This window comes from Entelurus aequoreus, linkage group LG15 (assembly GCF_033978785.1).
Source record: "Entelurus aequoreus isolate RoL-2023_Sb linkage group LG15, RoL_Eaeq_v1.1, whole genome shotgun sequence".
In the NCBI taxonomy this organism is placed as follows: Eukaryota; Metazoa; Chordata; class Actinopteri; order Syngnathiformes; family Syngnathidae; genus Entelurus; species Entelurus aequoreus.
The window spans coordinates 18,139,470-18,203,607 of record NC_084745.1 but is presented as its reverse complement, the minus strand read 5'-3'; the positions used below and the strand labels follow the sequence as shown (position 1 = coordinate 18,203,607).

Below are 64,138 nucleotides of genomic sequence, written 5' to 3'. Positions count from 1 at the left end.
CGCTTGTTCCTCATCGATTTTAAATGCATAGAAAGGAGCAGATGGCGCGAACATACGCCATCGAGTGGCATTTATGTCAAAAAGTGCTATGATCTTCAGTACATGTGGACGGTTTTGTACAAACGTGTGTTTAACCTTAAAAATAGGATGCAATAATGATGTTTAAATAATGTTAAAATGATGGAATAATGCAGAGTAAGAACCAGACACCGTACAAATACGCCCCCTTGTGGACACAACTAGTACAGTGTGGAATTCTGTATTAGTGGATGTTTTTTGCACCAACTGTGCACTGCTCAGGAATTGTGTTTGAATTTTGAAAGATGCTAGAAGAATGCATAGTAAATATAGCTACTTCGGGCACTTAATGATTTAAATCAGAATCAATTCTTAATTCAACACGATTCCCGAGGGGGTGGAAAAATGCATATCATGGACTAAATACTATGCAAATACGCCCTAAAGTGGGAGTATATTGGTATCCGAGCAATCTGATTGGCTGATTAGTCAGTGCTATGATGCATCCACATTTGAATTTAAAGACAAAAAGAAAAACAACTTTTTGATTCGGGGACACATTGTCTTTTATACATATGTATATGTGCATATATGTGTATGTATATGTGTATATACACACACACACACGTATATATATATATATATATATATATATATATATATATATATATATATATATATATATATATATATATATATATATATATATACATACGTATATGTATATATATATACACATATATACATACTGTATACTTACATACACACACATATATATATATGTATATATATATATACATGCACACACACACATAATATATACATATTAAAGATCTATATATAACATATCTATATATATCACCTATATATACACACACATATATACATACGCATATATATATATACACACATCTATGTATACACACAAATATACATCTACAAACCCTGTTTCCATATGAGTTGGGAAATTGTGTTAGATGTAAATATAAACGGAATACAACGATTTGCAAATCATTTTCAACCCATATTCAGTTGAATGCACTACAAAGACAAGATATTTGATGTTCAAACTGATAAACATTTTTTTTTTTTTTGCAAATAATTATTAACTTTAGAATTTGATGCCAGCAACACGTGACAAAGAAGTTGGGAAGGGTGGCAATAAATACTGATAAAGTTGAGGAATGCTCATCAAACACTTATTTGGACCATCCCACAGGTGTGCAGGCTAATTGGGAACAGGTGGGTGCCATGATTGGAATTTATACAGCTTCCCAAAAAATGCTCAGTCTTTCACAAGAAAGGATGGGGCGAGGTACACCTCTTTGTCCACAACTGCGTGAGCAAATAGTCAAAACAGTTTAAGAACAACGTTTCTCAAAGTGCAATTGCAAGAAATATAGGGATTTCAACATCTACGGTCCATAATATCATCAAAAGGTTCAGAGAATCTGGAGAAATCACTCCACGTAAGCGGCATGGCCGGAAACCAACATTGCTTGACCGTGACCTTCGATCCTTCAGACGGCACTGTATCAAAAACCAACATCAATCTCTAAAGGATATCACCACATGGGCTCAGGAACACTTCAGAAAACCACTGTCACTAAATACAGTTTGTCGCTACATCTGTAAGTGCAAGTTAAAGCTCTACTATGCAAAGCGAAAGCCATTTATCAACAACACCCAGAAACCCTGCCAGCTTCTCTGGGCCCGAGATCATCTAAGATGGACTCATGCAAAGTGGAAAAGTGTTCTGTGGTCTAACGAGTCCACATTTCAAATTGTTTTTGGAAATATTCGACATTGTGTCCTCCGAAACGAAGAGGAAAATAACCATTCTGACTGTTACAGGCGCAAAGTTGAAAAGCCAGCATCTGTGATGGTATGGGGGTGCATTAGTGCCCAAGGCATGGGTAACTTACACATCTGTGAAGGCGCCATTAATGCTGAAAGGTACATACAGGTTTTGGAACAACATATGCTGCCATCTAAGCGCTGTCTTTTTCATGGACGCCCCTGCTTATTTCAGTAAGACAATGCCAAGCCACATTCAGCACGTGTTACAACAGCGTGGCTTCGTAAAAAAAAGAGTGCAGGTACTTTCCAGGCCCGCCTGCAGTCCAGACCTGTCTCCCATCGAAAATGTGTGGTGCATCATGAAGCCTAAAATACGACAGCGGAGAACGACTGAAGCTCTACATAAAACAAGAATGGGAAAGAATTCCACTTTCAAAGCTTCAACAATTAGTTTCCTCAGTTACCAATCGTTTATTGAGTGTTGTTAAAAGAAAAGGTGCTGTAACACAGCGGTGAACATGCCCTTTCCCAACTGCTTTGCCACGTGTTGCAGTCATGAAATTCTAAGTTAATTATTATTTGCAACAAAAAAAAAAGAAGTTTATGAGTTTGAACATCAAATATCTCGTCTTTGTAGTGCATTCAATTGAATATGGGTTGAAAAGGATTTGCAAATCATTGTATTCCGTTTATATTTACATCTAACACAATTTCCCAACTCATATGGAAACGGGGTTTGTATATATACACACACACACACATATATATATATATATACACATCTACATATGTATACACACATATATATATATATATATACACATCTACATATGTATACATACATATATATATATATATATATATATATATATATATATACTAGGGCTGCAACAACTAATCGATTAAATCGATTAAAATCGATGATTAAAATAGTTGCCGATTAATTTAGTCATCGATTCGTTGGATCTATGCTATGCGCATGCGCAGAGTTTTTATTTTTTTTTATTTTTTTATTTTTGAATAAACCTTTATTTATAAACTGCAACATGTACAAACAGCTGAGAAACAATAATCAAAATAAGTATGGTGCCAGTATGCTGTTTTTTTTCCAATAAAATACTGGATAGGATAGAAATGTAGTTTGTCTCTGCGATACGATTATTAATCGATTACTCGAAGTAATAATCGACAGATTAATCGATTATCAAATTAATCGTTAGTTGCAGCCCTAATATATATATATATACACACACATACATACATATAAATAGACATATATACATATGTATGTATATATATATATACACACACTAGGGTTGTACGGTATACCGGTATTAGTATAGTACCGCGATACTAATGAATAATTTTCGGTACCATACCGTCTCTGAAAAGTACCGGTCCCGCAAAACATACGAGCAATCATAATGGCTAAAGAGTCAGTGCTATGATTTTCTGATGCCTGAACTTTGAGGAAAAAGTTCAATATTCCATAAAAAAGGGAGGAACGTAATCCCTGCAGCACGGCTATAGCGTGGAGAGGGACTTCCTCCAATTCCGTCCTCTGCAGGGATCTAGTCGCAACCGGTCCGGGCCGAGCGGACCTCCTGGTGCGAGATAATCGGCCCCTGATGTGACTTAATGAGGCGGACATGTCCGGGAACAAACTCAGACGCTCTCCTCTCCGAGGCGACAGGTGTGCGTCAGGTGAGCCCCGGGACGAGGCGGACGAGGCGGTGTCCCAGCAGCAGCAGCAGCAGCGCACTTATAACCGGGGAGCACACCGCCATGGAGCCCAGCCAGAGCGCGCAGGCGGCGGACATGGCAGGCGAGCACTCGGCCGGCATGTGCGTGCTGCTGGAGAGGGACCGGGACAGGGCCGAGCTGTGCAGCCCCAGTCCCCCGGCCAAGCAGCGCTCCTTGCGGGTCGTATACGTGCTGAACGACGGGCTGAAGGCGGTGATGGCCAGCAGCCCGGAGTCCGGGGCGCTGCAGTGCCTCCAGCGGGCTTGTGACGCGGAAAGTGCCCTGCTGACCACCGTCACATTCGGGAGGCTCGACTTCGGAGAGACCTCCGTGTTGGACAGCTTCTACGACGCAGGTTGAGCGCAACTTTTTACTTTAATGTCCAACATTTTTTTTTGCAACTCAGTAAAATGAAAAGCATTGCAACTTCGGAATGTAATGCAAAATAAGCATGCTAGCTGAATAATAATATTTAAAAAATGTTTTTGGAATAGTCTTTTCCTTAACTTAGACTGAGACTTAGACAAACTTTAATCATCCACAAGGGAAATTGTTCCACACAGTAGCTCAGTTACAAAGGATGGAAAGTGTAAGGATGGAAAGGATAATGCAGGTATAAAGTAGACTAAAAATGTACCGTAGTAGCAATATAAAATATAACATATGTAATATTTACATATTACATATACAGTACATATATATATATATATATATATATATATATATATATATATATATATATATATATATATATATATATATATATATATATATATATATATATATATATATATATACTGTATATACATATATATATATATATACATATATATATATATATACTGTATATACATATATATATATATATATATATATATATATATATATATATATATATATATATATACAGTGTATATATATATATACACATACAGTATATACATACAGTATATATATATATGTGTATATACAGTATATATATATATATATATTATATATATATATATGTATATATATATATTTAACTTGGCCAAAATTGTCGCTGCCTCACAAAAAAACAGTGACATATTTGTTCCAAGCGACCCAAAATGTCCTATTGAACGCCGTACTTCTTTACGGATTTCTTCAAATTTTAAGTGCAATCCTTTATGTTAAAATTTGGACAAATCTGTCCACCAGATGGCGCTATGTTTGACCATTCAAAGCATGCAGCAACATTTTCCACGTCGTACTATTTGGAAGGAATGTATGCGTTCGTACTTGAATTTATAGTTTAGTTCGGAGTAAAAAAAATTGCTTTTAAAAGGTTACAAGTAGGGCTGTCAAAAAGAACTAGTTAAACACTGTGATTAATCACAACAAATATTGTATTAATCATTAATATACCGTTAATGTTGTTGTTTTTTAATACTTTTTTTTTTACATTGATTTATGTTGAGCTCCTCAACCTTAACCGTAAATGGTTACCTGAAAGGTGGAGTTTGTATAAAAGTCAATGCATATGCATTCAAAACAAACCCCGACAGAACTTTAGACAATATTTTCACCAGGTTTTGAGCAAATAAATGAAGTACATTCAAGTAAAACATTAAAAAAATGATTGTGTATGACATTCTGACGATAAATTTGCATTATTTGTCAAAATATTGGGGTCTTTTAAGGTTGATTTAAATTATGTAAGCAAGTAATTTTAATTTTTACATTAATTTATGTTGAGCTCCTCTACCTTAACCGTGAATGGTTACCTGAAAGGTGGCGTTTTTATAAAAGTCAATGCATATGCATTCAAAATTTCTCTTCAAAACAAACTACAGACATAACTTTAGATCAAATTTTCACCAGGTTTTAAATTTGCATTGGGGGCGGCATGGCGTAGTGGGTATAGTGGCCGTGCCAGAATCCTGAGAGTTGTAGGTTCGCTACCCGCCTCTTACCATCCAAAATCGCTGCCGTTGTGTCCTTGGGCAGGACACTTCACCCTTGCCCCCGGTGCCGCTCACACCGGAGAATGAATGGTGGGTTCTCACTTTTCTGTGAAGCGCTTTGAGTGTCTAGAAAAGCGCTATATAAATCTGATCCATTATTATTTGTCAAAATATTGGGGTCTTTTTTAGGTTGATTTAAATTATGTAAGTAAGTAATTACTCTTCTTTATTCTTATTTGGAAAGAAAGAGAAAAAAAGATGGATTAGCCTCAGTTTTCTTGAGTTTAAAGGTAACATGACCTTACAAAGCTTCAAGTGAGGTCACATACATAGCTTAGAAGAAAAAAAGGTACTTTAAAAAAAAATGAATGTAATAAATATTCTTCTATAGAATTTAACAAAATAAATCATGTAGAAATTACACAAGAATGTAACATTTAGTAACATGTGATAATAACTTATTGCATGCAAAGTGAGATATGTCAATCCTTTATTGGTTATAATTTCAATGATTGTGGCTTACAGTTTATGAAAACCTTGAAATGAAAATCTCAGAAAATGTGGGGTAACTTTGCATGTAATGAGTTCATATCACATAATTGTTTCACATTTGAAGTTAATTGGTGACCTGAATGACTTGTACGCAATATTCTATTTATTTGAGTTTCACCTGTATAATATAATGACTGAGAGAATCTGGTGGGGTGAAAACATGCAACTTCTCTCTGACTACAATTGAACATTCAGCTACCGAACATTAGGAGAGTGTACTGCAGCAAGTAAATGCAAGCTTTTGACCACAAACTTAGTCGCTGCTTGGTGACATTCGTCTAAAGACAGACGTGAACTGCGGCGAGTATAAATGACAAGCAATTCCAAGGAATTGATACACTGGGAATTTTCGATTCCATCTGCTTACTACGCAGCCAATTTAACATTGACTGGTTGTTCTGCAAACTATGGGGTGCCTTTCTGATATAATGTTGGAAAAACTGATCTCCAAATTAACTCTGACTGAAACACAATTGAAATGTGGGTGGTAGATGAGCCTTTTGTGTGCTTGTTGGTTGCTATATCCCTCTAAGACCAATCAGGAGCGCAGCTGTCTGCGGTTTTATGTGTATATCTGTCTGTGTTTTTTTTTTAAACTTTATTTATCATTATTATTTTTATTAATTGAATCTATTTATTTATTACTTCAATTTACTTGTTCGGGGGCGAAAACAGCATTTGTTGTATTTTTGACAACTCTTGTTTTATTGTATGTGTTTGAAAATGAATGAACAAATATTTAAAAAACAAACAAACATTGGCGCCAAAGGGAGTTCCTCTATTCCTCTCATAAAACCCAATTAAAAAAACATCCAAAAAGCGCCAAAAACACTCCATTTACTTTTTGTGACTTGAATATTAACCAAGTATTAGTGATATTGTTATTATAAGCGCTAACACAGACAAACTATTTATAGCGGCGCTGTGATCACCAGTTTATGCTGCTGATGATGTCATCAGTGGCTAGTGAGCTGCTTCCTCGCCTTGGAGCTCGTGAAAGTTTATTGAAGATCAAAAAATCACGCCTCTCATCTGGAATTTAAAACAACGAGGATGTATTCCAACAAGTTGGTACACTTTGACAGCCAATTTAGACCCTTAAATGGCGAGAACGACACGAAAAGACGCTTGGTTCCAACCCCCTTTTCCTTGCGAGGAATATGAGTCATTCTTCATCTAAATGGAATACAAGAACATCCTAGCAGTTTGCATCCTAATGAGAGCAGACATTGTGCAGTAAGTGATGTTTTATTATGTTTTTTGGTTCTCGTGAAGTCTGCAGTGAGTAATAATCAGTGATGTTGTCGAAGAAAAACGCAAAAGTCGAGATGCGTTTTTGAAATGAATGTGCCGTGTATGCTTTAAATCAGGGGTCCCCAAACTTTTTGACTCCGGGGCCGCATTGGGGTAAAACAATTTGGCTGGGGCCGCGCTATATATATATATATATATATATATATATATATATATATATATATATATATATATATATATATATAATATGTAAATGTGTGTGTGTGTGTGTATATGTATATGTCTATGTATATGTCCATGTATATATATATGTATATGTGTATATATGTATGTATATATATGTATATATATATATATATATATATATATATATATATATATATATATATATATATATATATATATATATATATATATATATATATATATATATATATATATATATATATATATATATATATATGTACATGTGTCTATATGTGTGTGTATGTATATATATACACATACTGTATATATATGCATATATATATATATATATATATATATATATATATATATATATATATATATATATATATATATATATGTACATGTGTCTATATGTGTGTGTATGTATATATATACACATACTGTATATATATGCATATATATATATATATATATATATATATATTCATAGCACATATATATATATATATATATATATATATATATATATATATATATATATATATATATATATATATATATATATATATATATATATATATATTCCTCACACGCACTAATTGACTTAAAGAGCGCACTTGCTGCATGTCACGTTATCGATGGTAAAATGCATTTTTAGACAATATGATTTGCCTAAGTGGCTAGGAGACGGTAGAAAATGGACTAGTAAGGACAAATTTAAAAAAAAAAAATACTATATATATATATTTTTTTAACTTGGGACTTCCTGCGGGCCGGATTTTGGACGCTGGGGGGCCGTATCCGGCCCGCGGGCCGTAGTTTGGGGACCCCTGCTTTAAATGATCAAAATACGTAAATATGAAATGTTATTATAAATGTGCCTGTTACTACATTACTTATATATTTACATCATGTATTTAAAACCTTAATGGAGGTGTTTGGATGTTTTTTAAGGGCTTTATAGGCAGAATAGAGTGACTCCCAGAGGCTTCATTGTAAGCTGACTTTTGATCGCATTAATTTACGATTTAGAATGCATAAAAAATTTAAAAGATATGTATCCTTGTCTTACATGCGTGAATGATTGGTTCCCCTTTTACATCGGCAAAGGAGGAGCTGACGAGAAAGCAGCAGACAGACGGAGAGAAGGGAGGGGACAGGGGGAGGGGACGTGTGCGCGCACTTGAACGAATCTCAGCTGAACGAGAGGTAGCTCTTCTCCTCTGCCGTTTGCTTTGGCATATTTTTCCAGAAAAGCCCGGTCTCAACACAATTAAAACTTCCTCTGATACGAAGTCTGCTTCCTTGATTCTTCGATACTTGTGAGCGCCATTAGTATACTCCTCGCCAATAGTCTTTTTTTTTTTTTTTAAACTCCACAGCGATTCCTTCATTTTCTCCAAGTCCAGGGTGGTCTGTTGTCTTTTCGGGACTCATATTGAGTTTGCAAAATGGACAAAACTTGTCAAAAGACAGAAAAAAGGCTGACGCGCTGAATAGTGACTAGTGATGTAGTGCGCCGCAAGTGACATGGAGGGCTCCGTCTCCCCAAATATGCTGCGCCCTGCTTTTTGCCTGCAGGCGTGACACAAAATGAACGACGCGTTCGCACACAGACGCATATTTGGCTCTATCTAAAAATTTGTGAATCGAGGTTCCACTGTACTAAACACACGTCAATTATTTGCTCAAAACTGTTTTATCTGAAGTCCAGTCCTGGTTTATTTGCCAGCGAACACACCAGTTGGAGTCTCCTCACTCATCTTTGCACTGACGTATGCATTGACAGGCCTCAAATTTTAACTTTTTAAGGTCAAGGCAAGTGTTGCCTTAAATGAGGGCTCATATTTTAGGGCACCAAGGCAAGTTGGAAGGGCACAGAGGCAAACATTATTTTATTTTGAGGCAGGGTCTCCAAAGCATGCATGCATGGGTGTATGTGTTTAACTATATATATAATATTGAAATATGGTACCTGATGGCCATAAGACGGAACTGCACTTTTTGTCCATATAGATAAAAATAGTGTTCATGTATGAGATCTAGGGCTGACAATTATGGCCAAAGTAATAATTAATATTATTGTTATCAATATTGAAATCATGATTACTAATTGTTAGGTAAAGCAGTGTTAACTCTCAGACACAGCAGCTGAAGGACGCTGTATTTATAAAATGAAAGCAACATCAAATAGTTTTTCTCCTTCATTGTATACTTTTAGTATGGGGACAAGTGCGTCTGTCTCCAATATTGTCCACACCTGTCTCCATCTAACAACTCTTAAACACACCTCGGGAAGCGAGGGAAAAATTACGTTAAACCAAGCGCTTGGCTTCGTTTACTCCGAGGGGAAATCTCCGCAGCAAAGTCCGTGTAGCTTGTCCGCCACGATTATCAAGCCAAACGACGCTAGTGCGCATGCGTCTGACTTCATGTTGCCGAAAATGCATTAATAAATGACGGTTTTTCGGTGATCAAAAAATTAGACGGTATTACTAAACTTCTGGAATTTTATCGCAAATTATCATCATACCGTTTACCGTTACATCCCTCGTCCATTAACAAGTAAAAAGTCAAGGGCGGTCACGGCATGTTGGTCAATTTTTGGGGCATTACGGCGAAAGACGAGGGCGGTTGCGGCATTTGCCGTTAGGGGTGTGGGAAAAAAATCGATCCGAATTCGAATCGCGATTCTCACGTTGTGCGATTCAGAATCGATTCTCGTTTTTAAAAAAACTATTTTTTTTTTCCATTAAAAAAAAAAAAATTAATCAATCCAAAAAACAATCCACAGCAATACCATAACAATGCAATCCAATTCCAAAACCAAACCCGACCCAGCAACACTCAGAACAGCAATAAACAGAGCAATTGAGAGGAGACACAAACACGACACAGAACAAACCAAAAGTAGTGAAACAAAAATGAATATTATCAACAACAATATCAATATTAGTTACAATTTCAACATAGTAGTGATTAAAAATCCCTCATTGACATTATCATTAGACATTTATAAATTAAAAAAAAGAACACACACAGTGGCTTACACTTCATCGTATCTCATAAGCTTGACAACACACTGTGTCCAATATTTTCACAAAGATAAAATAAGTCATATTTTTGGTTCATTTAATAGTTAAAACAAATTTACATTATTGCAATCAGTTGATAAAACATTGTCCTTTACAATTATAAAAGCTTTTTTACAAAAATCTACTACTCTGCTTGCATGTCAGCAGACTGGGGTAGATCCTGCTGAAATCCTATGTATTGAATGAATAGAGAATCGTTTTGAATCGGGGAAATATCGTTTTTGAATCGAGAATCGCGTTGAATCTAAAAAAATCGATTTTGAATCGAATCGTGACCCCAAGAATCGATATTGAATCAAATCGTGGGACACCCAAAGATTCGCAGCCCTATTTGCCGTGGTTAAATTCGAGCCCTGCATTGACCTGCTCAATGACCGTATTGTAACCATCCGCGGTTAAGGTAAAGGAGCAAAGTAAATGCGTGATGAATCCATGTTTATACATGATTAATGCAATAGTTTTGTGTGATTACACGCATGCGTCAACTTGTGGGTTGACTCGAGGTTTCAATTGCGATGTTCTTCCTTGGATTTGTATTTTCTCAAGCGTCACACAAACTATGTTGATTCCCTGCAGACATCGCGGTGGTGGACATGAGCGACGTCTTCCGCCAGCCCTCCCTCTTCTACCACCTGGGCGTGCGGGAGAGCTTCGACATGGCCAACAACGTCATCTTGTACCACGACACCGACCCCGACACGGCGCAGTCCCTGAAGGTAAGCGCCGACGATCGGGTATGGCTGCCATCGTTCCTGTTATTTAAGGACCGTGCTGCCAGTCACTCATGTGCTCTGTCTCCTTCCAGGACATGGTCGCTCAGAAAAACACAGTAAGTGTCTCACCGTGTCTATTCTGGGAACACTATTTGTGAAAGGAACACTCCTGAAATAGAACCCTGTCAAAATATTAGCAGCTGTTCTTCCGAGCTAACGATTTGAATGTCGTGTTTGTGGAGTAGGCCGGCCGTCCGCCAGGTTTAGGGTTCCCCTGGGTCCAGTTGCCTCCGGAATACAGAGGTTCTAACAGTAACGTAGGTACCGTGTGCAGCAAAGCATGCTGGGAGGTTGCTTGTTTGCGTTCACTAACAACCACAAAGGAGGAAGTTAAAGTGCAATCAGTGCCTTGTGTAACGTACACAACACAAGATAAGCAAATAATTTGCTGTTACAAGTGTGGTCAAAACACTAATCTCTCATTTTTAAAGATTTGAAATTTTGAACATTTCATAAGTGTTTTTAGTAAGCCCTATTTAGTGTCTGTAGATTTATTGCTACAGACACTACATTTTTATTTACGATGGAGTGTGTCCCCAGGAAGTAGGTATGGGTTAGGGCTGTGAATCTTTGGGTGTCCCATGATTCGATTCAATATTGATTCTTGGGGTCACGATTCGATTCAAAATCGATTTTTTTTTCAATTTAACACGATTCTCGATTCAAAAACAATTTTTCCCGGATTCAAAACGATTCTCTATTCATTCAATACATAGGATTTCAGCAGGATCTACCCCAGTCTGCTGACATGCAAGCAGAGTAGTAGATTTTTGTAAAAAGCTTTTATAATTGTAAAGGACAATGTTTTATCAACTGATTGCAATAATGTAAATTTGTTTTAACTATTAAATGAACCAAAAATATGACTTATTTTATCTTTGTGAAAATATTGGACACAGTGTGTTGTCAAGCTTATGAGATGCATTTTTATAAATGTCTAATGATAATGTCAATGAGGGATTTTTAATCACTGCTATGTTGAAATTGTAACTAATATTGATACTGTTGTTGATAATATTCATTTTTGTTTCACTACTTTTGGTTTGTTCTGTGTCGTGTTTGTGTCTCCTCTCAATTGCTCTGTTTTTTGCAGTTCTGAGTGTTGCTGGGTCGGGTTTGGTTTTGGAATTGGATTGCATTGTTATGGTATTGCTGTGTATTGTTTTGTTGGATTGATTAATTTTAAAAAAAATAAAATAAATCGATTTTTTAAAAATAGAATCGATTCTGAATCGCACAACGTGAGAATCGCGATTCGAATTCGAATCGATTTTTTTCCCACACCCCTAGTATGTGTGTAACATTTTCAAAATTAATTTATTTAAATGAAACTGGTATTATCAGTTCTTGTTAACACAATTTTAGTGATACAAGTATCATTTTCATGGGATAAATATTAAGAAAGTGAAAATGCACTAATTGATGATCAGCCTCTTCAATACGAAGTCATTGGGGCTCCAGATTTTAGGTGTGACCTTTTTGTTGAAAATGTCATAACTCTCTTAATATTTACCCCATTTTAAAAAGGTTGGTATCGTTGGAAACAGAAAAATAGATTTCACAGTGTAGGTATATTTTTAAATGATCAAATTCATCAAATTAGCGTATATAGCGGAAAATCTGAGGAAACAAGATTGGTTCCACAGCGACCAGAAGTCAACCAGTCTAAAAAATCAGTGCGCTAATCCACCAATTTAAAATTAATTTTGCAGACTCACAGATACATGTATAACTTATACTTTAAAAGAAATTCCAATTAACTTTTTACTAAATTTTGTCGGAGCTTTGTGGCGTGAGTAATTGTCCAATCCAAAAAATTTAAATATTCTGGATAAACAAGGATATGTGTTCTACGTCATGATGGGTGTATAGACGAAAACAACGCAAACACAGTTGAACTCTGAAAACAGCGGTCCAGTCACTACTCACGATGGCGCATTCAAACGTGAAACACTCAGAGTGACCACTGCGGAAGGCCAGCCAGCGGCGAATACACACATACCTACAAGAACACTTTTGTGTACTTTTTACATATACACTCTAACTATTGTATAACATACTAAATGTCATACATCACATACAACAAATTAACGTTTAAGAGCGGGGCAGTAGAAAGAGACAAACGTTAGCAATGCTAGCTTAGCTATGTCAGCTAAATACTAACATTACACCTAACAACATCATACTAAGTTAGCTTATTCGCTGGAGAAAACCAAAGTAATCAAACGTACAGCACCTGCAGTCGTGGTCAAAAGTTTACATACACTTGTAAAGAACATAATGTCATGGCTGTCTTTGAGTTTCCAATAATTTCTACAACTCTTATTTTTTTTGTGATAGAGTGATTGGAGCACATACTTGTTGGTCACAAAAAACATTCATGAAGTTTGGTTCTTTTATGAATTTTTTATGGGTCTACTGAAAATGTGACCAAATCTGCTGGGTCAAAAGTATACATACAGCAATGTTAATATTTGGTTACATGTCCCTTGGCAAGTTTCACTGCAATAACGCGCTTTTGGTAGCCATCCACAAGCTTCTGGCAAGCTTCTGGTTGAAGTTTTGACCACTCCTCTTGACAAAATTGGTGCAGTTCAGCTAAATTTGTTGGTTTTCAGACATGGACTTGTTTCTTCAGCATTTTCCACACGTTTTGGAAGGATTTTGGGAAGGCCATTCTCAAACCTTCATTCTAGCCTGACTTAGCCATTCCTTTACCACTTTTGACATGTGTTTGGGGTCATTGTCCTGTTGGAACACCCAACTGCGCCCAAGACCCAACCTCCGGGCTGATGATTTTAGGTTGTCCTGAAGAATTTGGAGGTAATCCTCCTTTTTCATCGTCCCATTTACTTTCTGTAAAGCACCAGTTCCATTGGCAGCAAAACAGGCCCAGAGCATAATACTACCACCACCATGCTTGACGGTAGGAATGGTGTTTAAAGGCCTAACCTTTTCTCTTCCAAACATATTGCTGGATATTGTGGCCAAACAGCTAAATTTTTGTTTCATCTGACCACAAAACTTTCCTCCAGAAGGTCTTATCTTTGTCCATGTGATGTCAGTTGTTCTTTACAACTGTATGTAAACTTTTGACCACGAATGTACATGAATTAGTTGGCTGAGCTCCGAGCTTTATTAAGATGTGTAGCGACAGAACTTCAGAATTGAGTTTTTTTTAATTTTTGCTACAGGCTTCACAGTGCAAATAATTTGCCACTTGACAAAATGTATAAATCATTTTCTTGAAATGTCCCTAGTGTTAAGAGCTATTTACTTATTTTTAGTCATCGACTTTACATCATAATCTTAATTTTAGCATGAATATTTATATTTTGTTTATACTAGATTAAAAATGTTAAAGTTGAGAAAATAACCGTTCAATTAAGATAGTTTGGTTTTCCCCAAATAGAAAATCTTGTTTAAAGATTCTGCTTAGTTTTAGAATTTCAAGTTGAGCAATGATTGTTTTCCGAATAACATTTTTTTTTTTTAATTTATCTTAAAAGTCTGCTAATTTCTAGATATGCAAATCTTAATTTAGTGTGATTTATCAGGCAAAATGAACTAGCTGCATAGATAGATAATTTCACTAGTTTTTAGTATTTTTTTCCAAAACTCCTCCAGTCTTTTGATGTTATATTTGTCAGCTCTTTTTTGCAGTGCTTTGGGACTCATATTCCGGTGGAAAAAAAATCATATTGGTTGTTTTGTTTGTCTCCTGTTATGCAAAATTTAAAGTTGCTAATAATATCTTACCATTCACACTGTGACTCCATTGCAATTTTGCCTGGTCGCAGGTCTGGACTGTCTAACCGGACAATCCAGTTTTCTGAAAGGTAGCACAGCAGCTGTGTGATTGTGACATACTGGAGGAATAACAACAACAACACAAAGTCCCCAGTACTGCACCTCTAACCTCCATAACACTAAGGACCTGATCTACTAAGTGCGAACTATAAAACTGTGCGTACTATTAATGGGCATGTTTTGGGTGATCTGCTAAGACTGTGTGTACAATCAATAACAAGTGCAAAAGTGGTGAGGACCGCCTAATTTAAATGAGTATACTATACTGACTGTCACCATGGAGACACTCATTACCCTCCACATTTATGTTAGCATGCTCTCCAACTTGTGGTGTTTTGCAATGTTGTTGAACATGCAGCACACAAATATATTCAGCATAATAATAATACAATGTAAATAATAATTTACATTGTAGATTGTCACTGAAGGCATCAAAACTATGAATGAACACATGTGGAGTTATGTACTTAACAAAAAAAGGTGAAATAACTGAAAACATGTTTTATATTCTAGTTTCTTCAAAATAGCCACCCTTTGCTCTGATTATTGCTTTGCTCACTCTTGGCATTCTCTTGATGAGCCTTTAAGCACATCTGTGAAGTGAAAACCATTTCAGGTGACTACCTCTTGAAGCTCATCGAGAGAATACCAAGACCGTGCAAAAAAGTAATCAGAGCAAAGGGTGGCTATTTTGAAGAAACTAGAACACAAAACATGTTTTCAGTTATTTCACCTTTTTTTGTTAAAGTACATACCTCCACATGTGTTCATTCATAGTTTTGATACGGCGTAGTGGGTAGAGCAGCCGTGCCAGAAACCTGAGGGTTGCAGGTCTGCTCCCAGCCTTTTGACATCCAAATCGCTGCCGTTGTGTCCTTGGGCAGGACACTTCACCCTTGCCCCCGGTGCCGCTCACACATGAATGAATGATGAATGAATGATAGGTGGCGGTCGGAGGGGCCGTATGCGCAAACTGGCAGCCTCGCTTCCGTCAGTCTACCCCAGGGCAGCTGTGGCTACAAATGTAGCTTACCACCACCAGGTGTGAATGAATGACGGGTTCCCATTTCTCTGTGAGCGCTTTGAGTATCTAATAATAGAAAAGCGCGATATAAAATCTAATCCATTATTATTATTATTATTGATGCCTTCAGTGACAATCTACAATGTAAATAGTCAAGAAAATAAAGAAAATGCATTGAATGGGAAGGTGTGTCCAAACTTTTGGCCTGTACTGTATCTCCAATAGTTGTATGAAAAATAAACCCCATTAAAAATGATACCAGCAGACAATGATGTTTGTTTGTCTCCAAATCGGCCCTTCAATCATTTAATCACAGATGATTTGTGTAATTTCTAACAGAAATATTTTTCCCACGGAAGAGTGTCTTTCTCTATTGTCTGATCATATTGTAGCGATCTTCTCCTTCTGACTGTGATAAGGCCATTTGTGCTAGTTTGCGCACACATTCCAAACACGCTAAAAATAGATGCAAAAAAGCAACCGCAGAATATTTTCAGTCCTGATAAATCACATTGTGAGTGCTAAATGACTATATTTGCATATTGGGGGAGGTCTGATACTGAGCATGTATTCTGCATGTACCTAAAACAGTCACGCTAATTGGACACGAGTTTAGTAGATCAGCTTTGCGGGCTCTATCAGGTTTGCACATGTTTTACGACACTTCAGGGTCTACTCCAGGGGTCCCCGAACTACGGCCCGCGGGCCGGATACGGCGCGCAAGCGTCCAAAATCCGGCCCGCAGGAAGTCCCAAGTTAAACTTTTTAAAAAAAATTTAAATTATATTTTACAATTTGTCCTTTCTAACCCATTTTCTACTGCCTGTTACTCTCGGTGTCTCCTAGCCGCTCAGGCAAATTATATTGTCTAAAAATGCATTTTCCCATCGATAACGTGACATCATTGCGCTCGCGCCGCAGCAAGTGCGCGCTCTTTCAGTCAATTAGTGCGCAAGGAATATGTATATATATATATATACACTACCGTTCAAAAGTTTGGGGTCACCCAAACAATTCTGTGGAATAGCCTTCATTTCTAAGAACAAGAATAGACTGTCGAGTTTCAGATGAAAGTTCTCTTTTTCTAGCCATTTTGAGCGAATAATTGACCCCACAAATGTGATGCTCCAGAAACTCAATCTGCTCAGAGGAAGGTCAGTTTTGTAGCTTCTGTAACGAGTTAAACTGTTTTCAGATGTGTGAACATGATTGCACAAGGGTTTTCTAATCATCAATTAGCCTTCTGAGCCAATGAGCAAACACATTGTACCATTAGAACACTGGAGTGATAGTTGCTGGAAATGGGCCTCTATACACCTATGTAGATATTGCACCAAAAAGCAGACATTTGCAGCTAGAATAGTCATTTACCACATTAGCAATGTATAGAGTGTGTTTCTTTAAAGTTAAGACTAGTTTAAAGTTATCTTCATTGAAAAGTACAGTGCTTTTCCTTCAAAAATAAGGACATTTCAATGTGACCCCAAACTTTTGAACGGTAGTGTATATATTAGGGGTGTAACGGTACACAAAAATTTCGGTTCGGTACGTACCTCGGTTTAGAGGTCACGGTTCGGTTCATTTTCGGTACAGTAAGAAAACAACAAAATATAAATTTTTGGGTTATTTATTTACCAAATTTGTAAACAATGGCTTTATCCTTTTAACATTGGGAACACTATAATAATTATGCCCACGTTAATCAACATTAAACTGCCTTAAGTTGTTGCTCAGATTAAATAAAATGACAAAACTTTTCTTCTACATATAAAAAGTGCAACATTAAACAGTTTCAAGTCAACTTATCATGCTTAATTTATTACAGCATTTGGGAAGCCTGTAGTTGATTTTTATTATGTAAATGTTATATTTTTATCAACATGTGATAGCAGGGACCCTGCCATTCAAAACTAGGCTGCTGCATTACTCATGATTAATGTAACTATAGCTGAAAAAATAGTACAATAGCAATAGGCGAGACTATTCGTCCCTGAACACTATGGAGTTCATGTTGGCTTAATAATGAAGTTACATTATTATATCAACTATCAGCGACATAAACTCTTCATTTAACATAATGTCCTTTTTTGCTGCTTCAACACAGCTCAATCAACACAGAAAAAGGTAAAGTGAAATAACAGACATACAGGGCTTTGCTGTCCGTAACACAAACACACACACACACAGCAAAATGAGCTAACGTTACGCTAAAAGCTAATTAGCCTTCACCTCAAGCCAGGACTGCGAGCGAGCTGAGCTGCCTTTTATATTTCTAGAAGGTCACGGGCTCATAGTGATGTTACTAGTAGTTCACTGGGAGGTGTTTATTATAATTTGGGGAGAGTCCGCTGCCTGATGCTTACCTGCTAAACGCTAAGCACTGACTACATGCGCTCTGAATACGCACTGCTGATTGGCTGTTACCGCTCTGTGTGTAACCAATCAGATGGTTGTGTGGGTGGGACAATGCTGGGTGCTGTGTAGAGGACTGACAGAGACAGAGGCAGAAGGAAGCGGAGGCGGCTACTTAATATGTTCGTGTGGAAACTCGTTCGGTACACCTCCGAACCGAACCCCCGTACCGAAACGGTTCCATACAAATGCACGTACCGTTACACCCCTAATATACATATCTATAAATAAATATACATATACAGCCCGGCCCCCGGCCAAATTTTTTAACCCAATGCGGCCCCCCCGAGTCAAAAAGTTTGGGCACCCCTGGTCTACTCTATTGTAAAAAAAAATAAATAATAACTACCCGTCCGTCTCCAGGCCTCCAGCGGCAACTACTACTTCATCCCCTACATCGTCACCCCCAACCATGAGTACACGTGCTGCGAGAGCGACGCCCAGCGAAGGGCCAGCGAGTACATGCAGCCCAGCTGGGACAACCTCCTGGGTCCTCTGTGCGTGCCCCTGATGGACCGCTTCACCAGCCTGCTGAAGGACATCCATGTCACGTCCTGGTCAGACAAAAGCCCATTGAAAGAGAGACACCAGACACACCTCATACCTTCCCCTTGTCCCCCCCCACCCCCCAGTGCCTCCTTCAAGGACACCCTGCTGAACGACATCAGGAAGGCCAGGGAGAAGTATCAGGGCGAGGAGCTGGCGAAGGAGCTCTCCCGTATTAAGCTGCGCATCGACAACACAGAGGTCCTCACGCAGGACATCGTCATGAACCTGCTCTTCTCGTACAGAGACATCCAGGTGGGCTCCTGTCCGTATAGAAAGCGACCCATGCATGAGTTGACTTTAACGTCATTTGGCCCACCAGGACTACGATGCCATGGTGAAACTGGTGCAGACCTTGGAGATGCTGCCTACTTGTGACCTGGCAACCCAGCCCATGATCCAGTTCCACTACGCCTTTGCGCTAAACAGGTAACGGTCCACAGTAGGGTCGTCCTACTGTGGACCGTTAAATTAATTGGGCTGACGGTAGAGATTTTAATACTATCGCCATATCGTGATGATGCATTTTGATGACACTTTCTAGCTGTGTCCCGCTAATTTGACAGCAACAAGCCAACAAGGAGAGTCCTTGCTAGCTAATCCTCGCCAAAATAAACAAAGTTACTGACATTATCACTGGAGGACGAAGAATAGCTAAAAAAGTCATGCTAAACTAGAGCTCTTGGATGTAAAAGGAGTGGGCGGAGCGATACAAATATAGACAGTAATGATAGTGTAAGTCAATACTACAGTGATTACATCGATATCTTTTATGAACACAATAATTAATAATTTTTTTGTCATTTTTGTTGTTGTTTACAAACTCAGGAAATATGTTCCTGACTTAAAAAGGAACTGCGCTTTTTTGGAATTTTGCCCAGCATTCACAATTCCCTTTTTTATGCATTCTAATTCGTAAAATACGGCAAGTACTAGGTGGCTAACAATGTAGCATTACTCAATTGTGCCCATAAAGCCATATAAAAAAAACTCCAACAATACTTCATTTACATCTCGTGACCTGAATATTAACCAGGTATTAGTGATATTGTCGTTATAAGGGCTAATGCTGAGGAACTACTTTTAGAGAGCCAACTAGCTTATGCTGCTATATTGACATACTGAGCCACTACTGCTGCATCACCTCTGAGTTGATGAAAATAAATTTTAGACTATAAATCATACCTCTCACCTGGATAGTAGAAGGAAGTGGACATAAACCGAGAAATTGGTCAACTTGATCACCCTTGCCCGTATGTGGGCTCTGTACCGAGGATGTCGTTGTGGCTTGTACAGCCCTTTGAGACACTTGTGATTTAGGGCTATATAAATAAACATTGATTGATTGATTGAACTTTGACATCTAACTTAGACCCGGAGATGTCGAGAAAGACACGAAAAAACGCTCGTTTGAGGCACTTTTTTTTTTTTTTTTTTAACCTGCGTGAGATGATGATTAACGGGAAGATATAAACATCCCATCAGTCGGCATTCCAGTGAGGGCAGACATTGTACAGTAAGGGATTTTTTAATTATGTTTATAGTTTGTATTTCTTGTTTAGCACTTAGCAATACTGCTAATGATGCTTAGTGTTTCATTAAAGCTGGTTTGGTTTAGGACACAGCTTCTAAAACTTGTAGATCATCCTCCTTACATCCAGGCTAAAAAATTTAAGTTTCTGGATCATCATTTGTTTTAATGTAATCTTTGTTGGCTCTCACAATGTCTGCTATGATTAGTAGTGTTGTTGTAGTTTAAGGGAAAAGCGAAAGTTGTGATGCGTCTAAAATGTATACAACGTCATATGCTCAAAATGAGCAAAATACGTAATTGTTACTACATTACATACACTACCGTTCAAAAGTTTGGGGTCACATTGAAATGTCCTTATTTTTGAAGGAACAGCACTGTACTTTTCAATGAAGATAACTTTAAACTAGTCTTAACTTTAAAGAAATACACTCTATACATTGCTAATGTGGTAAATGACTATTCTAGCTGCAAATGTCTGGTTTTTGGTGCAATATCTACATAGGTGTATAGAGGCCCATTTCCAGCGACTATCACTCCAGTGTTCTAATGGTACAATGTGTTTGCTCATTGGCTCAGAAGGCTAATTTATGATTAGAAAACCCTTGTGCAATCATGTTCACACATCTGAAAACAGTTTAGCTCGTTACAGAAGTTACAAAACTGACCTTCCTTTGAGCAGATTGAGTTTCTGGAGCATCACATTTGTGGGGTCAATTAAACGCTCAAAATGGCCAGAAAAAGAGAACTTTCATCTGAAACTCGACAGTCTATTCTTGTTCTTAGAAATGAAGGCTATTCCACAAAATTGTTTGGGTGACCCCAAACTTTTGAACGGTAGTGTATACACTAACAGTGTGTCTATAAAACTGAGGTTTTTGTATGTTTTTTAAAGCGCTTTATAGGCGGATTAGAGCTAATCCAATTGGCTCCGTTGTTAGATGACTTTTGCTTGAGATAGAATGCATTAAAAAAAGAAAAACATACAAGTTCTTGTCTTACATACGTATTGTGAGTGACAGGCAAATTACAAAAAAATGCAGTTCCTCAATAAGAGAAAAAAACAAATTAGTTAAATTAGAGCCAATAGTATACAATTATTTCAATATCTAATTAATATTGTCACATCACCATCCTGTGTTTTTGTCTGATTATAATTTTGATCAAAAATGGAATCATTCACGCATCCATTTTTTAAGGAGGATCTTAAAAAGTTCAAGTATCAGTATCAGCAGTGGTATGACCAATACTGCCCTGTAACTACTTGGTATTGGATCCATACCTAAATTTGTAGTATCACCCAAAACTAATGTAAAGTATCCAAACAGAAAATATGTGCTTATTACATTTTAACAGAACTGTGGTGTATAGAACATTTTAAAACAGAAAGTAACCAGATGATAACAGTAAATTAGCGAGTAGACTAATAATAGTTTTGAGAAAATATTACAAGTAGAAATTACGCAATATGTCACTGCAAACTTCATCAGCTAAATTGGAAGCCTCTGCTTCTGTGATCATTCATATACCAAATAATACAATTGTGAAATATAGATTTTAGGCCATATCGTCCATCCCTAGTCCACAGAACACGTCAAAGTACCTGATCCTAAATTCTTGAATCGCAGGAGGAACAGTCCTGGCGACAGAGAGCAAGCTCTCCGGGTGATGCTGCAGGTCCTGCAGTCCTGCGAGCATCCGGCGCCCGATATGTTCTGTCTGTGCGGACGAATCTACAAGGACATCTTTCTCGACTCGGACTGCAAAGACACCAAGAACAGGGACAATGCCATACAGTGGTGAGGAGGACACGCCGAATCAGTACAGTGAGCTGAATGGACATGTGATGGAAGCCAAGAACCGTTGCAGGTACAGGAAGGGCTTTGAGCTGCAGCCTACACTCTACTCTGGCATCAACCTGGCGGTTCTCCTCATAGTTGCCGGTCAACAGTTTGAGAGCTCCATGGAACTCAGGAAAATTGGTAAGAGATTCCAGAATTAACAGCTTGGCTGTAGGCAACCTCCTTTTTAAGTGATTGTGCAAATCGATATTAGGAGCTGCATTTGAAGTATCATAAGCATGTAACACTATTAAATCTGGCTAAGAATGTACCGTATTTTTCGGACTATAAGTCGCAGTTTTTTTCATAGTTTGGCCGGGGGTGCGACTTATACTGTGTGAAATTATTAACACATTACCGTAAAATATCAAATAATATTATTTAGCTCATTCACGTAAGAGACTAGACGTATAAAATTTCATGGGATTTAGCGATTAGGAGTGACAGATTGTTTGGTAAACATATAGCATGTTCTATATGTTATAGTTATTTGAATGACTCTTACCATAATATGTTACGTTAACATACCAGGCACGTTCTCAGTTAGTTATTTATGCGTCATATAATGTACACTTATTCAGCCTGTTGTTCACTATTCTTTATTTATTTGAAATTGCCTTTCAAATGTCTATTCTTGGTGTTGGGTTTTATCAAATAAATTCCCCCAAAAAATGCGACTTATACTCCAGTGCGACTTATATATGTTTTTTTCCTTCTTTATTATGCATTTTCGGCCGGTGCGACTTATAGTCCAAAAAATACGGTAACATTATGAAAATAATCACGGTATTGTTGAATGTACTCAAAAAGTACTTATACACACACAATTATTTTAACCGAGTTATATTTAAAATTAATACATAAATAAATAAAAATGAATAAATCAGGAGCTCACACACACCACATACTGTTTGTTATGTTCTGGTAGTGGTCTGGACCCCAGGATGCACAGACGGCAGGCGAAGTGCAGGTTAAATTTATTTAATAACAAGAATGCCGAAATAGTGCAGCAGGGAAATGCACAGGAAGCATAGGGAAAGCTATGGGCGTTTAGGTACAAAGCAAAACAAAAAGCACAAAAGTCAATCATTGTCCAGAGGACAGAGCTGGCTTATAAAACATCCTGATTGCTAATGAGGGACAGGCGACGAAGCAAGCGCCCAAACAGGGAAAATTCCGGAAAAGGAGGCAAACGGGAAATGGAAACACAAATAACAGCGCTGGACAAGATGTAAAACAAAATACAAAGAACTGATAATTATGATCACTTTTCTTATTTGAGTTTTCAAATATGTTTATCTTCTTATGTAATTTGATGTTTTAAATTGTTGAACATCAAAAGCAAAACAGGTGTTGTTGGTCATGGGGAAAGATGTTAATGTGTTTTGTCTTCAGGTTAGCATTTGGTCTAGTTAGGGATTAGTGCGCTAGCCGTTGCACCATGAGTGATGTAATCAATCACGGTTTTCCCATAATTAAAATTTGAAGTGGTAATACTAACTGTCAGAAATGTTATCGTGGTTTATCATTAGAACGGTAAACGTTACATCCCTAATGCTGACCCAGCAATTTGCTTCTTACCGCTATTACAACATTGGTTCTCTTGCTGCTCTGTTAATCCCTTATAATTCATCATTCATAGAAATTCTCCCAATTATATTTTTCAGGTGTTCGCCTTAACAGTTTGTTGGGGCGCAAAGGTTCCCTGGAGAAAATGAACAACTACTGGGACGTGGGACAGTTCTTCACCGTTAGCATGCTGGCTAACGACATTCCGAAGGCCACTCAGGCTGCCGAGAAGCTCTTCAAGCTGAAGCCACCTCTCTGGTGAGATCCCCGATGGCCGGGAGTGGGAGCGGTAAACGTTTCGGTAACTGGAGCGTTGCATTCAGGTACCTGCGCTCGGTGGTGCAGAACCTGCAGCTGATCCAGAGGTTCAAGAAGCAGACGGTGGAACATTCCCCCCAGAGGGACCGACTCAACTTCTGGATGGACATCATCGTGGAGGCCACGCAGGGCACCACCAACCGACTGCGTTTTCCCGTACGGAACTCACGTCACGCCGGATCCCGTCGGTCAAGACTCTCACTATCCTGTCTGAGTCCAGGTGCTGATTCTGGAACCCACTAAAGTCTACCAACCGTCGTACGTGTCCATCAACAACGAGGCCGAAGAGAAGAACGTCTCAATTTGGCACGTTTCGCCCCCTGAAACGGTCCGTTGTGGGGGTTTTTTCTTCACGGAAACTTGAAAAGCTTCCTCGCTCTCGTCGGTGACCATCCGTTGTGTTGATGTGTTGCAGAAAGGCATCCACGAGTGGAACTTTACGGCTATGTCCATCAAAGGCATCAGGTAGAGTCTGTGTTTGATACTGACTCTACTAGGCTTCTCATTGGCTATTTGAACGTCTGCAGTATCAGCAAATTCGACGAGCGCTGCTGCTTCCTCTACGTCCACGACAACTCGGACGACTTCCAGATTTACTTCTCTACGGAGGAGCAGTGTGCACGGTAAGGACGGACTTTCTTTTAGCCTCGCAGTGGGAGCAAACGTGTGTCTCCTCAGGTTCTGCTCCATGGTGAAGGAGATGATATCGGACGGGACCGGGAACGCCGTGGAGCTGGAAGGCGAAGGCGACGGAGACACATTGGAGGTCAGTCGGCGCGAGATGATTCTGTTTTTTCTTATTAAAATAAAGTATGACCATCTGTTGCGTTGCAGTACGAGTACGACACTGATGAGACGAGCGAACGGGTGGTGCTGGGGCGAGGTACCTATGGAGTGGTGTACGCTGGGAGGGACCTCAGCAACCAGGTCCGAATTGCTATCAAGGAGATCCCAGAGAGGGACAGCAGGTACCCGATGACTCACATTTTTAGTTTGGAGCGCGTACATCATAGGTGTCCAAAGGGCGGCCCGGGGGCCATTTGCGGCCCGCAGCTAATTTTCCAACAGTCCACTGGACATTCTAAAAATACAATTTTAAAAAAAAAACATAAAAAATGGGCAAATAGGTGAAATGTAACCAAAACAATTTGCAATGTTCACTCTGATAACACAAATCTGCCATGAAGGCAGTTTTTTACTTTAAAGCTGTCATTGCTAAAAATTTTTATAATAAATAAAAATCAATGTTGTTATGAATTATTGACCTATTCAAGGTTCCAGTTATTTCACCTCAAATATTCCACTTTGAAATGTTTTTTTGTGGAAAATATTGTATATTATGTGTTTGGTTTAAAAAAAAAAGGGGCATAAAACAGGCCAAAAACAACAAAAAACATAAAAAAACGCATAATCGAAAGATATATCTGGAGATTATCTAGAGATTTAAGTGATGAAAGCAAAAAATACATAAAACTGTATGACTTATTCTTAACACTTTTATAAGTGGGGCCCTTTTGGCCCCCAAACATTTTAGTGGCATTAAAAAAAACTGCCATTGTTAAAAATATAATAATTAATTAAAATCAATGTAGTTATGAATTATTGACCTATTCAAGGCTCCAATTACTTCACATCAAATATTTCACTTTGAATTTTTTTTTTTCTGTAAATATGGGCAAAAAACAAAAACAAAATCAATGTTATGAATTATTGACCCATTGCAGGCTCCAATTACTTTAAATCACATATTGAACTTTGTAATTTTGGGGGGAAAAACTATGGCATTTTTGTGGGGGGTTTTTTGCCATAAAGAAACGGTTTTATTTACCAAAAACGGGGATTAAAAAAAAAAAAAAAAATTTTTATTGAAGGTGATTTGGACATTTAGGCGTTATAAATAAATAAATGATAAATGGGTTATACTTGTATAGCGCTTTTCTACCTTCAAGGTACTCAAAGCGCTTTGACAGTATTTCCACATTCACCCATTCACACACACATTCACACACTGATGGAGGGAGCTGCCATGCAAGGCGCTAACCAGCACCCATCAGGAGCAAGGGTGAAGTGTCTTGCCCAAGGACACAACGGACGTGACTAGGATGGTAGAAGGTGGGGATTGAACCCCAGTAACCAGCAACCCTCCGATTGCTGGCACGGCCACTCTACCAACTTCGCCACACCGCGTTGAATAATAACACAAAATAATACAAATATACATATATATAGGACTTATTTTAAAATTGTTATGACTGGGACCACAGTTGAGCCCTAAAAGTAAAACATCCATTTGCTGTATTGGTTTAAAATGAAAAATATCAAAATGGCCCCTGTCCCCCGCATGCTTTGATTTTTCAATGTGCGGCGCTCAGTGGAAAACGTTTGGACACCCCTGATATAGATGGTGATTAGTGACAGTGTTTCTTTCTCATTCTTCAATCAGGTATTCACAACCTCTTCACGAAGAGATCGCCCTCCACAAATACCTCAAGCACAGGAACATTGTCCAGTATTTGGGCTCGGTTTCGGAGAACGGATATATCAAGATCTTTATGGAGCAAGTTCCCGGAGGTGTGTGTTTCAGCAAGCATTCTGAAGGGACGATACTACAGATAAATGGATGTACAGTGGAACCTCCATTTATGAACGCAATTGGTTCTTGAACAGGTTTTGCAAATAGAAAAGTTTTTATATCGAAGCAAATTTCTCCATAAGAAACCATGTAAATATGAATAATGGGTTTCAGGCTTGACAAGTCCAAATTTTAGTGAATGTTTGTACACTTTGAACACGATATAAAGTGCCATAATGTACTGTATATATAAACAAACATAAAAAGGGGGTGATGGATCACCTTTCTATGTAATAAAGTCTAGACGACAACAACTAGCTAAGCTGCACGCACGCACGCGCACACACACACACACACACACACACACACACACACACACACACACACACACACACACACACACACACACACACACACACACACACACACACACACACACACACACACACACACACACACACACACACACACACACACACACACAGTCACTAGCCCTGTGGTGCACTAATAGTTTGAAATAACAAAACTCCCTAAGTTCAACAGCCAGGTCACCAAAATGATTAAGAATAAAAATATGCAGCGGAATGGAGGGTGAGGCAGTGTCGACAATGCTGTGGATACTTCTTGAATGTCCATTGCTTTCTTTGGACTCATAGTGAGCTAGCAAAACTAGATTTATGCTGTAAAAAGGCTAATGAACACTCAAAAAGCCCACAAAGTAGCTAACGACAGCACTGCTATGCTGACTGAATGAGCATCGGAGAGCGATAAGCCTTCACAATGGATGTGCTGCCAGGCACAAAATAGCTGCACTGCAGGCAACGGGTGAAGGAAACAGTCTTGCACAGTGAAAAAGCATGAGGTGTTCATAAATCGAGGTTGCACTTACAGATGGGTACAGAGTTTGGTACTCTTATAGTTAGCGACCCAATTCCATCAGTTCTACTGGGTAGTGATTCACGTAAAATCAAACGCTACCTTATTTGAATACTTCTGTTGCATGTAACGTTACCTGCGGTTGCAGACTCGACACCGGCTTAAACTTTTTTTTGGAATTTTGCCTATCGTTCACAATCATTATGAAAGACATGACAGCAGATGGATTGTTTTTAATGCATTCTAAATATTAAATAAACGTAACTAAATGTCTGCTTACAGCGTAGCCAATGGGAGCTCCACTGTTTTGCCAATAAAATCCGATCGATAAATAACCATTCAAAAAGCGCCAACAATACCCCATTTACATTTTGTGACTTGAATATGAACCAAGTATTAGTGATATTAATATTATAAGCGCTAACGCAGACAAACAATGTATAGCGGCGTCGATCCACAGCGATCGTTCTGCCACACGATACCTCGACACTAACGAGGGGGAATTACACTTCAACGACTGTCGTTGGCTTTGACAGTTAGGATTGCTCGTTTGCATAAAACAGTTGTTTTTCTCACCAGGATAAGGCAAAACCATCCTTGCACAGGCACATCCTCCTGGTTTTGGAGTATAAATATTTGGGGTTTTGGCACCAGCCGCTGGACTAGATCTGACCTATCTAAGTCTGTGAGCATGAACTTTTGAAGCGTACTCGGTAGAGCAGCTCCATGTTTTCATAGAGATGTTGTATTTAGTTTGTTGGCTTTCATGAAGTCTGCAGTGAGCAGAAATCAGTGATGAAGAAAAAAAAAAGCAAACGCTGTGATGTTTTTGAAATTAATGCACCATATATGCTTAAAATGATCAAATTACCTAAATATGAAATGTAATTATAAATGTGCCTGTTACTACATTACATATATACTTACATCATGTATATAAAACCTTAATGGACATATTTGGATGTTTTTTTAGGCAGAATATATATACATATATAGGTAGAATTTAACGGCTCCCATAGTCTCCATTGTAAGCTGACTTTTAATCGCATTTACTTAATATTTAGAATGCATTAAAAAAGTCCATCCGTCGTCATGCCTTTCATAATGATTGTGAACAATAGGCAAAATTAGCAAAAATAGTGCAGTTCCCCTTTAAGTGGGCCGACTTTTCATTCATATCATATTGCCTCTAATTTACGTTGTAATTGTCCATGCCAACAAAGCAAGCATGCGTAATAGAAAGCGCTCAAAAGTAACGGTCCGCTTTGCAACATGTGCTAGCTTGATGCTAATTTACATTGGGTTTGCCATATCAATGCTACCGAAATGCGTTTGCGACTTCAACAGTTCCAAATTTGGTCATCTAAACCAGTGGTCCCCAACCTTTTTGAAGCTGCGGACCGGTCAACACTTTAAAATTTGTCCCACGGACCGAGGGGGGGGGGGTGTATAATTTATTCATTTTTTTCCCCATAAAGAAATACAATCATGTGTGCTTATGGACTGTATCCCTGCAGACTGTATTGACCTATATAGATATATAATGTATATATTGTGTTTTTATGTTGATTTAATTAAAAAATCAACAGCGGCCCGGTGGTTGGGGACCACTGATCTAAACTACAACTAAGAAGCACCTTACAATCAAACAGCTAGTGTGTAATAAGTACATTACTTAAAGTATAAACACTTTGTAGGACTTAACAAAAGACAAGACTTGTACATTCAACTTCATGGCAAAGACCACTTCCTGACTAGGGCAACACACCGGGGACAAAACCGAAATGAATGCATACTTGGAAATGAGACACAGAAGTGTAGGAAAACAAGATGTAATAACTGGAAAGCACATTCTTATTATTATCAGCAAAATTATAAATGTTAAATTAAAAAAATGATTGTATTATTTTAAAAAAATTAACATTATTTATGTTGCCTACAATGGGGGAGCTGCAGTTTAATGAGCAAAAACAGAAAGTCCAACATACACTGACATTCTGAAGCAGAAACTGGGCCACCTGGCAGTTTTCCATTTAAAACGGGAATACTGAGACATACGAGCACCTTACGTAATCATCTCGGATGTTTGGCTAGGCTCGTCATCGTTTCGGAAAGCGGTCATTTCTGCTTACAGAATGCCACAGTACATGTTGGAATCCATTTCCCACTCAATGAACCGTAGCTCTCCAGCACTCATGCACCCTGAGGCAAAACAGTGATTTTGCTATTCAGACAATCGTGTCAGTAAGTCATTTCCAGTGGCGAGTAAATCTATACTGCTCTACGTGCTGTACACTGACTACTCTAAAGTATATGCACTTCTATAGTATTGTCCCTGTGGTAAAACTGCTGTAATAATGTACCTCTTGTCTTTAGGGAGCTTGTCGGCCTTGCTGCGCTCCAAATGGGGTCCCCTGAAGGAGGCCACCATCATCTTCTACACCCGACAGATCCTGGAGGGGCTGCGCTACCTGCACGAAAACCAGATTGTGCACCGGGACATAAAGGTCAGAAGACGTCCACCGACATTTAACTTCGAAATCGTCGTATTTACCCGCTGCGTCTCCATCAGGGCGACAACGTGCTGGTCAACACCTACAGCGGCGTCTTGAAGATTTCAGACTTTGGTACCTCCAAGCGGCTGGCTGGAGTCAACCCCTGCACAGAGACCTTCACTGGTAACTTGTGATTTTCGGTTTCTACGCCCTTCAAAATAGCAGCAGCGTACATCGAGGCGGACGTTCTTAACCTTTTTGACTTTGGGTCCCAACTTTTCCACTACCAAATACTAATACTGAAATAGTAATCCTACTCTTGATTTTGATCGTATTTAATAATTATATCTAAAATACTTAGTTCAACAGGATAAAACGATTGTTGTCAAGGTTTAGGTCAGGCTGATTGCAAAAGAAACACTAATCAAATATAATTCAAAAGAAGGGACTCACAAAAACTGATTGAAAAATAAATGTATATATAATTACACGGTGCTAAAATAAATACATTCGAAATAAATCAATATAAAAAATATGTATCTTAGAAAAGCTGTCAATAAAATTAAAGTGTAAATGAAATTACAGTTTCGCCACTTAAGTCATAATTTTTGCGCTGAATAAACTTCTCTATGATTAACTTCAGCTTAAGTTCAGTTTGTTTGATATTGTCATTACTGCCACAAGTGGTGGAAAAGTGTATTACAACTGAGTACTGAAACCCATACGGATCACAGCTGAGAAACAGATATTATTTAGCGGCCCTCAAGGGAGTGCTCGCGGGCCAACAATGGCCCTGTGTTAAGAAACACTGCTTTAAAGCATATTTATTGACAAAAAGGGCCACCTATTGTTGCTATCTATGGAAACACTTAGCAGGACTATGAATACGAACATAAACATTCATGGACCATCTGGCCTTCTCCAGTAGCCAGAGAACTGTGTGGAATTAGATTAGGTAATCAAGCGGAGGCAGAATGGTGTTTGTCTTACATTAGTAGGTGTGTGTGTGTGTGTTCTTATCTCCTCTTGTGACGCTGCCTTTTATTGTCCCATGTCCTTGCTGAACCGTTTAGGTCATTGTGTTGCGCAAATTCCACATCTGCCGAGCTGGGGGAAAAAAAAGGTTAACACTAGAATCAAGTGTTAATTTGTTTTTTTTCATATATTTCATGACTTTTCCAGTGGTATCTTTACTGATTATATGGGATAAATCACAGCGCTTTGTCTAAAGTGAGTCATATGGGTAAACAAATTAAGACCGATGTTTGGCATTTTGATGTATATCTGCCTTTTTTCTTTACACAACAGAACTGCATCAGCAAATGCAATATAATACCAATATTAAGTATTTATTATAAAAATAAAAAAACAGTGAGGTTGATGGTAATAACTACTGCTCAAGCACCAGCCTGTTTAACCTGCAAGAGAAAAGTTACCTTTTGGTTGTTATTTTCTTTCATTTAAGAACACAAAATACTCTCATTGTCAATAATTATCCCAAAATATGATCTGATATCTGACAGGGCATTTCAGTTCTTTTGAGAATTCTTCCCCGGTCTGCTCAACTGCCTTTACAGATGCGCTCACGTAGCAATGCCGCCCTCCCCCTCTCCTTCTAATGCAATGCTGGTCGTCTACAGTACGTCTCATCTGCTCACCTAATCTTTCAAAACTTATATTTTTTTTGCCAGGAATTCCAGTTTTTGTTTTTCTTTCCGGGCGTTTTCCGACCTTTGTGCACGACAAACCTCCGTCCGCAATGCTCGGAGCGTAGGCTCATAAAAGGAGCGCGGCGAGTTTCATGTTCCTTGAATGAATCAAATAACGCCGCAGAGCAGTAGAAGATGGATGGATAGACGTAATTAGGGATGTCCCGATCCGATATTTGGATCGGATCGGCCGCCGATATTTGCCAAAAAATGCGTATCGGCAAGGCATGGGAAAATGCCGATCCAGATCCAGTTTTAAAAACAATTCCGGTCGGTGTTTTCCAACGCACAGATTTAAATAATACATTCCACTTTTCTGCTGCTCCCTAATTTCCGTTCCGCATTTTCCAGCACACCTTCAACACATCCACAGGTCTGTGTCCTAACCGTTAAGACGGCCATGTGAATTAAAAGTTACCGGTAAAAATGTCAGCTGTCTCTGTGCGATATAGAAAATGACTATATCGTGATATTCGAGTATACGTTCTCACGCAGTTGCTTTTAGCTGCTGGCATTACACGACAGGCTCTTCCCACTCCTTCTTGTGTCTGCTTCTCACAGACAGCAAGCGCACCTTCTTACACACGTCACATACTGTCACGTCATACGTCACATACGTATACGCCCTCTCCCAGCAGAGAGGTAGCAGCATGGCTAACGTTAGCTGTGATGCGAACGTAGCCGTGTGAGCGGTAATAATGAAGGAAGAATTCATTAATTCCCAAGAAAAACAGCAGGGGGTCGTCTGGCGGTGGTTTGGCTTCAAGTGGGAATATGTCGAACAGACAACCGTAATTTGTCAAGTGTGGGGCAAAAGCGTTGCTATAAAAAGTAGCATTACCGCTAATATGTAGCATCATTTGAAAAGTCCCCTGCTAGAAAATGAAGAGTGTTTGAAACTCCGCACGTCAACACCTCCATTGTGTATTATTCAAACTCACCTAATTCAGCTGGCCAGTTGTTATCAAGAGTACTAAAACCCTTTTCAACATGAATCTGACAACTAAGTAGGCTAAATAACTTTAAACTTTAATACATACTCGGCCAGTATCGGTATCGGATCGGAAGTGCAAAAACAATATCGTATCGGATCGGAGGTGCAAAAACCTGGATCGGGACATCCCTAGTAAGGATAAAAGATATCTCTGCGAAAAATCCAAACTTTGTGTAAATTGACAAATGGGACAATTATCTAATTAAAGAAGAGTGGGCAGCAACTCACACATTCTCATACTTTCTGTTACATCCAGGAAGAAATGTCAGCCAGCTTGAAAAATGTCTCAACTATGAACAACATCAAGGAGCCCAGGCTTGTTTTTATTTAAAATTAAAATTTTGTGAGGAATCCTTACACTGTATTAAATCCATAAACTGCTATAAAATTGTATAAAATTAAGTAGATGGAGAGTTATTGTGATTACCAATTTCCCCCGGAGGTTTCCCATATTTTCAGCTGAAAATGTCGGTGCTCTCTTTAAGACACACATAATAAAGGTGTTTGCAAAATCCCCTGAAGTTTTTCGCTGCTATATTAACCACATTCGCGCCGCATAAAACATTATGTCACTACTGGTGCCACGTTTCCGAAAAAAAGTTTAGAAAACAACTTACGTATATTATTCATGTTTAGCTAACTTTTACTGTGAATTAATATCGGCTCCAAATATCAGTTATCGGCCCTCTTGACCACTAATTATCGGTAAGGGCCCTGAAAAAAAACATATCTCTAAACCAATTATGTGCTTCCTCACCCTGTTACTGTAATTACTTAATGAAACTATTCTGACCACAACCAATAGGGGGTGCCACAGATTTACATTGTCTCTCTTCATCTAACTTTCCTCCTCCCGCGACAGGCACTTTGCAGTACATGGCTCCGGAAATTATCGATAAAGGTCCCAGAGGCTACGGGGCCCCAGCAGACATCTGGTCCCTGGGGTGCACAATCATAGAAATGGCCACCGGAAAGCCTCCCTTCCATGAGCTGGGGGAGCCTCAAGCCGCCATGTTTAAGGTACATAAACACCTCCCTGTAAGAAGACAAAAAGTACTTTTTAAGACAAACGACACTGACTTTGTTGCAGGTGGGGATGTTTAAGATCCACCCTGAGATCCCCGAGTCTTTGTCGCTGGAGGCCAAGTCGTTCATCTTGCGCTGCTTTGAACCGGACCCTCACAAACGAGCCCTGGCCTCCGACCTGCTCAAAGACACGTTTGTCAAGCAGAACACCAAGGGCAAGAAGAGCAAGATCGCCTTCAAACCGTCAGGTGGCATGAGTGCTCCCTGCACTGGGGAGCTGTGGTTCCTTGACATTTCACCCAGTCATTAAATCTTTTCTTTTTGTTTTTGTGGGGCGCGCCCTGTCCAGACTACATCCACGTTTCCCTGCCGGTGCAGTTGCAGTGCGAGGCCACCGGGAGCAGCAGCAGCGAACAGGGCTCCATGAGCCCCGACTGCGACTCCAAACACGACGTCTTCTTCCAGAAAAAGAAAAGCTCTGGCTCAGAGAATCTGCTCAAACCGCCCAACTCCAACTACCTGAGGTGCAAACCCTTTCCATCTTCGTATTCAAACACTTTTCTAAGTTCGACAAATTGAATGTAGAATTTAGCAGAGTGTTCGGCACAAATTGACGCATGAAAAAAAATAAAACTCCATCTATCAATCCATTTTTTACCGCTTGTCCCTCTCGGGGTCGCGGGGGTGGCTGGAGCCTATCCCAGCTATCTACACTAAAACATATTTTTTATCTGATGCACCTCCTCTGCACTGTAAATAGGTGTAGTAGGTTTTCACATACTCATGCTAACTAAGTAGCAAAGAAAACATGAATGAAATAATTATTTTCGAGGGTGAAAAAACAAAAAAAACATGCAGTGCTTAGTTAATGCATTAGACAGTTTGTCATAAAACGTGAAAATAAATATTTAATTTCCCCACATTATAAATATTTTAATAATATTACTACTACAACAATAACATTCTAAAGTCATTAAGAAACTATTTAAAGTACATTTCTCTGTATAGAAAATCTTATTAAATAAATGTGCTTTAATTTTTTTTCTATGATTAATTCAAATCTTAAATTCATTCATAATTTTCCAGAATCAATCAAAAAAATATATACATATATTTTTTTTAAAAACTAATTTTTTTTAGGTCATCTCCACACTGAATTGCTGTCATAAAAACGAGAAAACAAAGCATTATTTTTTTCATATTGTAAATATTTCAATATTACAACTAGTACAAATACATTGTAAAGTAATAATACAATATTTTAAATACATTTCTCTATTCAGGAAATCTTATTCAATAAATATTAATTTGTTTTAAACTATTTTTTGCGAATAATTCCAATCCTAAATTGATTCATATTTTTTTCCAGAATCAATTCAAAAATATAATTTAAAAAAAAATTAAATTTTAGGCCATCTCAGCACTTAATCGCTGCAGGTATTAGTCATAAGAATGAGAACACAAATATTTATTTTTTCATATTGTAAAAATTTAAATTTTACAATTAGTACAACTACATTCTAAAGTCATTAAGAAACTATTTAAAGTACATTTCTCTGTATAGAAAATCTTATTAAATAAATGTGCTTTAATTTTTTTTCTATGATTAATTCAAATCTTAAATTCATTCATAATTTTCCAGAATCAATCAAAAAAATATATACATATATTTTTTTTAAAAACTAATTTTTTTTAGGTCATCTCCACACTGAATTGCTGTCATAAAAACGAGAAAACAAAGCATTATTTTTTTCATATTGTAAATATTTCAATATTACAACTAGTACAAATACATTGTAAAGTAATAATACAATATTTTAAATACATTTCTCTATTCAGGAAATCTTATTCAATAAATATTAATTTGTTTTAAACTATTTTTTGCGAATAATTCCAATCCTAAATTGATTCATATTTTTTTCCAGAATCAATTCAAAAATATAATTTAAAAAAAAATTAAATTTTAGGCCATCTCAGCACTTAATCGCTGCAGGTATTAGTCATAAGAATGAGAACACAAATATTAATTTTTTCATATTGTAAAAATTTAAATTTTACAATTAGTACAACTACATTCTAAAGTAATACAACTGTTTAGGAAATCTTATTCAATAAATAATGTGTTTTAAAACATTTTCCGCGATTAATTCCAATCCTAAATCGAATCATAATTTTCCAGAATCAATTTAAAAACTATATATACATATATAAATATTTACATTTATGCACCTGGGGATAGGGTTTGAACTCACAACCTACCGATCTCAGGATGTATTTATATATATATTTTTACATTTTAAAACAAGTTTTTTAGGCCACCTTTGCACTTTATCCCTGCGCCTATTTATCCGCAGCCAAGAGGAGCTTTTGTAACCCGTTTTGAAAAGGTTTTATTATAATTGTTATACCAAATAATATGTTGTATCGTACTGTATCAGTTTGAATCGAGAATTGTGTTAAATCTCAATCGAGTTGTGAGCTGTTGTAAGCTTACCATCCTTAAATATCATATTACATTTATTTTAAATTATGCACCTTCTTCCATGTTTTATTCACTATAACAGCAAATGCTGTTAATTTAGGACAGGGCCAATACATTTGTGATGGGTTTTTACTTTTTCCACACACAAATCAGACTGTAGCTCTTTTTGTCTCCACATCATAATTGATTTTCGTATCGTTCTGTTAACCGACAAACCAGCAGAGTGAACTATTCCTGCTGCTGCTAATGTTAGGGAGATGTGAACAAATGTTTGGCTGGCAGGTGCTCCCAGCATGCTTCACTGCCTTTTACAACACTCGTATAACAATAACTTTACAAGCTACACACAGGCATGCACACCACACTTGGACACTCGTGTGTTTAAGTAAGCGTGTGCTGCAGATTCACCAGGCACGGTAGCCAGGAGAGGCTTGTATCTGCACACAGGCGGTCGTAAAAAAAATACAAATGACATTTTTTGAAAAGCCCACTGAGGTGTTTGTGTGCGTCGCAGCGTGCCAGATGAAGGCTCCGTGTCGGAGGACCGCAATGTCCCGCCCTCAGCAGAGGACAGAGACGGAGGGCTTTTCTTACTGAAGAAGGACAGCGAGAGGCGGGCCATTCTGTTCAAGGTCCTCAACGAGGACCAGGAAAAGGTCATCTCTAACCTGAAGGAGAACTACATCCAGGTGCTGCTCGTTTAACTGTTTTCTGGCTGTGTTGAATAAATGTCGGTAACGTGCATAAGCATATTTATTTTTAAGTACATCTATAATTGTCATCTTGAGCCTAAAATGTCATCGCTACACAAAAACTTACATATTTGTTCCTTGTGACCATTTTCAATTACAGATCGACCGATATGTTTTTTTCAGGGCCCGATAACCGATATTTGGAGACAATATTTATTTGCAGTAAAAGTTTGGTAAAGATGAATAGTATACATCGGTTAACAGCTGGACAAGGCCTTAAGTTTTTTTTTTTTTTAAACTTTATTTTGTTTAGGAAAAGTCTGAACAGTAACGACATATGTGGCGCTGCTAATGTGGTTTATTTAGCACCAAAAAACATCCAGGGATTTCACAAACACCTTTAATACATGTGTCTAAGAGGAGCATTAGCATTTGTGTTTTAAAATATGGGAAATCTGCTTGGAAAATTTGTAAAAATGTGGGATTTCTCTCCATCACAATGAATTGCCATCTACTCAATTGTATAGCAGTTTATGGATTTAACACATTGTAGGGTTGTACGTTATACCGGTATTAGTATAGTACCGCGATACTAATGAATCATAACCGGTACTAAACCGCCTCTGAAAAGTACCGGTATTTTTTGGCATCACAACATCTTCTTTTGCTTTTTTTAAATGTATATTATATATTTATAAACTCAGAAAATATGTCCCTGGACACATGAGGACTTTGAATATGACCAATGTATGATCCTGTAAAGACTTGGTATCGGATAGACACACAAATTTGTGGTATCATCCAAAACTAATGTAAGGTATCAAACAACAGAAGAATAAGTGATTATTACATTTGAACAGAAGTGTAGATAGAACATGTTAAAAGAGAAAGTAGGCAGATATTAACAGTAAATGAACAAGTAGATTAATAATTCATTTTCTACCACTTGTCCTTAATAATTTTGACAAAATAATAGAATGGAAAATTACACAATATTAAGTTAAAGTACCCATGATTGTCACACACACACTGGTGAAATTATTCTCTGCATTTGACCCATCACCCTTGTTCATCCCCTGGGAGGTGAGGGGAACAGTGAGCAGCAACGATGGCCGCGCCTGGGAATAATTTTTGGTGATTTAGCCCCCAATTCCAACCCTTGATGTTGAGTGTCAAGCAGGGAAGTAATGGGTCCCATTTTTATAGTCTTGGTATGTTACTGCTAATGTCAGCAGACTAAATTAGGACCCTTAGTTTGCTTACTTCCTAATAAAAGACAAGTTGTCCAGTATATTCACTATTTTATTTAAGGACAAACTTGCAATAATAAACCTATGTTTAATGTACCGTAACATTTTTTGTTAAAATAAAGCCAATAATGCAATTTTTTGTGGTCCCCTTTATTTAGAAAAGTATCGAAAAGTACCGAAAAGTATCAAAATAATTTATATTGGTATCGAGACAACACTAATACATTTGAAGTTTTCCTTATGAGGAACCCTGAAATATTGCAAACAATTGAATAAAAACAATTCTATAGTTGAGGCGTTTTTCAAGCTGGATGTCACAGAAAGTATGAGAATGTGTGAGCTGCTTTTCTTTGCTTATACAATACATCTCCTACGTGTCAAGATATTTACACAAAATTTGGATTTTTGGCAGAGATATCTTTACTGTCGTTCTCATATCCATCCATCTCTGTCAAGTTATTTAATTGAATCGCGGAACGTGAAACTCCTTTAACGAGCCCATGCTGCGAGCCTTGCGGGCGGTGCCTTCTCGGGCTACTCCATCGCCGCAGTAGCGAAAACAAACAAAACGGGGGCCAGTGAGAAGGCAGGAAAGAAGGACAAAAACTGGATTTACAGTTAAAAAAAAATGGCTTTTGACAGGTAAACAAAGGAGACGAACTGAGACGAACAATACATCAAAATGTTGCGATTAATTATTGACAATGGGTAATTTATATTTTTAAAATAACTTTTCTCATGCAGGGCTAACACGCTGGTGCTTGAGCAGTGGTTATTACTATCTATGTAACTTAACTAATAAGTATTTTATTGATGCTAAATAATGGTACCATATGTGTATATATTGTATCAGCCAATGTCGTAAAAAAAACAACAAAAAAAACGATACCGATATATGTCAAAATGCAAAATATCCGTAATAATAATCGGTCAACCTCTATTTTTGACGGCGTATATTTATCTTCTTCAAAGCATGCAGCAACATGTTTACTTACGGTTTCCTACAGGGGCGTATTGTGACTGAAATAATAAGTGTGTAAACCAGGGGTGTCAAACTAATTTTAGATCGGGGTCACATGGAGAAAAATCTACTCCCAAGTGGGCCGGACTGGTAAAATCACGGCACGATAACTTAAAAATAAAGACTACTTCAGATTATTTTGTTTGTTTAAAAATAGAGCAAGCACATTCTGAAAATGTACAAATCATAATGTTGTTGGGTTTTTTTTTTTTACACTTACATATTGCGGTTAATAGTTCTATCTTTAGTTGTCGTTATTTATACTTTCTGAATAAATTATGTGATAATGTCATCAGTCAACTCATTGGTGTATCTATCAAGATAAAAAAATAATATCAAAATCAAATTACAGTATGTTATTTATGTAGTTTGCTCATTTTCCTCGACTGGTGCACTAACATCATGTGGTTTATTTATTTTTTACATATGTAGCATAATCTACAAAGATACAAAGAATTGCTATTGCGACATCTAGTGGACACATTTAAAACAGCTGTTTCTTTCATTCAAAAATTCCGGCTCATTTTTGTGCTTGGCAAACTCATCCCGCAGGCCGGATAAAACCTGCCGTACGTTTGACACCCCTGGTGTAAACTGATGTTGCTGAAAAAGTTATTTTTTCAAGTTTGCTTGTGATTATAAAAAAAAAGTGTAATGTATACACACACTGGCCATTTAAAAGTGGGGAAATAAAATATTAAAATATTTTTGGGAAACTGACCTCGAGTGTGAGTTAAAGTTAAATTACCACTGATAGTCACACACACACTAGGTGTGGTGAAATTACCCTCTGCATTTGACCCATCCCCTTGTTCCACCCCCTGGGAGGTGAGGGGAGCACTGAGCAGCAGCTGTGGCTGCGCTCGGGAATCCTTTTTGGTGATTTAACCCCCAATTCCAACCCTTGTTGTTGTGTTCATGTAACACCGAAGAAAAAATGGCTGCCATGCTTATTTATATAATTCACATTCGGTCATTCACTGACCACGTTCTGTGACTCTACCTTTGCTGACATCTTTGGTGACGCTCAGGGCAGCGAGGAGCTCCAGCTGTCCGTGGAGCACATCAAGCAGATCATCTGCATCCTCCGAGACTTCATTCATTCCCCGGAGAGGCGCGTCATGGCGGCCACCATCTCCAAGCTCAAGCTGGACCTAGACTTTGACTCCACTTCCATCAACCAGATCCAGCTGGTGCTCTTCGGCTTCCAGGACTCGGTCAGAAAACACACGCACACATGACATGAAGGCGTTTCATTAAATGGCGTTCATGTTTCCTTCCCTCAGGTAAACAAGGTGCTCAGAAACCATCACATCAAACCTCACTGGATGTTCGCCATGGATAACATCATCCGCCGAGCTGTGCAGGCCGCCATTACCATTCTCATTCCAGGTGAGATTCTACTGACATCTAGTGGACGATTTAGGGACATATGGGTAAAAAGACAGTTACAAAAACAAACAAAAAAAACTCTAAATTGCTTTAACAATAAAAATGCAAAAATCACAAACAAACATAGCATTAAAACATTTGAAAAAAAAGGTACAAACTTGAAATTGTAAATATTATATAAAAGAAAATATAATAATAATACATCAGTATAAATCATATACTGTATATATCAGTGGTCCCCAACCTTTTTTGCACCACCGACCGGTTTATTGTAGGTTTATTCAGGGACCGGTTTTCCACTTGTGCCAGATAAATACAGCAAAAATAAGTGCATGAAAAATACAACTCACTTTCGCACTAAATTAGTGGGAGCCTTGGGCTTGTTTCTTTTCTATGAAATGCAGATGGAAATCAACCTTTGGCTACAATCTGTCACATTTATATTTTATATAAAGTTAAAGTAACAATGATTGTCACACACACACTAGGTGTGGTGAAATTATCCTCTGCATTTGACCAATCACTATTAATCACCACCTGGGAGGTGAGGGGAGCAGTGAGCAGCAACGGTGGCCGCGCCCGGGAATCATTTTGGTGATTTAACCCCCAATTCCAACCCTTGATGCTTAGTGTCAAGCGGGGAGGTAATGGGTCACATTTTTATAGTCTTTGGTATGACTCGGCCGGGGTTTGAGCTCACGACCTACCGATCTCAGGGCGGACACTCTAGCCACAAGGCATATGTTCATTGATGTGCATTGTATCATGTCACAAAGTTATAAGAAATATAACGAATGGCAACTTCCTATCAGGAGTTCTATTGTACATCTATCAACAAGCTTATTGGTGTGTCTAGTGGGACAGGCTAAAGTTAAGTCGGAGAAAATGCAGTCGTTTATATATTATTTAATGTTTCCCTGCGGCCCGGTAGCAAATGCGTCACGGACCGGTACCGGTCCCCGGACCCGTGGTGTTGGGGACCACTGGAATATGTAATATGTAAATATTACATATACTGTATGTTACATTTTATATTGCTACTATGGTACATTTTTAGTCTACTTAATACCTGCATTATTCTTTCCATCCTTTGTAACTGAGCTACTGTGTGGAACAATTTCCCTTGTGGAGCAATAAAGTTTGTCTAAGTCTAAACTATGGTTAGGTCTGAAGTTGTTGAGGGTATTTAAGTTCGTGAAAAGGGAAAAACATAATATTTTAATGTACTTTTTATGAGAGTCACAATTTTCAGATCTCAGGGCAAAAAGTGTTACTTAAAAAAACTCCAACACTAATGCTTCTAAATCACTGTTATCAATGCAGGCTTTCCACTGAAGTGTATTTCTGGTCTTGTCACCCCCTCCTGGGCAGAAGGGCCACACGGCTGCGTAACTGGATCAAAAGAGACGTCGGAGACGCTTTGCTGAAAAAACAGTTGCTTTATTACAAGCGAGCGTCATTTAAACAGGTCTGCAGTACCCGGAGGAATCTAAGTTTAAAAAATGGAGCTAAACCACCAGTCTTATATTCCTACCACCTGTCTGTGTGTGTGTGCTGGGTCAAGAGAGCACATCCCGACCATAAAAGGAGATGTTCATGTGTAAGTGTCTGGAAAACAACTGCTTTAAGTCATAACTTAAATGTTGGCGTTGAGCTAGAACAGGATATGGTTATCACTTTTGCATTCCGAAGTCCCAATTAAGGGCCTCTTTCCTACGAGAGGTGATCCAATCCACCTGCCAATATCAAACTAAGGGGCCTTGTCTTTTTATGTGCTCAAACTGAAATACCACTATGTAATTACACTTGGTGGTTTGCTTCCTCCAAGGTGAATATAAACATTCACCATATGCAGAACATAATATGAGTTAATTAATTCACTTCACCCCAACATGTAATTGATCGTGGCGGCCCGTCACAGCAAAATAAAAGCCGCCACATGTTGAAAATTAGTAGTTTTTTTCTGTTAAAACAAATTAAGGGAATATAATGTATGAATGGATAGGTGCACCCTGTACTGAAAATTTGGCCGGCGAAAAATTACATTGATCACTAAAACAGCACTGCCGAAACAGGATGTTGTGATGACGTAAGCAATACGCACGGGATCGCCTGGAGCGGAGGCAGCATGTCGTGGTCGTACTTTATTATCCATCCATCCATCCATTTTCTATCGCTTGTCTCTTTTGGGGTCGCGGGGGGTGCTGGAGCCTATCTCAGCCAAATTCGGGTGGAAGGCGGGGTACACCGTGGACAAGTCGCCACCTCATCGCAGATAAATCCACCAAAAGCGATGTACAAAATGTGCAATTTGCAAATATTAAGAGCTCTCGCTGTTTGTCGCAGACATCGTGCGACAAAATTAAGGAGTCCCTAAACACAAGTTCAGTTTCCAATAACACAAGAAAAAGGTGTTAGGTTTGTTGATTGCAGTTTTTAGTAAAAAAAAAAAAAGATTGGAGGAGTCTCGAAAAAACTTCAAAAATGTTCAACAAAGTACATTGTACATACAATACAGGCCAAAAGTTTGGACACACCTTATCATTTCAATGCATATTCTTTATTTTCATGACTATTTACGTTGTAGATTGTCACTGAAGGCATCAAAACTATGACAAATGTGAAGTGAAAACCCTTTCAGGTGACTACCTCTTGAAGCTCATCGAGAGAATGCCAAGAGTGTGCAAAACAGTAATCAGAGCAAAGGGTGGCTATTTAGAAGAAACTAGAATATAAATCATGTTTTCAGTTATTTCACCTTTTTTTTGTTTGTAATATCTATATATATATCTATATATATATATATGTGTGTATATATATATATATATATATATATATATATATATATATATATATGTATATATATATATATATATCTAATATATATATATCTAATATATATATATATATATATATCTAATATATATATCATATATATATATATCTAATATATATATCAAATATATATATATATCTAATATATATATATCATATATATATGTATATCTAATATATATATCAAATTATCAATATATATATATATATATATATATATATATATATATATATATATATATATATATATATATATATATATATATATATATATATATATATATATATATCTAATATATATATATCATATATATATGTATATCTAATATATATATATATATATATATATATATATATATATATATATATATATATATATATATATATATATATATATATATATATATATATATATATATATATATACACTACCGTTCAAAAGTTGGGGGTCACATTGAAATGTCCTTATTTTCAATGAAGATAACTTTAAACTAGTCTTAACTTTAAAGAAATACACTCTATACATTGCTAATGTGGTAAATGACTATTCTAGCTGCAAATGTCTGGTTTTTGGTGCAATATCTACATAGGTGTATAGAGGCCCATTTCCAGCAACTATCTTTCCAGTGTTCTAATGGTACAATGTGTTTGCTCATTGGCTCAGAAGACTAATTGATGATTAGAAAACCCTTGTGCAATCATGTTCACACATCTGAAAACAGTTTAGCTCGTTACAGAAGCTACAAAACTGACCTTCCTTTGAGCAGATTGAGTTTCTGGAGCATCACATTTGTGGGGTCAATTAAACGCTCAAAATGGCCAGAAAAAGAGAACTTTCATCTGAAACTCGACAGTCTATTCTTGTTCTTAGAAATGAAGGCTATTCCACAAAATTGTTTGGGTGACCCCAAACTTTTGAACGGTAGTGTATATATAAAATATATATATATATATATATATATATATATATATATATATATATATATATATATATATATATATATATATATATATAGAAACATATATATATATATACAGCCCGGCCCCCGGCCAAATTGTTTTAACCCAATGCGGCCCCCGGGTCAAAAAGTTTGGGGACCCCTGATGTAAATGTTAGGTGTCTAAACTTTTGGCCTGTACTGTACAATAAGCAGCAACAATGGAAAAATAGAGCAAAATGATACAAGAAAAAACACATTTTGATACTAATTTATGGAATCAGATTTTTTTAAAATACATTTTTAAGCCTTTTTAAAGAAATTATCACGGATTATGCAAATTGTATGATGATGCCATTTGGACCACGCTCCCACAGGTATATTGTAAATTTGGGGGAAACCCAAATTGACACACAGTAATTGTGACTGTAATACCTGGGTAAAGGTATTCATAATCTCAGTGGGACTTTCCCATTGAGATCAATACTCAATAATCTATTTTACAAGGGAGATTCCTAAAAATTTCACTTTGCACCTACTTTTTTGAAAACATTGCTTATTTTGTATTTTCCCCAATAAAAACATTTCAGCGTTTTTAACATAAAACTAAAAATAATAATACAAACGCTCTCAATGGTAAGGCCTGAATTGTTGTATATTACATTTTTATTGCACTTTTATGAGAAAGACCGTTTTAGGACATACAAGTAAAAAGTGTAACATATTTTTTAAATATGTCATACTCACCTCTTGACTTTTCCCCCTCAATAGAGCTGCAGACACACTTTGGCCCGGCATCCGAGTGCGAGGGCGCCGAGAAGGAGGACGAAGTGGACGAAGAGGAGGTCGAGTTCGGCCCCGTGTTGGCGCCGGTCGCCGACGACACCGGGGCGTCCGCCGACCCGGCTGCCTCTGCCGTCACCGCGCTCCACTCGGCCCACTCCCACGAGCACCAGCGCTCCCACCACCAGCTGGGGGCTCAGCTCGGACGCCTCAAGCAGGAGACCAACAGGTAGGCAGATCTCTGACCTCAGCCGTGCTCTGTTATCGTCACTTCCTGTTGGCGTCCGATTACTTCTGTTCATCATGGCCTCAGTCAATAAGAGTTGTGGCACCTGACTGTATCAAATTGCGTAATTTGAGCCCTGTGATGCAATACTGGAAAAAGGAAAGTTGTGAACGCCCACGCTGTTGCAAGTCCCAACACACCCTGAGAAAGTCTGACTCACCTCATCTTCTTTGGCGCCCCCTGCAGGCTGCTGGAGGACCTGCTGCAGAAGGAAAAGGAGTACCAGCAGGTCCTGAAGGCCACGCTGCAGCAGCGAACGCACGACCTGGAGCTGGTCCGGGTCCGACACAGACCAGCAGGTAAGACCCCTTCACTTTCAGCCCTCACAACTCGACTTAATTTTGTGGTTTTTCTTAGATATTTCACCGCCATCCATCTTCCACATTCCGGCAGACCACGAGCCTGATAAGCAGCTTACTGATTGGCTAAAGGAGCAGGGTGCGGACCCTGACACGATTGACAAGGTCTTCTTTTTTGGATAGTTTTTTTCATAACTTTCTGAAAGGCTAAACATCCATCGATCCATCCATCCATTTTCTACCGCTTGTCCCGTTTGGGAGGCTAAACATAATGTAAACAAATCTCATCCCTATGCTGCTCACAACCCCTAGAGGACATATTTCCCTGGAATTTTGCTATTTCCGCAATCATGGTGTACTTAACATGCGGCTTGTACGTGCTGGCTATCCATTCGCGGCATATACCGTATTTTCCGGGTTACAGAGCGTACCGGTATTTAAGCTGCACCCACCAATTTTTAGAATAAATAAATATTTTTACATATACCGATAAATACCAAGTAAGTGTTGTCCCGATACCAATATTTTGGTACCAGTACCAAAATTATTTAGATACTTTTTGGTACTTTTTGATACTTTTCTAAATAAAGGGGACCACAAAAAATTGCATTATTGGCTTTATTTTAACAAAAAATCTTAGGGTACATAAAACATATGTTTCTTAATGCAAGTTTGTCCTTAAATAAAATAGTGAACATACAAGACAACTTGTAGATAAGCCCCTGTACTTGGTATCATTACAGTGGATGTTAGGTGTTGATCCACCAATGACGTTTGTTTACATTTTGATGCTGGTGAGCTACGGTGTGTAGTGAAGCATGTTTAGCTATTCCTCGTCCTGCAGGGATGATACTTGTAAGAAACATACTTTATTTATCACCACGAAGGCGAGGATTAGTGATTTAGAAGTAGCTAAAACACTGTCGACAGCGGCTGGACTTTAGCCGCTAGCTAGCTATCCATGTCTTAAAGCATCTCTTCAGTGTTATAACTCCACCTTTATCGTTAGTTTTTAAGCCAAAATGCGTCCGTTCTCACTTTTCTGTCTACACACTGTGTCTGCTTGTAAGTACTCCGGGATTGTGCGCTACCGAACATGCTCGTCTGCTCGTAAACCAGCAATGACAAGACGTGACGACGACGGGGTGGTGGGGGATCGAAACTTTTCAGAGGCGGTATAGTACCAAATATGATTCATTAGTATCGCGGTAATATACTAATACCGGTATACCGCACAACACTAACTAGTACATAAGATTTTGTAAAGGTTTATTTACATACCTTAATTGTTTCCAAACAGTAAGTAAAAGGGGTGATCAAACAAAACAGAATGTCACCGTCATGGTCACCTACTAGCTGTGGAAGCTAGTTCTCCAAGCCGCTAAAAAAGATTCAATAACTCCACTGTGAAATCTTGGTGAATATACGAAACTGAAACAATACAAACAGAATGCCATTGTAAGTTAATACAACTAAAAGAGACACTTTGTTAGCATATTCGCTAATGCTAACGACGCTAGCTTGATTACCTTCAGATAGCAGCTACAAACATGCATGAAAACACACCCACAAACACCACACATGGGACGGTTTAGTAAGTAGGATTTTTTTGTTTAAATGGTAAAACTTACAAACGTTGCTTGGAGTGACGAATGAAAAATCATTTAGAGCAGAAACGCTATAGACGATTACACTTCCGGTTGAAGGCACAAAACAGAAAGTACATTTTGAAACCGCATCATGTGCAGTGAGCAAACTTGTCCAAAAGATGGCGCCACAGCACAAACAATAACACACCTTTATAGTGTCTCTGTAAGTGTTCTATGAAAATTATTTGTTGAATACAAAAAAACACATGTTGATACTAATTTGTGAAATCATCCATCCATCCATCCATTTTCTACCGCTTATTCGCTTCGGGGTCGCTGGAGCCTATCTCAGCTACAATCGGGCGGAAGGCGGGGTACACCCTGGACAAGTCGCCACCTCATCACAGGGCCAACACAGATAGGCAGACAACATTCACACTCACATTTACACACTAGGGCCAATTTAGTGTTGCCAATCAACGTATCTCCAGGTGCATGTCTTTGGAGAAAATCAGATGTTTTTAAAATATATTTTTAAGCCTTTTTAAAGAAATGATCACGGATTATGCAAATTGTATGATGACGCCATTTTGACCACGCTCCCACGGGTATATTGGCAGTTTGGGGGAAAATCGTGACTGTAATACCTGGGTGAAGGTATTCATAATCTCACTGGGACTTTCCCATTGAGATCAATACTCAATAATCTATTTTACAAGGGAGATTCCCAAAAATTGCACTTTGCACCTACATTTTTGAAAACATTGTTGAATACCAAACATTATGGTTGTTAGCAAAGAAAAATCCATACATAAATCAGCCGCACTATTCTATAAGCCGCAGCGTGCAAAGCGTGGGGGAAAAAAGTAGTGGCTTATAGTCCGGAAATTACGTTAATAATATTTCAGAAAAGGACATTTGCATTTAAAATAAATTCCAGGAAATATTCAGTTCATAAATTTGTATTTGTACGATTGTTTTTATTTACATTTTAAAAAGTATGCCTGTGTACTGTGTTGCCAGAGTTTCATAATCAATGCTGTATTGCAGTGGTTCTCAAACTTATTTTCACCAAGTACTACCTCAGAAAACACTTGGCTCTCCATGTACCACCATAATGAACAAACATTAACATACAGTAGTAGCGTTGTAGGCCTAAGTAGTCATTGAAAACAGGGCAGATGTTTTATTTAACAAGTATATTCAAAATTTTTGGCCACTGTAACATTAAATATAGTTTGAACACTAACACTGTGTTTGAATATAAGAAAATAAAACACTGTACTTTAATCAAGTAGAGGGAATATTACCCTCTCCAGCGTTATCTCTTGCATTTTAAATTTACGAAGAAATTACGTTTAATTTTTATTTTTTACATGGTCTTTGTTTTCCTTCGCAGTTTGTGCTTGAAGAATACACGCTGACGGACGTCCTAAGTGACGTCACCAAAGACGACCTGCGCTGTTTACGCCTCAGGTACAAATTTTGAGTTTGTGCACCACTTACGACGTCACCACTATGCTCCTCCTCTTTAGGGGCGGAGTCCTATGCCGAATCTGGCGGGCCATTCAAAGGCACCGGGAGCGAGAGAGGCTGAGGGGCGGCGAGCGTTCGGATGACGACGTGTGACGTTCTTTCTGCCAAAACGCCATTGTGCCTTTTTCTCTCCTTACTGCCTTTTCATTAACTAACGGTGCAGCCACTACTCTCCCTTGCGTCGCACATTTGCAGCACTCACAATTAAAGAAAGATAAATAACCTATTGACCCAAATATAGGACAACCCAGAATAAATACAACGATCGTGGTATAACAGGACATTGAGTATAAACAACCATGCTATGTAAGATGACCCTGAATACAAGAGGACTGAACTATAAACCAAAAATGATATAAGACAACCCAGATATAAGGGGACCCCGATCCAAGACGATTCTGAACGTAAGACTGAAAATGTAAGACAACCCCGATATAAAACATTCCACGTATGAGACAACAAAGATTAAGTCTCCCCAGGTAGAAGATGACACCCATATAGGACAAGACTGAATATATGACAACCCCAAATGTAAGATGACCCAGGTATAAGATGACCCCGATACAATAAGATTCGGCTTTAAGACGAGATTGAATGTAAGACAACCACAAATGTGGGACAACCCTGATATAAGACCTCCGAGATATACGACCCAAATATATGACAGGACGACCCTGATGTAAGACAAAACCAATATAAGAAAAGGTTTAATATAACACCCTCCTACAAGACAAGACTGAATGGAACACAACCCTGAATATAAAACGACACCAGTATAAGGCATGCTTGCTGCAAGACGACCCTGCTAGAAGACAAGACTGAATATAACACATCCTTGAACATAAGATGATTCTGATACAAGATAAGAATATAAGACAGCCCTGAATATAAGACAACAAAAACCCTAATACACACTTGATATAAGACAACCCCTAAAATATGAATTGATTCTGATATAAGCCAACCCAGAATATAAGACAACGCCAGTATAAGACACGCTTGACATAAGACGACCGTGATGTAAGACGATCAAAATATATTCCATGCTTGATATAAGAAGACCCCTGATATTAAACAACCCTGTAATAAGACAATACTGAGAATACAACAACTCTGAATATAAGATAATTCTGATGTAAGACAAGTTTGATATAAAACAACACCAATATATTACACACTTGACATAAGACAACCCCTGATGTTAAACAACCCTGCTATAAGACAAGACTGAGAATAAGACAACACCAAATGTAGGATAATTCTGATATAAGATGACCCTGGATATAAGACAAGCTTGATATAAGGCATCCCTAATGTAAGCAAATCCCAATATAATACACGCTTGATAAAAGATGACCCTTGAAATTAGATTACCCTGCTATAAGACTTGACTGAATATAAGACAACACCAATATAAGACGAGCTTGATATCAGACAGCCCCTGATATTAAAACGACCTTGCTATAAGACAAGACTAAAAATAAGACAACACTGAATTCAAGATCACTCTGATATAAGACGACCCTGGATATAAGACAAGCGTGATATAAGACAACCCTAATGTAAACAAATCCCAATATAATACACTCTTGATAAAAGATGACTCTTTAAATTAAATTACCCTGCTATAAGACTCGACTGAATATAAGACAACACCAATATAAGACTTGACTGAATATAAAACACCAATATAATACAAGACTGAATATAAGACAACACCAATATGAGACAAGCTTGATATAAGACAGCCCCTGATTTTAAACAACCCTGCTATAAGACAAGGCTGAGAATAAGAGAACACTGAATTTAAGATCATTCTGATATAAGACGACCCTGGATATAAGACAAGCTTGATATAAGACAACCCTAATGTAAGCAAATCCCAAATATAATACATGCTTGATAAAAGAGGACTCTTTAAATTAGATTACCCTGCTATAACACTCGACTGAATATAAGACAACACCAATATAAGACTTGACTGAATATAAGACAACAACAATATACGACTTGACTGAACATAAGTCAACACCAATATGAGACAAGCTTGATATAAGACAGCCCCTGATATTAAACGACGCTGCTATAAGACAAGGCTGAGAACAAGAGAACACTGAATTTAAGATCATTCTGATATAAGACGACCCTGGATATAAGACAAGCTTGATATAAGACAACCCTAATGTAAGCAAATCCTAAATATAATACATGTTTGATAAAAGAGGACTCTTTAAATTAGATTACCCTGCTATAAGACTTGACTGAATATAAGACAACACCAATATAAGACTTGACTGAATATAAGACAACAACAATATACGACTTGACTGAATATAAGACAACAACAATATACGACTTGACTGAATATAAGACAACAACAATATACGACTTGACTGAATATAAGACAACACCAATATACGACATGACTGAATATAAGACAACAACAATATACGACTTGACTGAATATAAGACAACAACAATATACGACTTGACTGAATATAAGACAACACCAATATACGACTTGACTGAATATAAGTCAACACCAATATAAGACAAGCTTGATATAAGACAGCACCAATATAGGATAATTCTGATACAAGACGACGCCAGGTATAAGGCAAGATTGATATAAGATAGGCTCCAGCACCCCCCGCGACCCCGAAAGGGATAAGCGGTAGAAAATGGATGGATGGATGGATATAAGAATCCTTGATATACAGTAAGGCAACATTGAATATAAGATTATTCTGATACAGAACAAACAAAATAGACTTTTTCAATACCTGGTTTTGGAAAAATAACTGGTAGATAACCAATAATATTGAATAAAGATGGATGTCATATTTATTTGCTGCTCTACAGTTGTTTGATGATTTATTATAGACATCTCAAAATTAGCATCATAGCTCCTGTGTTGTTTGCCAACTTGTCCAACCAATCTTCAGGTTCCACTGGTGTATGTGTGAGTGACAGAAAGAAAAGCTTAGAGAGAAGACGCAACCTGTTCGTTGTGTATGTAAAAAATCTCAAGAATATAAGACGACTGTCGTTTTCTGACTCTTTTTCTTGGGGAGAAAAAAACGTATCAATGTATCGTTTGTCTCTTCCATTGAAAATGTGAATGATGTCCTCATTTTCACCACAATCTACAAGACTATGCCCCCATTTGCTGTAAGAAAAGAAGGTTTAAGTATGAAAAAGATGGTGTTTATTTATTAAAATGTTACATGTCATGACCAAACCAGCTACGATTCATGATCGCAGGGTGACACTTGCACACGCCTTTGTTTTCCTCCTTAAAGTCAAGTACACAGTTATTTGGATGTTTTCTTTGACCGCGTGTGCTTCATGTTTGCTTTGCAATAAACCTGCAAATAATTCACTTTGTTTCATTTTCTGTCCTTTTGATAAGATAGATTATTTTGATTGTTTTATACATTTCTCTGTACAAAGATGTTTTAATTTCTGAAATCACAAAACAACAGCACAGGACTAATCAGTCGTTGACGTCATTCTCGCGTTGTGTTTTTTCCCCCATGTTTAAATTGCTCAAGACGGACAAATTGTGTCATGTGCGAGTCATCAAAGACGCAGCGGAAGGTCATTTAGATAAAACGAGAGGTCGCAGTATGTCAAACATTTCCGTGATAAAAATTCAAAGAGCCCATCGGAAGATAAAGATTGTGTGATTGTTTTCCACTCATGACGCTTTATTTGTGGAGGGTGTGCGCACCTGACTGGTTGTTTGTACAAACACAATGCAATCTATATTGGACACATAACACACCTAATCTCAAAGTACTATATTCTTTTTTTTATAACTGATGGTCTTAAAATGGTAAATGGGTTATACTTGTATAGCGCTTTTCTACCTTCAAGGTACTCAAAGCGCTTTGACACTATTTCCACATTCACCCATTCACACACACTGATGGCGGGAGCTGCCATGCAAGGCCCTAACCACGACCCATCAGGAGCAAGGGTGAAGTGTCTTGCCCAAGGACACAACGGACGTGACTAGGGTGGCAGAAGCCGGGGATCGAGCCAAGAACCCTAAGGTTGCTGGCAACATACATACATACATACATACATACATACATACATACATCTTCCCAACAAAAACTAATTAAATTCACATTAATGTAGCAAAATGACAATATCTTAAGATCCGCTCCAAAATTGAATAAGATCTTCCTTTGAAGTGAACATTTTTTTCAAATTAGGTACCTTTTTGAGTGTGTTAACACATGTTTATTGTTTAATAATAAAATACAATTTTTAATGTAACATTTGAAAATGAGCTGATAATGATATCTTGTTTTCTTATGACATTTTTTAGTATTAATTCGCAAGTATTATAAAGTAGACTTTGCATGTAGTTGCAATTCCAAGACATTAGATGGCAGTAGTTTATATGGTGTGTTGCCTTAAGGCAGTGTTTTTCAACCACTGTGCCGCGGCACACTAGTGTGCCGTGAGATACAGTCTGGTGTGCCGTGGGATATTATGTAATTTCACCTATTTGGGGTAAAAATATTTTTTGCAAACAAGTAATTATAGTCTGCAAATCATGTGCCGTTGTTGAGTGTCGGTGCTGTCTAGAGCTCGGCAGCGTAACAATGTTATACTCTTCAATATCAGTAGGTGGCAGCAGGTAGATAATTGCTTTGTAGATGTCGGAACATGGTTTGTCGTGATCGCAATATGCAGATGACAGTGCGAGGCAGCATGCAAGTGAAAAGGTATCTAATGCTAAAAGCAAAAATAAACAAAAGGCGAGTGCCCCTAAGAAAAGGCATTGAAGCTTAGGGAACATAACTAAAACTGAACTGGCTACAAAGTAAACAAAAACAGAATGCTGGACGACAGCAAAGACTTACAGCGTGTTGAGCAAAGATGGTGTCCACAAAGTACATCCGAACATGACATGACAATCAACAATGTCCCCACAAAGAAGGATAGCAACAACTTAAATATTCTTGATTGCTAAACCAAAGCAGATGCGGGGAATAGCGCTCAAGGAAGACATGAAACTGCTACAGAAAAATACCAACAAAACAGGAAAAGTCACCAAAACTGGAGCGCAAGACAAGAACTAAAACACTACACACAGGAAAACGCCAAAAAAAGGGGTGACAGCACTTTAAGTCAAGAGCTATATTGATGCATGGTTGGTTATGGTTTAAAGTCATACCCAACAATTGCGACAACGACTTTTTACTGTCAATATCGGCTGCTGAGTTTCATTTTTTAATGATTTCTGCTGGTGGTGTGCCTCCAGGTTTTTGTTTTTTCAATGAAAAAATTGCGCCTTGGCTCAAAAAAGGTTGAAAAACACTGCCTTAAGGGGTGTAAATCTTTGGGCATCTAACAATTTGATCGGTTCCGATTCCTGGGGTGCCGATTCGATTTAGAATGGATTCGCGATTCTAATCGATTCTCGATTTGGTATAATAATTGTTATGAAACGTTTTAAAAACAGGTTAAAATTAACAAAAGCTCATTCTGGTTACATGGAAATGGCCTAAAACACATTTTTTTAAATTGATTCATTAAAAAAAAGTTATGAATCTATTTAAAATCGGGATGGATAAGAATTGCGATTCGGATGGGAATCGACGTTTTTGTACACAGCTAGTTGCCTTAGGCAGGAAGTGGTCTTTGCCATTAAGTTGAATGTGTCATCGGAGACGCCAGAGGTTGTTGTGATTTTAAGGATGCAGTTGAACGAGTTTGGGGTGTGAGGTAAAAGGGGTATTTATTAACAACAACAAAAAAAATGACAGCAACGGGGAAGTGCTATAACCGGATAGGCTATGACAAACACAAAACAAAATGCAAAACACTTACGGGAAAAGTGAAGCAGACGGCGTCCGCATGTACGAGTGTACTTGCGCTTAGCATCAAAAAAAAGGATCGTCTATGGTCACCAGTTAATAGGGAATCCATAACATCAACAACCACAAACAATGTCCCGACAAAGAATGGTGGCTCACTCACACTCAACTTAAATAGAACTGATTGCAAACCGAAAACAGGTGAGGGGAAATGCTCTGGGAAAGATGACACCAACACAACAGGAAGTGCCACCAAAAGAAGAACGCAGGACAGGAACCAACACCAAACACAGGAGAACACTAACAAAAAGGCTGACAGAATGTGTCAGTCTAGTATTTTGTTGAGCCCTACAAAGTGTTTACAATGTATTTATTTAGCTTATAACACACCTGCTGTTTGATTGTAACGTGCATTTTAGTTGATGTTTTCATGACCAAATTTGGAGGTGTTGAAATCGCCATGTAAACTTGCTAATGCTAATCAGCAGCATGTATCAATAGCATGCATAAGGCAAATCCAATTTTGGTAAAAGTGAAGCCTTACTTTTGAACGCTTTCTATCAGGCGTGCTTGCTTTGTTGGCATTGAAAATTGCAACATTACCTAGAGCAGGGGTAGGGAACCTATGGCTCTAGAGCCAGATGTGGCTCTTTTGATGACTGCATCTGGCTCTCAGATAAATCTTAGCTGAAATTTGCTTAATTTGATAAGTAATTACGCTGGTAATCACAGTGTTAAAAATAACCACGTATCAACCAGACTACAAAGCCATCAGCAAAACCATGCAGCACCAGAAGTTGCATTAATGGTAAGAAGTATTTTATTTATTATTGGTTATCTTCAGAATAGCAATGTTATTAAAAAGAATAAGAGACTTATCATATTTTAAACATGTTGGTCTTTCTTAAAAATGCACGCATTCAGTTGTATTCAGTGTTAAAAAATATTATATGGCTCTCAAGGAAATACATTTTAAAATATTTGGCTTTCATGGCTCTCTCAGCCAAAAAGGTTCCCGACCCCTGACCTAGAGGCAGTCCGCCTGAGTCTGCTACCGAATGTAAGATCACAAGCAACAAAGGTATCGGACTATGGCACTGTCCTATTTTATGTAAATTGGTACCCGGTAGTAGACGGAATTCGGTCAGTGCCTATAAAAGTACCGAATTTAGTACCCTTCTCAATCATAACTTCCTTTTTGATATCCTACGAAATTCTTGGAACAGCGCCTTTGTTTTTGATTCGTTAATTTTCTGCAAGTCACTCATTCACCTGATCAGTCAAAAGTGAGGTCATGCTGGAAAATGTTATGTTATTGTGTCATTCATTCCTCAGTTAATTATGCTGCACTTAACACAACAAACCAAAAGTTACACACAGTGAGTAGTTCCTTTAGGCAAATGTGCTGGAAATCTTCAAACATGATCCAAACCTTTAGGTGATAAAAATAAATAATGCTGACCAGGAATTTCCCACCTGGAGCGGCACACCGACGCAAAGAATCTCCTACTTTAAGCGCTTGCATCATAACAAGGAAACACTCCTGCCAACATGTGCACACACGCCCAAACATATCTACTGTGGTAATCTGTTACTATTTTTAGCCCTTTTTTTTGGCCTCACGCACGGTGGCCTGATTTCAGCTCCAATTGTGGTGAAACGAGATGACATCATATCTGATCTGTTTGACACTATAATGAAAAAAGATAAACAATTGGTTGCTTATACTGTACGTGCAGAAAGTTGCAAAGACTAAAACAATACAGTCCTGAATTAGTGGTTTAAACATGACAGAATGTCGTAGCAATGCAGAAGATGTGGTGCAAACATGCCTTCAGTGTCTGCAAGCAGGATAAGGTGATAGCAGCAGAGCCATCTGATTGGACACTTAGTGAACGCTTTCAGGTCATGCCATGACTTTGTTTTGATCATCATCAGCCAATCTTGTTTCATTGTCTTGGAGAAAAAGTCTCATGCTGAACAATGAGTTAAAAAAAAAAGTCTGGGTTTATATGCAGTAAATAATTATAGTTTTACAAGCAGAAAACACTGCAAAACAAAAGACATTTAAATAAGGAATGAAACGGATAAAATGGCATTTAACATACATTTTTCTTTTATTGAAGACTCTTGTTGGCTAAGACAGCAAAAGCTAAATTTCAGAGGATAATGACGCAAAAATGCAACTAAAAAAAAGGTACAATTCTAAAGTGTAGAATTATTTTGGTCTAAAAGCACCAATAAGGAGACACGTTTTTTTCCTCTTTACGATTTGTCTTACTGACCAAGTCGGGGTTTGGGGTCACATTGAAATGTCCTTATTTTTGAAGGAAAAGCACTGTACTTTTCAATGAAGATAACTTTAAACTAGTCTTAACTTTAAAGCAATACATTCTATACATTGCTAATGTGGTAAATGACTATTCTAGCTGCAAATGTCTAGTTTTTGGTGCAATATCTACATAGGTGTATAGAGGCCCATTTCCAGAAACTATCACTCCAGTGTTCTAATGGTACAATGTGTTTGCTCATTGGCTCAGAAGGTTAATTGATGATTAGAAAACCCTTGTGCAATCATGTTCACACATCTGAAAACAGTTTAGCTCATTACAGAAGCTACAAAACTGACCTTCCTTAGAGCAGATTGAGTTTCTGGAGCATCACATTTGTGGGGTCAATTAAACGCTCAAAATGGCCAGAAAAAGAGAACTTTAATCTGAAACTCGACAGTCTATTCTTGTTCTTAGAAATGAAGGCTATTCCACAAAATTGTTTGGGTGACCCCAAACTTTTGAACGGTAATGTATATATATATATATATATATATATATATATATATATATATATATATATATATATATATATATATATATATATATATATATATATATATATATATATATATATATATATATATATACTATATGTACATATAAATGGCAAAACGTCGGATTTTGAAAATAAATGTAGTAACTTTTTGTAAAAGATTAAGACTTTATATGTTTGGTTTTTAAAAAAATGCTTGCATGTTTTTGTTAGGGCTTGTACCTTCCGTTAACAATTGTACTTTTATGGCTATTGTGTTATCCTACATTAGTAGAGGTGGGAATCTTTGGCCACCTCACGATTCGATTACGATAACAATTTAGGAACTACGATTCGATTGAAAATCGATGATTGATGCATCTTTAATTGATGTACATTGATGCAGTTTTCCATTTCTTATTGTTTCACTAAATAAGCATTTATCACATGCAACATTAAAACAGTTCAATTAATAAAAGTGTGCAAAATAAAAAGGAGCTGGTCAGATCACTCAATGAGGTGGCTCGTTGCAGTCAGACAAATTTTAAACATGTCTGCCTTACTTTATTTACAATAAATACATTGATTATCAATTATTGACGTTTCCTAATTGATTCTACAATCGTCCATGTCCGAATTGCAATGCATCTAAAAATGTATTATTTCACCCACCTCTATAAATTAGCAGAACTGTTTTTAATGTGGATCTGTCTTTTTCTTTTTAATATGTAGTATTATTGTTATGAATGAATGTGTGTGTTCCCTTTCGACTTAAAGGGGACATATAATGATTTTTTCTACATTTAAAACACTTCCTTGTGTGTGACACGAGATTGCTGGTTCTTCAGTCAAAACTTTGCGTAGATTATGTTTTACGGACCGTTTTCAAGCCGCTTTCAGACCGTCTCTTCAGGATGCACCGTTTTATGGGCGGTCTTATTTACATGACTATAATTTGACAGCGTCTTCTCCCCGCCATCTTTCTTGTAGTTCTTAACGCTTCATAGCGAGTCTACTGATGGATATACAATAAGCTTGCACTACACGCTACTTTTTATTAGAAATGGCAACAGTGAAGGATGCATGTGCATGTACGAGCCAGTCTGCACCACAACAAGAGGATAGGGAAAAAGAAGGAACTTACTGACTACAGCGTCGGACTCGCACAAAGCCCTTTGAGTAAATCTCTACTATATAAGGATAATCCGCTGACGTCGCACTTGGGAAAAACATCAACAGTTTGTTTCTTGAAAGTGTGAAGGAAGGCAAGATTGTTTTATAAATATTTTCGCAATGCCTCCATGGTTTGATTTCAATCTTTTTTAGGACTTAGGCAGATCCCAAATACACATTTTATTCGTCATTTCTCAACACCTAAACAAGGATACCCCAGGTTGAAGATGATTACTATCTGCGCTCAGTCCTGGCTGATGGATATCAATTTGACGTCTACGCTACTTTTTATTAGAAATGGCAACAGTGTACGATGCATGTGCATGTACAAGCCAGTCTGCCCCACAACTAAAGGATAAGGAAAAAGAAGGAACTTACTGACTACAGCATTGGACTACGATTGCGGACTCGTGCAGAGCCCTTTGAGTAAATCTCTAACAAATGGATATTCCGCTGATGTCGCACTTGGGAAAAACGTCAACAGCTCGTTTCTTGAAAGTGTGAAGGAAGGCAAGATTGTTTTATAAATATTTCCGCAATGCCTCCATGGTTTGATTTCAATTTTTTTTAGGACTTAAGCAGATCCCAAATACACATTTTATTCGTAATTTCTCAACACCTACACAAGGATACCCCAGGTTGAAGATGATTACTATCTGTGCTCAGTCCTGGCTGACGGATATCAATTTGAACTATACGCTACTTTTTATTAGAAATGGCTTCAGTGAAGGACGCATGTGCATGTACGAGCAAGTCTGCCCCACAACAAGAGGATAGGGAAAAACAAGGAACTTACTGACTACAGCGTCGGACTCGCGCAAAGCCCTTTGAGTAAATCTCTACCACATATGGATAATCCGCTGACATCGCACTTGGGAAAATTGTCAACAGTTCCTTTCTTTCATTTCTGCAATGCCTCCATGCTTTGATTTCAATTTTTTTAGGACTTAGGCAGATCCTGAATACACAACAGCAGATGAGAATAGGTAAGAAAGGGTGGTTTTGCATAACAGGACCCCTTGAATGTATCACACCCCGGGGGAATAGCAACTACTATTTTTTTCTGTACTATGTTGGTTGAAACCTGAATCATGCATAGCGTGGGAGAAAGTGCAACATGGAACATGGACTGATTTTTTTTTTTCTTCTTCGTCATTCCTCAACACCCACACAAGGCTACCCCAGGTGGAAGAGGATTACTGTCTGCGCTCACTCCTGGCTCGCTCCCAAGGTTGACAACAATCAAACACGCCATTGCACAAGCCTGAAGGCACGCCTACCACGCAGGCAAAGCCCTGCTGACATCCTACTTAAAAAGAGCGGCAATTGCTCCCACTGACACATTTCACGCACACCTGACGACAACACCTGAAGCATGGAAGGCCGCAGCACAGCTTTGACAGCGCTCCTCGTGCTCATTATCTGCACTGGCAGCACGCAGTCAGGTGAGACCGACCAGCCTTGACTCTATTAAAGAAAACTAGACATAAGTTGTTGTTTTTTTATCTAAATGCACATTTTACTCCAGCCAGCTGCTGTGTGAAAAACATGGTTTTACGGGGAAAATTGTCATGCCAAAGACTGCTGGGCTACTCGTTCCAGACCATTAATAACTCCTGCGACATCAAGTCTGTTATGTAAGTGCATCACATTTTATCTTATGACCAATTGGTGTCATCTTCTTGAGGTATATCCAATAAGATGCTTTACAAAGACAACTATAACATGGAATAATTGCGTATGACTGTGGTGGCAGTTGCACCACAAGATCACGAGTGGGCCCCGTGCGCCATCTTGCGGTGCTCGGGAATGAATCAAAAATAAAATAGTATTAGATAGAAGAAAAAAAAGGCTGAGTGGCATCAATGTACAGCATTATAATGACAACTGCATGTCGTACGCTCAAAATGTTAGAAACGGTATCAATATAATAATAGAATATTGTGAAATTAGTTATTTTCTTAGTTATTTATTTTAAGTCTTGCATTGGATTTCATTGGCTCATATCAATATATAAATAGAACATATGTGTATGTTTTCTTCATCATTTTTATGCCATTTGAAAAACACATTTTTAATATAGTTTATATTCTAGCTTCACTATTTTGTATAATTTTTCAAACATAATGCTATATAGTGTCTGGGCAGAGTATTGTGATATACTGTACACAGTATATAAATACACTAATATATATTATATATATAGATATACAGTACAGGCCAAACGTTTGGACACACCTTCTCATTTCAATGCGGTTTTTTTATTTTCATGACTATTTACATTGTAGATTGTCACTGAAGGCATCAAAACTATGACACCTGTGAAGTGAAAATCATTTCAGGTGCAGCTCATCAAGAGAATGCCAAGAGTGTGCAAAGCAGTAATCAGAGCAAAGGGTGGCTATTTTGAAGAAACTAGAATATAAAACATGTTTTCAGTTATTCCACCTTTTTTTTTTTGTTAAAGTACATAACTCCACGTCATTACATTCATAGTTTTGATGCCTTCAGTGACAATCTACAATGTAAATAGTCATGAAAATAAAGAAAACACATTGAATGAGAAGGTGTGTCCAAACTGTAGGCCTGTACTGTATGTGTGTGTATATATATATACAGTATATATTTTCTTTTTTCTTTCTTTCATTTTTTCATTTATTTATTTATTTCAGGCAATGACATAAAAAAGTACAACGTTGACAACACATAGTAATATAAATTTATATAGTGCAAAAGGTAATGTAGGATTGTCCAGTTTTGCCTGAAAGGGAGTGGGAAGAAGATCATTTGTTTTATCCCACCCCCAGTTCTCCATTCAGTGATTATTCACATGAGTTCACTGTTACTTTGTTCAAGGATTATAATACAGATGTTGTATCATAGTGGCATTACTACAGGTAACAATAATTATTACACTGTAACAATAATTTGTATCAAAAATGTAGGAATATATATATGATGGAATCCACCGGCTGTTAGAGGGGACATTTTGAACAGGGTGTGTGCAGTAAAGAAATCTTACAGTGGGTTAATCACTAAGCTGAAGTTCTTTCAGTGTGCTCATTCTCATGGTCAATTTTTCTGTTTTTTCCAGATTCCACCTGCCCGCGAGGTTTTTGTGCGCTGAACCCACCGACAGCAAGACCCAAAAATTGATGCAGTGCATTGAGTGAGTACGCCGCTGCATCTTAAAGGTTTTTTAAAAAATAAACAAATGTCCAATAAAACTTATTTTTTTTGGCAGTGAGCGGAAGAGGAAAAGCACCCCGATACCCCAGCAAGGAAGTACAACCACCACTGCAGCATGAACTGTCCCATTAGTACTTTTCTTCTTTTATAGCAAAAATGCATGTTAGCTCTGTTTTATAAACAGCAAAGTGTAGTATTTGGAATACTTTGGAATGTTCTCACATATTTTCATGTTGACTGGTGTTGTAAAATATTGGAAAAGGTATTGCCTGATCATTTATTAAAGACATTTTTAATACCACACATGTGCTGGAGTCTGAATGATAATGATTAGTGGCGCCCTCTGTGGGTTGTAAAAGAATGCTTGGGAGGGCATGCTAGCATACATGTAATATTCCCAAAGCTTTATAATCTTAAATCAAACAGATTATTACTCATGGAATATTATCATATCCAAGAAAAGGTTCCCTATTATGCTTTAAGTAATTCTTCAAGTGCCAGGTACAACCCCCCCAATTTCCTAGTTATTTAAAAAAAAAAACTGCATTAAAATGCTTCAAATTCAGCTATAGAATAAAATGAGCCAAACTAATCCCTCACAAATCATCAGATTTCTGACAGAATTTAAACGTTTTTGACAAAAAAAACAAAAAACTAGAGCGTGCAAAAAATTGCGTGTGAATGCTGAAAAACCAAAACCGAATTGAAACGTTAACACTTAGCACATTAGCCAGATAGCGTCAGATAGAAGACAAAGTTAACAGTTTGCATGCGTCAAGGACCAAAAAAGGACCTTCAAAAATATCTAAAAAGGCTAGCATGCTAATAGTAAACATGCATCTAATTACCAATATATATGACTGAGAGGTGTAAATCGGAAAAAAATAGCTAAAAAGCTAGCATGCTTATGTCAACATGCTAACAGTTAACATAAACCATCCATCCATCCATTTTCTACCTCTTGTCCCTTTCAGGGTCACGGGTGGGTGCTGGAGCCTATCTCAGCTGCATTTGGGCAAGTACAAAAAATATATAAAACCTGCAAAAATAGCTAAAAAAATAGTTTGCATGCTAACAGTTAGCATGCGTCTAGTACAAAATATATTGTTCGCATGCTAGCAATCGACTAACATTAGCAAGGAGCAATATGGAAAATTTTAAAGTTCTGAAAAATTGGAAAGGGTTAAAAAAAAAAAAATGTCCCGGAAAATGTAGAATTCCTGGTAATTTTGGGACAATATAAAATAGGCAGCATGCTTTTCAGGAAAAAGCCAAGCATTTTGAAAGTGGAATGGTTTGAATCGGATTAAACATGTGGCAGAAGAAGGTGGATGAAAAACAGGTTGGAATAATAATTAGAATACTATTTATGTGAATGCCTAATAGACTCTAAAGAAGGGGTGTCAAACTCATTTTAGCTCAGGGGCCACATGGAGAAAAATCTATTCCAAACTGGTAAAATCATGGCTTAACAACTTAAAAATAAAGACAACTTCAAATTGTTTTCTTTGTTTAAAAATAAAACAAGCACACATACATGATGCGATTATTTGTATCCTATCTTCATTTGTCGTTATTTATATTTTCTGAACAAATGTGATAATGCAGGTCAATTCCAATTTTTTTGCCCATATGCGAACTGTATCAAATATTTTCATGTCAGTGTAAACAGTTCAATTCCGAATTTTTCTTATCCGACCCAGGTGTCTTTCGTTTGTGGATGAAAATCGGATATATATGCGATGCGTCCTTAATGTGAATTCAGAATTGGACATCGGACCCTGCAGTGTGAATGTAGCCTAATAGATGGATTAAATCTTAATAATTAATCCATGATACAATTATATACATTGAGTCTATTATATTGCTTAATAGTAATAATGCATAATAGTCATTAATTAAAAAAATGAACAGTTTTTTTCAAGGCACTTTATTTATCAGCCTCGTGTGTGCATGGTG

The 64,138-nt window shown here is 37.7% G+C and overlaps 2 protein-coding genes and 1 long non-coding RNA gene across 3 annotated transcripts; 2 read left to right on the top strand and 1 right to left on the bottom strand.

Annotated features, from left to right (window-relative positions):
- The first annotated feature begins 3,390 nt into the window (after nucleotides 1-3,390).
- Nucleotides 3,391-50,764, top strand: map3k15 (mitogen-activated protein kinase kinase kinase 15). The gene is made up of 29 exons (XM_062020933.1): nucleotides 3,391-3,916; nucleotides 11,153-11,292; nucleotides 11,382-11,405; nucleotides 18,959-19,152; nucleotides 19,228-19,396; nucleotides 19,464-19,570; nucleotides 22,301-22,471; nucleotides 22,542-22,654; nucleotides 24,181-24,340; nucleotides 24,406-24,556; nucleotides 24,621-24,728; nucleotides 24,816-24,865; nucleotides 24,928-25,023; nucleotides 25,079-25,166; nucleotides 25,235-25,368; nucleotides 26,844-26,971; nucleotides 30,225-30,355; nucleotides 30,421-30,526; nucleotides 33,909-34,066; nucleotides 34,137-34,320; nucleotides 34,422-34,596; nucleotides 37,069-37,243; nucleotides 40,549-40,734; nucleotides 40,804-40,909; nucleotides 45,454-45,694; nucleotides 45,938-46,050; nucleotides 46,109-46,215; nucleotides 49,039-49,115; nucleotides 49,175-50,764. The coding sequence occupies exons 1-29, from the start codon at nucleotides 3,457-3,459 to the stop codon at nucleotides 49,266-49,268; spliced, it is 4,146 nt and encodes a 1,381-aa protein (XP_061876917.1). The 5' UTR covers nucleotides 3,391-3,456; the 3' UTR covers nucleotides 49,269-50,764.
- On the bottom strand, nucleotides 22,280-31,035 carry LOC133629879 (uncharacterized). The gene is made up of 3 exons (XR_009821150.1): nucleotides 30,403-31,035; nucleotides 30,212-30,319; nucleotides 22,280-22,432 (listed from the first exon to the last, which is right to left on the bottom strand). It is a non-coding gene; the product is annotated as an uncharacterized LOC133629879 (long non-coding RNA).
- Nucleotides 50,765-60,346: 9,582 nt separating the features above from the next.
- Nucleotides 60,347-62,298, top strand: LOC133630554 (C-C motif chemokine 20-like). The gene is made up of 4 exons (XM_062022170.1): nucleotides 60,347-60,435; nucleotides 60,519-60,627; nucleotides 62,085-62,159; nucleotides 62,235-62,298. Exons 1-4 carry the CDS (start codon nucleotides 60,366-60,368, stop codon nucleotides 62,296-62,298), a joined length of 318 nt encoding a protein of 105 aa, XP_061878154.1. The 5' UTR covers nucleotides 60,347-60,365.
- Nucleotides 62,299-64,138: the final 1,840 nt, after the last annotated feature.

What these genes read in the sequence shown, in the direction of transcription:
- map3k15 (XM_062020933.1), top strand. Translation starts at nt 3,457, where the DNA reads ATGAGGCGGACATGTCCGGGAACAAACTCAGACGCTCTCCTCTCCGAG. An exon ending in AAGCTGAAGCCACCTCTCTG is followed by an intron (nt 24,341 to 24,405) that starts GTGAGATCCCCG and finishes CGTTGCATTCAG; the next exon opens with GTACCTGCGCTCGGTGGTGC. An exon ending in TATGGAGCAAGTTCCCGGAG is followed by an intron (nt 26,972 to 30,224) that starts GTGTGTGTTTCA and finishes TCTTGTCTTTAG; the next exon opens with GGAGCTTGTCGGCCTTGCTG.
- LOC133630554 (XM_062022170.1), top strand. Translation starts at nt 60,366, where the DNA reads ATGGAAGGCCGCAGCACAGCTTTGACAGCGCTCCTCGTGCTCATTATC. An exon ending in CACTGGCAGCACGCAGTCAG is followed by an intron (nt 60,436 to 60,518) that starts GTGAGACCGACC and finishes ATTTTACTCCAG; the next exon opens with CCAGCTGCTGTGTGAAAAAC. An exon ending in AAATTGATGCAGTGCATTGA is followed by an intron (nt 62,160 to 62,234) that starts GTGAGTACGCCG and finishes TTTTTTTGGCAG; the next exon opens with TGAGCGGAAGAGGAAAAGCA.